This window comes from Aethalodelphis obliquidens, unplaced genomic scaffold (genome assembly GCF_003676395.1).
Source record: "Aethalodelphis obliquidens isolate GAN/ISIS:26980383/991018 unplaced genomic scaffold, ASM367639v1 scaffold65, whole genome shotgun sequence".
Lineage (NCBI taxonomy): Eukaryota > Metazoa > Chordata > Mammalia > Artiodactyla > Delphinidae > Aethalodelphis > Aethalodelphis obliquidens.
In genome coordinates this window covers 10424249-10495420 of record NW_020838009.1, presented here as the reverse complement: position 1 = coordinate 10495420, position 71172 = coordinate 10424249, and the positions used below count along the sequence as shown (strand labels likewise).

Sequence of the window (71172 nt, the reverse complement as noted above, 5' to 3'; positions counted from 1 at the left end):
ACAGTGGATGGGCTCATAGGGAGGGCTGCTGCCCCCAAATTTCTGGCTTAGGGTTCTCTCAGATCTGCACTGGTGGGAGAGGGCACCCCATAGCCTGGCTTTCCCAAAAGCCACACCAAAAAGTCTCTGACATTTTGCCTGAGACGGTCTTCCTAGTGACTCCCAGTCCTTCCAAAGTCCCAGCTAGCCCTGCACTTGCTCATCCACGGACCCCCAAATTGGGCAGTAAGGAGTGGACAGCAAACAACCCTGGCAGTGGGCAAACCCTCTTGAGGTCACCTCGGTCCACCCCTTTCACAGAGCTAGGGGCATGAGTCCTTAGGGCAAGTGGCCCAGGAGCCACATGGGACTCCAATCCTGGGTCTGGAGACCCGATGCATGCCCCTCCCCTGGGCCCATCAGTCACCCCTCTGGGCCTGAGTTCCACTACCTTCAAAGTAGGCACAGTAACTCCAGCTGGAATCTCTCCCTCCTTCCAAACACAGCCCTAAGCAGGCTTCATTGCAAGCCCCTTTCAAGGCTAACAGGATGAGCCTTGTGAAAGGTCTTCAGAGCAGTTGATGAATAGGTAGGGGGTGGATGGGGGCCGGAGGCAGTGAGCCAGGCAGGCTGGGAATCCTGTAGCTTCAGAGTCAGGAGGGAGCGGACCCGACTCACAAAGCGTGGGGGGCACACTTCCCTTTCCAACTCTGAGGTTCCCAAGCGGGGGGTAGCGGGAAGCCTCTGCTTCCTGAACAAAGGTTAGTCCCCCTTGCCGCTGATGCTCTTTTGGGAGGCTTGGCTTTGGCCAGCAGGGAAGAAAGGCTCCTTCTCTCTGGGTCGTGGCAGGCCTGGCACAGGGCTGCCTGGGAAACAGAGTCCAGTGTCTGGCTCCAATGGGCATTCAGAAGCTCAGGGCCTGGCAGGCTCTGCCAGCTACCAGAAAAAAGGGGCATTGTCCCTTCCTCACCGGAGCCAACGGGTCTTTCCTCCCCTGCTCTTGGGGGCCCAATGGACTCCCTGCTCCCAGGGTATGCTGGAACCCAGGGGTGCCCACCGTCAGGCACCAAGACCCAGTTCTGAGGGAAGAGGGCTTGGGGTATGGGCTGGGACTCCTTCTGGTTCTCATTCAAGTGCTCAAGTGTGGGGAGAAAGCGTTCTGGATTCAGAACCACCCTCTGAGCTACAAGATGGCCTGACTTGGGGCTGAGGGTGTGTGGGCACCAAGCAGCTGGGACACAGGGCCTCTCAGATGCTTCTGGGGTCCCAGTTCCCATCTGTGTGGTCTGGCACAGCTCTGAAATTCTCCCTACAGACTCCCAAGCTAGCAAGAAGCTACCGAAATCCTTCACGAATCCAGAGCTTTGAGAAGGGCAGCTCTACCTGCACTCCTGAGTTTAGGAAACCTGCGCGCAGATCAGGGAGATGCGGAAGCATCAACCGGACAGCTTGTGTGGATCCCGTGCCCACGGTGGAGACAGCTTTACTGGAAGCTCTGCCTTCGGGGAGTAAGAAAAGCTGATGAAGAATGACACTTCCGTCCTTTCATCCACTAAAAAACAGGTGGCGGGACTTCCCTGGCGGTCCACTGGTTAAGACTCCACGCTTCCAATGCAGGGGGTGCAGGTTTGATCCCTGGTCAGGGAACTAAGATCCCACAAGCCGCGCAGCGCAGCAACCAACCAACCAACCAACCAACCAACAAAAGTAGGTGTGTGGACTGGACCCTGGAACAAAGGACATTAGTGGAAAAACTGGTGAAATCCAAATAAGTCTGGAGTTTATATCATCGTATTGTAGAAATGTTAACTTCCTAGTTTTGAAAAATGTACCATGGTTGTATAACACGTTAATGTTTGGGGAATTTGGATGAAGGGTATATGGAACTCTGTACTACCTGCAATTTTTCTGTAAGTCTAAAGTTATTCCAAAATAAAAAAGGTTACTTTAAAAAAGGCCAGATGGATACTATAGAAGGAGCCCTTATTGTGCATCACTTTCGCCCCAACATACAACGGTTGTTACTAAGAATGCTGGAAGCCTTAGTCTGAACGCTACTTTTGGATACAACTTATTTAGAATTAATGATCATTCCACATTCAAACAGGGCCTAAGAAATATAGTTGCCATTTATAGAGCATATCCTATGTGTCGGGGCCTGATACCCATCACCTCACATAATGCACACGCCACCCTACAAGCGTAATTTCTGTACAATCACTGTTTAGAGATGGAGAAACTGTGGTTCAGTGGGTTATAAAGCCCGTTGAGATCCCAGAGCCAGAGCTGCAGAGCCCAGGCATGCTGACTCCCGTATCCCATGGTCCCAGGTCCCCAGGGTGAGATTCCTATCCGATAACGCAGTTGGCTAAGGACATGGCTCTTGTGATGTGATTGGCCAGCGGGGGGGACGGCTCAGAAGAGGAGCTGTTTCTAAGCCTCCTGGAGCTTCCCCTGGTTTGCAAACCAGCAACCTCTCAGGGGTCCATCTCTCATCAGAGGCTGAAGGCCTTTCTGAAGCCAACTTTCATCCATCATGAGTTCCTGTTGCTGTCCTGGAAGGCAGCATTTTAGCTCCCCCCCTCGCTCCTGGTGAGGACTCTTCTTGTACTTTCCGGGCCCCTTGGCCAGTGTGTGTGTGTGTAGGGGGGCGGGTTCCCTCTGCTTTCATTAAGTCTCAGCACAGCTGCCCAGGCTGTGGGTGACTGGGACCCAGCAGGCCCCCGTGATGGGGCGGCAAGTGAGAGCTGGCTTCCTGGGGCCTCCCCGGGTGTTGAGCAGCATGGCCACTTCCGAAGGCCCCTTTGTTCGCCCCTTTATCCAGAAGAGTGGCTGCGATTGTATGGGTACAAAGAGCCTGCGGGCCCTGACTTCCCACCCCTGCCTGTGGCTCAGCAGGGAGAGGGTTTCCCAGGCTCCCCTGCGTAAGCGGGGAGACTCAGACCTTCTACTTCTGGGTCCCAGACCTGTTCATTCATCTAGGCTGCACTGGCTCCCCTGCCCCCGGGGCCCGGCTATTCACACTGGCCACCATCTCCCTGTCCCTCCTGTGCTCACATCGGGACACACACAGCAAGCAGTTCCTGCGCTAAACGCTGGGGGAGACTCCAGGAAGATGCAGCTTGCTCCGTTCACCTGCCGCAAAGTGTTTTTGGAAGGTTTGCTGACTTACAGGCAGCTGAGGATGCACTGGGTGTGGGCCTCCCCAAGAAGCAGCTGGAAGGTGGGGTAGGGTGGGGAAGCGGGCCGGAGGCCTGTCTGTGGGGACTTGCACCCACCATGAGCACATGCATGGCTGCCCTGTGCCAGAGGAAGAACAGAGTAAAGAAAGGAAGAGGGGGCTTCCCTGGTGGTGCAGTGGTTGAGAGTCCGCCTGCTGATGCAGGGGACGCGGGTTCGTGCCCCGGTCCGGGAAGATCCCACATGCCACGGAGCGGCTGTGCCTGTGAGCCATGGCCGCTGAGCCTGCGCGTCTGGAGCCTGTACTCCGCAGCGGGAGAGGCCACAACAGAGAGAGGCCCACGTACCGCAAAAAAAAAAAAAAGAAAGGAAGAGGAAGGCAGGACATCTTAACCTCCTCCTTTAAGCACTGGTATGCCGAGCCCTGGCCTCACATAATGGTGCTCAGTGCCTCCAGTAGTACCCCTTCCTATAGACAACTAAGCCTGAGAGAAGGAAGTGACTTCCTCAAGGACTAGCAGCTCAAAAGTGAAATTTAAGGCCATGGGTCTCTGATCCTTAAGGCCATGCTTTTTACTACAATTCAGGAGAGAGAGCAGGAATGCCAACCAGGGGTCAAACTACACGGCCATGGCCAAAGAGCCTGCTCTGGGGCTGGCTGCTTTGGCCCCATCTGTCCAGAGTACCCAGCCTCAGCGATCCCCTGGGAGTGGCCACCTTTACCTAGTGGGAAGGTTCTGGTCCTTCCAGGAAAGAGCCAGAAAAGCCTTTTACCCTGGTTTGATCTCTTGCCTCTCTGTCTGCCTCTCGCCTCCAAAGAAGAGAAGGGGTACTGCCCCCGGGCGCATGAGCACACCCTGGGCGTGCTCGCGGGGGAAATAATGGCTCGTCTATAGGCCAATGGCTCTCACCTGACCTGTTTTCCTCCAGGTCAGGGGAGGCAGTGACTCAAGGTCTAGTGGTCTGTCCCTGGAATCCAGAAGGGCAGCCGCAGGGGCCAGACTGGACATCAGCCCTCTAGGAAGAGCCTACCATGCCCCACCTCCCACAAGCCAGAAGTCCTTCAGGCATCCCGGTAGCTAACTCATTCCTGGTCTCCTCTGCACAGATGGGAGCAGCCCAGCTGAAACTTCCTTCTCATTCCTCCTCTTCTTCTTCTCCTCCCTCCCTCCCTCCCTCCTCCCCCTCCCCCCTCCTTCCTCTGCCCTCCCTTCTCCTCTCCCATCTTTCTTTCCTTCTTCCTGCTTCTCATCTCTTTCTTCCTCTCCCTTTCCTTTTCCTCTTCCTCATCCCCTCTCTCCTACACTTTTCTTCTCCTCCTTCTCTCCCTCCTCCACTCTCTCCTACCTCCAAACGTTTCCAGGGGCCCAGGATTTGAAGCTCATAAATGATATAGTCAGCACAGCCTTCCTCTCATCAACCCAGAGTGCCCACAAACCATATAGCTCACACCAGAAGGAGGCCTTGGGTTTCTTCTCCTCCAAGCCCCTCATTTCACAGATGGCCCAGAGACGGGATGCAATTTGCCCAAGGTCACAAAGCCCAGGGCACTAAAGTACTATGTGGCCACTTGTCCATGGGAATAAAAAGAATCATAGCACCTTTTATTGAGCACCTACTAAATTTTAGGTCTTGTGCTAGGCATTTGTACCTATTGCATGATAGCAACCCTTTAGAATAGGTATCACTATTTCCTTTTATTTTGCACCAGGGAGCTGAAACACTGAAAAGTCCAATTACTTGTCTAAGGTCACACAGCGAGGAAGTGGAAGAGCAGAGATTCAAGCCACGTCTGCTCAGACTCTGACCATGAGGTCTGCTAGGATCACCTGCTCCAGCTGTCTCCTGCTTAGGACCCATTGGTCACTGACTGTCTCAGAGATTGCTTGAGACCAAGCAGAGGCCTCTGTGTTATGCTAGACTGTCCTCTGCCAGCCCAGTCCTGCAGCTCCATCACACACCTTGCTCCTGCCGGAGGTGCTGCCATCAGTTCCACCCAGGGACTCTGTCCTGCTTGCTCAGAACTTGCAAATGAGGGCAGAGGAGCATCCTGGGAGAATGGGGGTAGGGGGCTCAGAGCATCTCCCCTTTCATCTGTCTGCCCACCCAGGAGCCCTCCCTCTGAGATGTCACATGAATTCGGCATTGGCAGAAGCCCAGGGCAGAAGAGGGAGTGCAGCCACAGCTGTGGGAAAGAGGCGAGAAGGAGGGAGGCAGGCAGCCAGAGACATCCCCAACCTCTGGCTGCCCCTTGGAGCAGAAGGGGGCCTGTCAGATGTGGGAGGACAAGGACCTAACCCCTGCAGAGGGAAGGCACTAAGCTCAGGCCTCTTGCCAGCCCTAGAGGGCCTGACCCCAGCTGAGCCAGTCTGGGGCAAAGCAGCAGGTTTGCAGGGGAAGCGGGGGTTGCTTGGTCCAGTAACCAGGTTCTTGCCCTTCACATGGTGTCCCCTGCATTCATAGGTCACAGGACGCCTGGGGGTGGGGAATTAAGGGATCCAGGCAGCAGGGAGCCCCTGTTGCTGGCCTGCTGAGCATCCCAGACTAAATGGGTACAAACCTCAGGGCCTGAGAGGAGGAAGAAAACTGGTTCATTTGACAGATGAGGAAACTGAGGTCCAGATAAGGGAAGGGACTTTTGTGGGTTCAAACATTAGACTATAGGCAGTCAGGGCTCTTGACTGTTGGTGGAAAGGATTCAGGGAGGGCCACCAGTGGATCCCTTCCTTGTCCCATACAGGGTCTCCAGCCCAAGAGAACTCAGAGTCTAGAGGATGCTATCGGGAGACTGGGGGCAACTTCTTCCTGGGACAAGGGCTTGGGTCCAGAATGATCATGGGGGTTCCCTGCAGCACCAGAGCTAACCTACATGGTATCTCCATTTGAATTAGAAAAGAAGACCCATTTCCCTAACACACCCAGACTTTCTGCACCCCAGAGCTGGGTGACCCTGGTAAACTGGCCCCTCTCCACCCCCTGTCTTCTCTTCTAACCGTCACCTCTCTCCACTGCATTTCCTCTCTCTCCTTCTACCCTCCCATTCTCTGAGCTCAGCTGTGCCCCTATCCCCATCGCCCCCAGAAGTCCAAACTCCCCAGCAGGGCTCACACAGGCCTTTTAGGAGCCGGCCTTTCCATCCTTCCACGCGTCCCCTGCTGTAGCTGCACTGAGCTGCTGCAGGGCCCTGAGCAGACCTGCCTCGGCATCTGCTGTTTCTTCTGGCCAGAACTTGGTTCTTCCTTCTTTGCCTGGACTGCTCCTGGGCATGCACCAAGGCTTAGAGGCCCCAGTGGCTGAGTTAGCTGCCCCTCCATCGGGCTTCCCCTTACACGGGCCTTGCCTCACCGCACCCTCACATGATGTGCTGTCTCTCCCCCAGGAGACACAAGGCTTCGGGAGTGGGGGCGGGGCCCATGTGTCCCCTCCCAGCTGCATCCCCGGGTCTAGGCCCATAATACAAATTGCTACTATCTAATGAGTGTAATGAGTGTATCCTGTGTGCAAGATATAGTGGAAAATGCATTACACACACTTCAGCGACTCTTCACCATAACCCTTTGGGTTCTATTACTGATAATTAATAATAAATGCTATTATTAAGCCCATTCCACAGGTGAAGAAACCGAGACCCAGGGAGGTTAGGCACTTTCCTGCCAAGTCTTCTATCACACGCTCCACCTCTTAGAAAATGTGAGGTAAATGAACTGGGTCTGCGTGGAGAGGCAGGGGGGATCTGGGATGCTTCTCCCACCAGAGTGTGGCACCAGGTCCCCGATTCCATCAGGGACTAAGTCCCAGTCCAACGGGCTCCAGGACCTTCTCAAACTAGTGCTGGGTCCTAGCCTCAGCCTTGTCAAGAGATGTGTGAGTCTCATTCCCTGAGCTTCTGGGCTGCTCCTGTGAAATGGACATTGTGGTCCTGCCCTGGCTCCCCGGCATGCTGGTTTGAGGGGCTCAGACAAGATCCTGGATGTGAACGTGCTTTGAAAATGGGAAAGCTTCACACAAACAGAAAGCAGTGTTTGGTATTAAGAAAAGCTACTGGCCTCTCTTTGGCTCCTGCCGCACCCTTGTCCAGGGTCTGGAGCTCCCCAGACTGCTGGGGACAGGGGTGCTTGGGCCGTCTGGGGGTCATCAGTTCCTGCTCCTTGCTGGATCCGGATGCTCCTCTACGACTTTGTGGGAGTGGGTTGGCAGCCTACCAGGAGATGTAGGACAACGGATTCTAGGCCCTGGGAGGCCCCTTGCAGCTGTGTGCCCTAGAGCAGGGAGCATCAGTGTCCCCAGGTGTAAGATAAACTGTTTTAGGGTTTGTCATGAAGACCAAGTGGGGAAGTGGGTTTAAAATCCAGCCTGCACTCAATCCCCAAGCTGTATGCCCTGCAGGCGCTGCCCAGAGGGGGCGCCTTTTCCTAATTTTCACACAAGGCTTGTCTGGGCTGGCAGCTGAGCTGGGGTGCAGGCCCTATCAGGAGAGAGGCAGCCTGGCGTCTGAAACCCTCCAGGACTCCCTGGGGTTAGAGCACTTTTCCAGGCATGGATATTCAGCAGGTCTCTGAGGCAGGCATGAATCTGCGTCCCCAGTTGCCCATGAGGAACCTGGGTAGGTGATGTGTGTGGAGGTGCTGCTGGTAGGCCCCGGGCCCTGGTGGGGAACCTGACAGTTAAAGGGACAGACACTCTCCCTCTCCTGGGTGGTGGTGGGGTCTGAGGATGGAGGAGGCAGGGGCCAGGGTAGAGTCACCATGAAACCAGTTTGGGTATTTTGAATTCAAACCCATATTGTGAGTCTGTGCCCCAACCTTCCCCCAGAAATCCCTGGGATTATCATTCAATCCGATTTAGCGGCCTGCCCTCTGGGGGCCTAAATGTTAGAACAGTGAGGCTGATGGACACACACACACACACTCAGACACACACACCCAGAGGCACTTAATCAGTCTGGCAGGAGGGACAGTTTATAGAAGTGATTTCATTTATTTTACTCTCAATATCAAGGAAGCCTTGCAGGGAATAAACCTTTCCTCTAGGTAGGCTGGTAAACTCTGTGACTTATTCGCAAGCTTATTTTAAACCTATGGTATCATAGGAATAAGGCTAGTTTGGGGCCTGGTTCCAGCTCACACTTATTCTTAACTCATCTGAGTTATTAATTTTGATGGCACTGGTACCATCATGCACACGATCATCTTGATTTGGGTTTCTTGCATTCCTGTGACTGGTTCTGCGCTGGTGGAGCCCCTTTGTTTCTGGGGCTGTTTTCTGGGATTCAGGAGCTGCCAGTCACAGCTCAGGAGGAGGCTTGGATCTGCAGATCCAGAACTCAGGGTCAGGCAGCACTGCCCTCCTTAGAGGTGGGATGGTGCCCTGGCTTCAAGGTGACCAGGGCAGGGAAGATGTCCACATCCCTTGCCACGAGAGCCTCCGGGGCCACAGGGCAGGGGTGGGGAGTAGGGGTGGAGGCTTGGTCTCTTGATCTTTTAGCCCCCTGAGGCTCAGTAAATTAATCCGCTAAAGAGGTTGGGTTGTTTTTTATCTCACTCTCAACACCCACCCCCACCCCCGAGTCTCCTTTATACACCCTGGGGGCTGAGAGAACAGAAGGGACTAAAACCCACAGAAGGGTCAGAGGGGAAGGCCTGGCAATTAACCTCACATCCTGAGCAGGGTGGGGTCAGGGGTCATTGAGGTGGGGGGAGGGGCTGACCACCAGCTGCCTTGCCCAAGAGGAGGCCTCCAGGGGCCCCCATAGGCGGGATTCCAGCCAGGCCCGAGCTGGAGAGAGGAGAGGAGTTTCCAGCTCTCAACCACCCCCTGCACCCTCCACCAGGCCTCCAGGAAGCGTCTTTCTCACTTCGCTCCCACACCACACAGGGCCCATCCTGCTGCCCGCCAGGCCTCTTCCTGGGCTGGGACCCTGCACCCAACCCCATCTTGGAGAGGCAGCTGATTCTCCCCCACCGCCCCTCCCCCCTCTCTACTTTCGGAGGAGAATAACCTGTGATAATTTTTTCTTCTTCTTTCTGGCAACTAATGGACTCCTTAAATAGCAAAAATTGCGGCCTGTAATTAAGATCTTGCTTTTTAAATGATTAATCATTGTAACCCCTTTGAGCAGCATCCTACTTTCCACTCTTCTCACATTGAAATGCAGATCATTGGCAAGGGAGGGAGGTGCTCCCAAGCCACTGAGGAGCAATTAAACCTTCCCAGCTGTCACTCGTCCCGTCTGCCTCCCGGCCTGTCCAGACGCCTTGGAGAGCGCGCGGGGCCCTGCTCTGAGTGCCGCACTTGCCAGTGGCCTGGCTGGGGCCTCCGGGAGGGTCTGCCTCCAAGCCTGACCCTGGGTGGCAACACAAGTGCTCTTGGAAACTCCCGGGGAAGCAGATAACGTTTGCTGAGCACTTTTTAAAAAAAATATATATTTATTTATTTATTTGGCTGTGCCGGGTCTTAGTTGTGGCATGCGGGATCTTCATTGCCACGTGCGAGATTTTTTTTTTTTTTTAGTTGTGGCATGCATAATGTTTAGTTGCGGCATATGGGGTCTTTAGTTGCGGCATGAGAACTCTTAGTTGCGGCACATGGGGTCTATTTCCCTGACCAGGGATCGAACCTAGGCCCCCTGCATTGGGAGCACGGAGTCTTAGCCACAGGACCACAAAGGAAGTCCCTGCTGAGCACTTCTAATGTGTCCAGCTCTTCAGTAACAAGATCTCATTCAATGTTCACAATAGCCACCTAAGAGAGATGTGAAGGTGGCCCAGAAGATGCTTTGCATTTCTACAAAGCACCACCATTTATCAGCCCAAGAAGTGTTTTCCAAGCCTTTCCTCCCTTTGATACATACATGGACTGACCACATGATTTGGCGATGGTACCTCATTAGCGCTAGGAGACTTGGAAGCCCCACGTCCATACCTGTCATCTTACTCAAGAGATTGCTGGGGCCCAGAGGTTAAGGGAAGTGGCCAAGATCACATATCACACATACAGCACTTAGGAGGATGCCAGGCCCACGGTAGATGCTCATGGATTTGTTCAATGAGTAAACATGGGCAGATGTACTTCTTCCTGTAGGGCTCTGCTGCTGTGTTTTCCAGAACCGACTTGTGTATGTGTGTGTGGTGTTGGTGGTTGGCGGGGGCGTCCCCTCCTTTGTAATGGTTTCAGAGGAAGAGGCAGGGGAGAAAAACAGCAGATACAAGCGTGAGCAGGGCTGCCATGTGTGGTCACGCACTATCCCTGCATGAGAGCACCGGCTGGGAAGGCTGACAGGCCAGTGCCCTGCTGGCCAAGCCACGATGGGTGCGTCTAACTACACAGTGATCCATCCTCACTAAGATCCTATCAGCCACATACTGTGGGTAGGGGGTGACACCCACCCCATGAAGGACAAGATATAGCAAAATGACAAAGGCATATAAGCTTTGGCCCAGCGGTCTCCCTTCTGGGAATTTGTCCTATAGATACGCTCACACTTGTGAGAAATGACTTATGAGCAAGGTTATTTGCTGCAGTGACATCTGTAAAAGCAAAAGGTTGAAACAAGGCAAATGAGCCTCAAGAGAGGACTGATTAATGTCATCCTATGAAGCTGTGTAAAATGAGGGAAAAATCAGAATACAAGTTTGTATGGGCTTGCTTATGTATAAAGAAACTCTGGAAGGATACAAAAAAATGAATAACAGTTATTATCTTTTTAGGGAGTCATGAGAACAGGGCAGATGGGAGACGGGACATGAAGGAGACTTCTCACAGCAAATCTTTTTAGTTTTATACTAGGTGAAAATATCAGCTTTTGCAAAAAATTAAATACGAATGATCTGAAATGCTCTTGGTGGTGTGGTACAGGCTCATACAAATGTCACCACCCCTGTGGGTTCTCTTAGGTGCCCGCTCTTGTGGGAGGCGTAGGTCAGGTGAAACCACCTGTGGCCTGTCTGCAGGGGCAGCCGGGGGTGGAGGTGGTACAGACCTGCAGCTCCCTTTCCTTCCTCAGGGATACCCCCAGCTTCCGTGGCCTCTTACTCAGCTGGGCTCATGTTGGGACTCACCCCATAATCCAGGTATGGGCCCACCTTTGTCTTGCACTTAGGAACATCAGAGTGGTTCAAGGCTTCTGCTCCAGCCGTACGTGACCATGGCACAGACACACATACAACCACATACACACAGCCAACAACATGTGCTTGCAGGCGCACAGGCACACCTGGGCACATAGGCCTTGCTGGGCCAATATGCAGGTCAGGGATGCCCCCTCAGCCACAGTCAGGACCAAGGCACTGAGGGGTGGGGAGTGGGAACTCAGAGGGAGGACTGGAAGAACCGAGAGAACTGGGCTCATCCATCCCAGGCTATCACCTCCCACGGCCTAGACCCAAGTGGGGAATGAGGCTCCATATCCCTTGGGACTGTGAGAAGTAGTGAGCCTTTGAGCTCAGGGGTCAGACCACACGGATACAAAGCCCAGCCCTGCTGCTTGCTCCTGGTGTGCCAAGTGCTTTTCTAGGATGTGTCATCAACATTGGCAGGTCCGCAAACTGAGGCACAGAGAAGCTGACTGGCTTGCTAAGGTCCCACAGCTGGTAAGTGGCAGAGCCAGGATCACACCCGTCAGGGTGGCCCAGCAGCTATGCTCGTCCCCACGGTGCCAAGGGGGCCACCTCTCAGCTTTGAGGGGCTTTTTGAGGTGTTTGTACATGCAAAACACAAGAGGTGCACAAGAGGTGCTCAGTAAGCAGGAGAGTCATTATTATGGCCGTTTCTGCTCTGTACTCCTATAAGAGGCAGCTCACAGGCTTTCACTCAGGACATGACACGTGGTGGCCAAAGGGTCAGTTGTCTAGTCCTGCTGGGCGAGTGTCAGGACAGGTGTCCCAGGAAGCATGGGGGTCCTCAGGAAATGCCTTTGCTGCCCCAGACCCCCAGAGATGAGGTCTCCTTGGGCGAGGGCACTTCACGGGCCACCACCATCTGGGAAGGGACAGCCTGGCTCACTATGCTCAGAATCATTGCTGTGTCCCAGGTCTTCACACCCCACCATGGCTATGTCACCTCCTCTCAAGGAAGTTCTGAGTGGCACAACCCCTTCAGTCACTCTGAAAGTGCAAGACCAGGAATATGAGGCCTGGGCTGTCCTACTGTGTCAGGTAGGATTGTTTCTGCTGCAAGTAACTGACAGCCTGATGGACAGGACAGGGGCTTAAACAAATGAAGGCCTATTCATCTCACACAGTAAGAGGGTGGTGATCCCCGGGTTGGCCCGGTGGCTCAGTGACATCAGGGTTCAGCATCTCTGGTCACCCTGGCACTTGAACCTTAGGCTCTCCTAATCCTGTCCCCTCAACAGTGCCTCACACTAGCCCATCAGGAGAAAGGATCAGTGAACACTAATCCCACCCAGTAGCTGTTAGAGGCACTGGGCCACCTTGGCATCGACAGGGGCCTGGGAAGGGGGCCTGGCTGATACAGGGGGACTGTGTAGTTCCCAGACTGCCCCCCTCCCTGGCCTGGCCTGGGGAGAAAGGAAGGGAGGTGAGTTGTTCCTTTCTCTTCCCACCCCTACCCCACCCCGCATTCCAGGACACTTCCCAGAGCTGGGTCAGGCCAGCCCAGCCTGTTCCCATCCTCCCCGGGCATGATGAATGCCAGGGCCGCTTATAGAGTCACAATCGCCAAATTAGGTTGCCAAAGCATCCCAGGCCTGGCCTGGAAACACCTCCCCGGCTGAAAGGAGGCATGTCTGGACCGAGCAGACGTCTTTATTCAGCTGTAATTGACGTTTCACAGACGTCTGTAACTCGTCTGGAGAGACACAAAGCGCCCCCATGCTCAGCCCAGGCAGCCTTTTTATGTCGCCCCCTTTCATCTGGCAGTCAAAAGTGTATGAGCCGCCTGGGCTGTCCTAACCTGGTCCTGGGGCCAGGACAAAGGCAGGCACTGCACACAGAGGCCGCCTGGTGGGCCTTTACCTCCTGGAGTGCGTTATGCTAATCCAGCGCCAGTCCGGACCCCTCCTGCATATCGATGGGCAGCTGTCAGCCTGGCTGGGACAGCCACTGGGGATCCAGAGAGGCCTCACTCACCCAGAGGAGGGGTGGCCCTGGCCAGTCAGGTCTGAGAGAGTGGGTCTGCTTGGACCCAGACTCAGGCAGCTGAGGCAAAGGGGGAAGGGACGTTGGTGCTCAGCAGGGGTTCTTAGCCTGGCATCCCTGCCCCCCAGGGGGAGGGGCATGTGAACCTCTCAAATGGTAGGCAAATCTATGCACAGGTCCTTTTCTCTAGGGAGAGGGTCCATAGCTTTCATCAGATGCTCCAAAAGGTGAGTCTTACTGCTGGGCTCATCCAATCTCCCGTTTTACAGATGGAAAAGCTGAGGCCCAGAGCTGGCATGCTTTGCCCAATGTCACACGATAAGTTGGTGGTAGCACTTGGGCCCCTACTCTTGCCCAGAGAACTCCCTGCTGTCACAGGCAACACATTCCTGAGCTTACAGAGGCAGGCAGGTAACTGAGGAGTTATCCAGGTTCAAGGAGAAGGGGCCAGCAGGATAGAGGAGTGTGCAATGGTCTGCCAGGGACACTGCTGCTCAGCCATAGCCCAGCGTTGCCAGGTCCTCAAGAGGAAACTTAGATTTGGGGACTTCCCTGGCGGCACAGTGGTTAAGAATCCACCTGCCAATGCAGGGGACAAGGGTTCGAGCCCTGGTCCAGGAAGATCCCACATGCTGCGGAGCAACTAAGCCCGTGCGCCACAACTACTGAGCCTGCACTCTAGAGCCTGCGAGTCACAACTACTGAAGCCCGCATGTACTAGGGTCCACTCGCCGCAATTACCGAGGCTGCATGCTACAACTACTGAAGCCCGCGCGCCTACAGCCCGTGCTCCGCAACAAGAGAAGCCACGGTAGGGCTTCCCTGGTGGCACAGTGGTTGGGAGTCCGCCTGCAGATGCAGGGGATGTGGGTTTGCGCCCCGGTCCGGGAGGATCCCACATGCCGCGGAGCGGCTGGGCCCGTGAGCCATGGCCGCTGGGCCTGCGCATCCGGAGCCCGTGCTCCGCAACGGGAGGGGCCACAACAGTGAGAGGCCCGCGTACCGCAAAAAAAAAAAAGAGAAGCCACCGCGATGAGAAGCCCACGCACCACAACGAAAACTAGGTCCCACTCACCGCAACTAGAGAAAGCCTGCACACAGCAGCAAAGGCCCAAAGCAGACAAAAAAAAAAAAAGAAAAGAAACTTAGATTTAAAAAAAAATGTGCTACCATTTTATGTAGCTACCAAAAAAGATAGCTAGTGGGAAGCAGCCGCATAGCACAGGGAGATCAGCTTGGTGCTTTGTGACCACCTAGAGAGGTGGGATAGGGAGGGTGGAAGGGAGACGCAAGAGGGAGGAGAGATGGGGATGTATGTATATGTATAGCTGATTCACTTTGTTATACAGCAGAAACTAACATACCATTGTAAAGCAATTATACTCCAATAAAGATGTTAAAAAATGTGAAATTTGCCAATTAAAAAATGTACATTCATATTTTAGAGCCACTGGGGGGCAGGGTGGTGATGGGATACATGGCCCTCAGGCTGCTGAGTTTGAGACCTTTGCTTCTGACCTCACTGAGATCCCCCATCCTCAGTTCCCAAGACTGCAGGCAAGGGAGGCTTGAATGTGGCCACCAGTGCAGATTCTCCCTGTGCACAGGTCCCCCCGGCCCAGAAGTCAAAAGCAGTCTGTAATGCGGGCTGGTGTCCAGAAACCCACTCTATTTGTCCTTGGTGCCCTGGTGCACGTCTGCAGCCCTCTGACTGGGTGGCTTCTGCTTTCAGTTGTCAGCCCCAGCTGAGACGTCCCATCTCCAATGACTGCAATTCCTCGCCTTTCCTGAGCCCCGCTGTTTTCCCCACTGGAGGCAGAAGTGACAGGTTAATGGCAGTCTGTGCTGGTCTCTGCGGGGTGCCCTGACCTTCCCTTTGGGCTTGGCATGATCCCACAACACAGATCATCCTCCAGAGGGGGCAATGGGGAGGGGGAGGACCGAGAGGGAGAGAGACAGAGAGAGAGAGACAGCCACAGAGAGAGAAGAGCAGGGAGGCGAGGGAGCAGAGAAGGAAAGAGAAAAAGGAGAAGAAGAGAGAGAAAGAGAGGGAGAATCAGGCGGATACACAGAGAGAAACAGCAAGGAAATCAGAGAGAGATACAAGAGAGATAGGGGATGTTGGTGGAGACAGAGGAGAGAGATGGGGAGAGACACAGGGGACAAGACTGACACAGGTGGAGAGAGTCAGGGAGAGACCTACAGACAGACATGGAAAGAGACCGCGGAAGAGAGGAGGAGAGAAGGGCAGGAGAGAAGGTAGGGGACACCCCTCCAGGTGCCCCCAGGTCCCCTTCCCCAGGCTTTCCTTGTCAGAACTGTCTCCGCAGTTCCCAGAGGCTCTGAGGGGCAAGAATCAGAGCCCTCCGAGATGATTCCCTCTTTGCTCTGAACCCTGGGGCCGTGCGCACCTGCATTTGAAGCTCAGGGGAAGCCGGCACTACCTCTACGCTGGTAAGTGACAGACTCCAGTCCAGGGCCGACATGTTCTGAGGGCTCTGAAAGGCAGAAGGGCAGCTCTCACTGGACTCCAGGGAGGTGCTGCAGATGGGGAGCCCCACCCACCTGTCAAAGGAGTTGACATTTATTTGGGAAGGATGAGACAAAAAATTTCAAATTCTTAAAAAAATTCCTTTTGAAAATGTTATTAAGCTTTTAAGATGATAAAGAGAAAACACTTGCCGTGACGACATAGGAGGAGATCAAGCGAAGAGTAAAAATTCTCCTCCCCTGCAACATCTCCAAGCACATTCTAGGGGACAGGATTCAAATCTGGAGCCCTCTAAGCCAGATTCACAAGTGGTCCCCTTAGCCTTCCCTCCCCTTGGGCCATGGGACTGGGGCTACTGGGGTTGGCATTCGTGCCAGCTCTGCCTGCAGGACCCCTTGATGGCATCTCTTAGGAACATACAGAAGGGTCAGGTCTTTAGTGAGGCAGCTTTTCACAAGTACCCATGTATGTAAGTGCACAAGCATGTGCAAGCACACACGTGCACGCACAAGCACACACGTGCATGTGCACACAACCCATCTTCCGGGTGTGGCTCCGGGTGTGGCTCCTGGTGTGTCCGAGGGGTCAGCTAGGTGACCTTTCATTACAATCCTTGGTAATAGTCAACCAGAAAGGTTAGAACACATATCGGGTACTGGTGTGCTGCTCATAACCGTGGTCTTTGGGACACTTGACCTGTGTGCCTTGGTGCTCAGTGACTCAAGTGGGGAAATTCCAGGCACAAGAGAAGGACAAACAGTGTTGGGCCGACAGGGGAGAGGTTTGAAGGGAAAAATGAGCAGATGGGCCAGACCCATCCCTTTGTGTCTTTAATGACAGATATCTTCTATCAAGCATTTACAGTGATGTTTATCTCATGTGCATTTAATTATGTGTATAGATACTCAAAATATTTTTAATTAAAAATACTGAATACATTTGAAAATGTACTCTTTCTTGTATCCTACATATTAGTACATCCATTTATACATGTTTATTACTGTTCAGAGCTGTATATACAAAACCATGTATACTGACTTGCTGGGCAAATTTTAAAGGCTCACTAGGAGTAATATTTTTTTTCAAATATTTAATTAATTAATTTATTTATGGCTGCTTCGGGTCTTAGTTGCAGCATGTGGGCTTCTCTCTAGCTGTGGTGTGTGAACTCAGTGGCTGCGGTGCACGGGCTCTCTAGTTGTGGCACACGGGCTTAGTTGCAGAGCGTGGGCTTAGTTGTCCCGGCTTAGTTGCCCCGAAGCATGTAGGATCTTAGTTCCTTGACCAGGGATAGGACCCATGTCCCCTGCATTGGAAGGTGAACTCTTTTTTTTTTAATTTTTTTTTTTGGCTGCATTGGGTCTTCGTTGCTACATGTGGGCTTTCTCTAGTTGCGGCGAGGCGGGGATACTCTTCGTTACTATGCACGGGCTTCTCATTGCAGTGGCCTCTCTTGTAGAGCACGGGCTCTAGGCGCACAGACTTCAGTAGTTGAGGCACACGGCCTTAGTTGCTCCGCAGCATGTGGGATGGAATCTTCCCAGACCAGGGCTCAAACCCGTGTCTCCTGTATTGGCAGGCAGATTCTAAACCACTGCGCCACCAGGGAAGTCCCGGAAGGTGGATTCTTAACCATGGGACCACCAGTGAAGTCCCCAACTAGGGGTAATTTTGACTATACTGGATGTTGACTTTAAGTAATGATTCTAACCCCACAAAAGATAAGACTCCACTGTGCCTATTCCCTCCTCTCTGCCAAGCCCCCCATTATGCCCTGGGGGAGACAGAAACAAAGGTCCCACCTTGTGGGGTATTGTATCCTATTGGGGGTAGACGTATAGGCACATGATGAGAATATACTGTGATGTGTGTTATAGGGGAGGTGTGTCCATGGGGAAATGGCATCCAGGAAGGCTTTGTAGAGCAGAGGACACTGGAGGAAATTCTCAGAGGGGGAGTAGGAGAGGTTATGGGCACTAATAGTTTCAGCCTTGCTCCTGATGTCTGGGATACAGCCTGGGTTCAAAGCCTGGCCCTGACACATACTAGCTGTGGGACCTCGGGCTAGTTACCTCATCTCACTGGACCTAACATCCACGGCAGATGCTGTTGGTCACCCACCAGCAGGCATTTCTTTGTCCTTGCACAACTCTAACTTTGACCCTGGCTCAGGGAAGGGGAACCGAGCTCCAGCCCCAGTCCCAGCCTCTGGGGGAGGGTTCCAGAAGATTTAAGTCCTTGTCCCCTTGTCAGTGATTGGTTTAGGCGTTGAAACATATTGCACCATTGGCACAACTGCCTAACAAACCACCTTGACACTTCAAACAACAACAATCATTTCCTTTTTTATTTATTTTTGGCTGTGTTGTGTCTTTGTTGCTGCGTGGGCTTTCTCTAGTTGCGGCGAGCGGGGGCTACTCTTTGTTGCAGTGCATGGGCTTCTCATTGCAGTGGCTTCTCTTGCTGCAGAGCACGGGATCTAGGCGAGTGGGCTCAGTAGTTGTGGTTTGCAGGCCCTAGAGCGCAGGCTCAGTAGTTGAGGCGCACGGGCTTAGTTGCTCCGCAGCATGTGGGATCTTCCCGGACTAGGGCTCGAACCCATGTCTCCTGCATTGGCAAGCGGATTCTTAACTTCCGTGCCACCAGGGAAGTCCCAGCAATCATTTCTTTTGCTCAATACATCTGTGATTGGGGCAGGAATCAGTGGGATGGCTCATCTAGGTTTCACATGGTATCAGCTGGGCAGTCTGAGTGGAGCTAGAGGATCAATCACACGGCTGGAAGTTGGGGCTGGCTGTGGGCCGGTCACTCAGCCTAGCCTGCGGGCCAAGGGCCTCCATTCCTCCTTGCTTGGACTTCTTCAGACATGGACGTTGGGTTCCCAGAACAAGGGTCCCAAGACGCAGGAAAGAGAAGCTGTCATTTCTTAAGGTCTGGGCCTGGAAGCTGGCACAGTGTCATTTTGTCCTGTTCTATTGGGCAAGCAGTCACCAAGCTCAGATTCAAGGGGAGGGCACAGACCTCACCTCTTGATGAGAAGAATATGGAAGAATTGGGCGTGGGGGCATGTTTTAAAATTGCTGTAGCCAGTGAAACATAGGGAGAAGTCAGTTGGGGGGTGATTACTAAGAAAGGTTTCTTTGCTCCCCAAAAGAGACATAGGCTTAACTGAATCACAACTGAGAGGCCAACATAAGAAATGAGACTCTCCCAAGAAGAATAGGATGATCATACACTTGACCCTTTACGATTATATTCTTAGTTTCATAAAATTCAGGGAAAGGAGACCATTATAATAATATCTCCTGCAGTTGTTATATTTGGGATCATAACAAAGCATGCCTAAATTACATATAATTATGTGAATTATACTTAAAATCCTGTAGAATTTCAATATTTGATGGGAAAACTCAATACTGTCAAGATGTCAATCCTTCCTAAATTAAAGTATAAATACAATGCAATACCACTGAGATTGGAATTTAGAAACATTCTAAAGTTCATCTGGAGAAGCGAATGTGAAAAATTAACCAAGAAAATTTTGAGAGAGAAGAAGTGTTCTCACAGGACACAAAAACACATATAATGGGATGTATCATAGCATAAGTTTTAATAACAAGAAATTGGAGACAACTTGAATGTCCACCCCCAGGGGAATAGTTAAATAAATTAGAGAGTATGACTCAAGCTTGAGCATGCATCAGGATCACCTGAAGACTGTCAGGTCCTGCTCGCAGAGTTTCTGTAGGCTGGGGGAGGGAAGGCTCAAGAATTCTGCGTTTCAAACAGGCTCCCAGGTGATGGCGATGCTGCTGGTCCAGACCACACTTTGAGAACCCCTGAATTAGAGACTCTCTCTACTAGAGAATACACTGAAATTGATCTAAGGACAAGGCGTGTGTGAGCCGCAAAAGATAAAGAATAACATCAATTTTCCCTCCCAAAACACAAAAACTAAACTTAATCAAATTATGTGGGTGTATAATTTCACTTAAAAAGATGACTGAAGGGAAAAAAGACAGGTAAGGAAAAGGTAGATTGTTGCTCTTCTTGCCCTGGACATTCCTGCGTCTGTATGCGATGCTGCAGCCACCTTTATACTGGCCTGACGTTGGAGCCAATAGCAAGGAGGGAGGAGCCATGAGAATCACAGGAAAGCATGCCCGCAGCCTGATGTATCCCTGGAACTCTTGTTATGTGAATTAATAAGTCCTCATATGGCTTAAGCCATTTTTTGTTAGGGTCTTCTTTTACTGCCCAAACTGCGTAACTGATACAGTAATGACTGAATAAGATCATATAAGTGACTGCTTACTTGGGCACTTGACACATAGCCCTCTTCCATCCAGCCACCTTTTACTGCACTTATTCTGGAAAAGCTTTCTGGGCTGGGCCATAATAGGAAATATTGTGAGGAAGCTGGCAGATTCCCTGACCTCCAGGAGCTCAGAGTGGATAAGGGGAGCCAAGAGAAGCAAAAGAAGGAATTTAATGGTTCATGCAACTGGGAAATCCAGGAATGGGCTGGCTTCAGGTGTGGCAGAGTCCTGTTACTCAAATGATGTCAATTGGTCTCTTTCTCAATGTGGCTCAGGTCTCCCCTTTGTGAGCTACTTGCATTCTGTCCTGCTGTGGAGCACTTCCTCTATGCAGTGGGAGGAGAGCATGGATTTTATCAACCATAAGGCTTACATCCTACCATCTGAGCAAGCCTAGAGGAAAGAGAAGCCTCCTCTTTTCCCTGCCTCCATATATAAAATCCCAGGGAAGGAGTCTGACTGGCTTAGCCTGTGCCATGTGCCCCTATCTGGCCAAAAATTGTGGTCGGGGGATGGCATACCATGCTTGGCCTAACATGTGTATTGTGTGGGTGTTTACATATATCATTTATGTCATATATGTGTATATATTGTATATATATATATTTTTTAATCTATTGTGTCTTTTTTAAGATTTTATTTTTGGCTGCTTTGGGTCTTTTTTTTTAATTAATTAATTAATTAATTTATTTATTTATTTTTGACTGTGTTGGGTCTTTGTTGTTGTGCGTGGGCTTTCTCTAGCTGCTGAGAGCAGGGGCTACTCTTTGTTGTGTTGCACCGGCTTCTCATTGCGGTGGCTTCTCTTGTTGTGGAGCATGGGCTCTAGGCGCACGGGCTTCAGTAGTTGTGGCTTGTGGGCTCTAGAGCACAGGCTCAGCAGTTGTGGCGCACGGGCTTCATTGCTCTGCGGCATGTGGGATCTTCCCGGACCAGGGCTCGAACCCGTGTCCCCTGCACTGGCAGGCGGATTCTTATCCACTGCGCCACCATGGAAGTCCCTAATCTATTGTTGTATAACAATATTACCACAAATGCAGCAGTGTGAGACACCATATATTATCTCACAGCTTTTGTGGGTCAGGAATCCTGGCATGGCTTAGCTGGGTCCTCTGCAAGCCTGCAATCAAGGTGCAGGCCAGGACTGAGGCCTCATCTGGAGGCTCAGCTGGGGAAGGGTCCACTTCCAAATTCATGCAGCACTTGGCCAAATTCAGTTCCTTGCACATACAGGACTGAGGGCTCATTTTCTTGCTGGCTGTCACCTGTCCTCAGTTTCTAGAGGCCATTTTCAGGTGGGCTGCAACATGGCCACCTGCTTTAGCAAAACCAACAAGGGAGTGAGAGAATTAGTAAGATGGGTGCTACAATCTTTTTTTTTTTTTTGGCCACGCCATGTGACACGTGGAATCTTAGTTCCCTGACCAAGGATCGGACCGGTGCCCCCTGCAGTGGAAGTTCAGAGTCTTAACCACTGGACCGCCAGGGAAGTTCCCGGGTACTACAGTCTTACGTGATGTAATCACATCATCATATACATGTAATCACATACATCCCATCACCTTTGCTGTATCCTGTTGTTTAGACATAAGTCACAGGTCCTGCCCAATCTCAAGGAGATGGGATTCTGCATGGGCATGAATACCACGAAGTGGGTGTCATGGGGGCCACCTCAAGAGTTTGTCTCCATAGAGTATATATACATACAAGTATATGTTTACTGAATAGTTTATTACATATATAGTTGTTCTCTGCTTGCTATTCTCCACCTCATTCTCCCAGTGTAGCCAAAATTCATTCATTCACTTATTCATTCACTTAACAAGTACTGATCAATCCCCTGCAATGTGCCAGGCTCAGCCCTAGGAAGATGGATTCCTGTTCTCATAGGACTTATATGTACTGGGGGAACTGAGAGTTAACTAATCACACAACGAAATATATCATCACAGACTCTGTAAATGCTATGAAGAAAAGTTCAGGGTACAGTAAAGGCATATAACTAGGGGTCCTGTCCTGGTCTAGGGCTCAGGAAAAGTTCCTCTGAGAAATATTTCCTGAAATTTAAGGATGAGTAGAAAATGCAGTGCACAGGGAGTCAATGCAATGGGGCAGGGTGTGTAGAACACTCTAGGCAAAGGGCATGGCCTATGCAAAGGCCCTGAGGCAGAACTGTATGACTAATTCCTAGAACTCAGTGAATTCCCTGAGGCTGGCATCCCGAACAGCAAGGGGGAGTGGAGAATACTGTTCCTGATCCTGTCACTCCTGGTGCTTAAAACTCTTCAATGACTTGTTCTCAGAACCCTTAGTATAATATCTAAACTTGCCCTTGGGTAGACTCCTGTCTTCCCCTCTGGCTGCATGCCTGGCCACTCCTGAGCCAGATGTTCTGTCACCTCCCAGAAGCTGGTTTCTCCACCCCCAACCCTTTGCTTGAATATTTCCTATTTGTCCTTCAGGACACAGATTAGACATCATGGCCTCTGGAAAGCTGGGTTAAATATTCTCCTGTTTGTCTCTGCAAACCCATGGGTTCCATGAAGGTTTTGTCAGGAGGGAGGGGAGTGAGGATGGGTCATTGTTCCATGGTCTCCTCTCCTCCCTCCCTCACAGGGTCACTTGGAGCTGGCTATGGCCATTGACAGATATCACTGATCTGCTTGAGACAGCCCTCTCCACATAACCCTCCCCCATCCAGGATCCTCAAACCCTCCCTTCCTTTGTCTCTTCCAGTGACCTAAGAGTGGTAACAGCCTAGCTGTGACTAAAAGTGTGTGATTAAAAGCTGGACCTCTGGGGCCATAGTTTGAATGCCAGCTTTGCTACATACTTAGCTGTGTGACTTTGGGCAAGTTACTCAACCTCTCTGTGCTTCAGTTTCTTCATGAGTTAAAATGAGGATAATAACTGTACTCCCTTCATAGAATTGTTATGAAGATTAAATGAATTGGGACTTCTCTGGTGGTCCAGTGGTAAAGAATCCGCCTTCCAATGCAGGGGACGCAGGTTTGATCCCTGGTCAGGGAACTAAGATCCCAAATGTCGCAGGGCAATTAGGCCCATGAGCCACAACTACTGAGCTCGAGCACCTCAACGAGAGAGCCTGCATGCTGCAAACTATAGAGCCCACATGCTCTGGAGCCTGCGCGCCACAACAAAAGATCCCGCATGCTGCAACTAAGACCTAACACAGCCAAAAATAAAAATAAAATAAATAAATCTTTTAAAAAAAAAGATTAAATGAATTAATATATGTAAATCCACCCACTTTGTGAAATAGCTGGAATCCTCCTCCCACTCATTAGCCTATGAAATTACCCACCCCTATAAAAACTGACAACCCCAAACCCTGGTGCCTTTCTCACCTTCTGAGATGGCCCACACTCTGTCTGTGGAGTGTGTTTCTCTCTAAATAAATCCACTTCTTACTTATCACTTTGTCTCTCACTGAATTTCTTCTGCGATGAGACATCAAGAATCTAAGCTTCATTAAGTCCTGAAACCAGGTGTGTGATCACAGTTCAAAGACTGTGGGTTTTGGCCGGGTTCGAGTCCCAGCCGTGGGGGTTCAAGTCCCAATCTGAGGTGCACGGTTTCACTTCCTGGGTCATCTTAGTTCTCTGCATCCTCCATGCCTCAAACAGAACCCGGCTGACTGTCAGTTCTTGTTTGCTGCTTGAAGGAAGGAATGAACGCCTGTGGTGGGGCCGGGCAGAAGGGAAAAAGGGATCAGATAGACCTGGGTTCAAATTTCTGCTCTTGGGGCTTCCCTGGTGGTGCAGTGGTTAAGAATCTGCCTGCCAATGCAGGGAACACGGGTTCAAGCCCTGATCTGGGCAGATCCCACATGCCACAGAGCAACTAAGCCTATGCGCCACAACTACTGAGCCTGCACTCTAGAGCCCGCGCACCACAACTACTGAGCCCAGGTGCCACAACTACTGAAGCCCGCGCGCCTAGAGCCCGTGCTCCACAACAAGAGAAGCCACTGCAATGAGAAACCCATGCACCATGACGAAGAGTAGCCCCCGCTTGCCGCCACTAGAGAAAGCCCGCGCGCACAAACGAAGACCCAACGCAGCCAGAAATAAATTAAAAAATTATTTAAATTAAATTAAATTAAATTAAAATTAAAAATTAATTAAAAAAAATTTCTGCTCTTCACCTACTGGCTGTGTGACCTTGGGCAAATCATTTAGCTTATCTGAGCCTCAGTTTCTTTGTGAAATGGGAAGCCCAGGGCCTACGTCCCTGGATTGCTCTCAGGCTCAATGAGCTGCTGTGTACAAAGTAGTGACACAGTGGCTGGCGCCTGCATAAAGGCTCAGTAAACTGATAAGAACTTTTTTCTGAGTCTCTACACATCCCAACGTGTCCGCTTGCTGTGACTCGACTTACCCTTTCAGGATTCCATCTCTCCGGCACCTCCCAGATTCTATCCAGCTCCCAAACCACTCAAGTCTCAGCCTGGCCCTCAAAGGATCAGGCATAAAGACAGAAAGCTGCCCATCTTCACCCTGAAGGAAACTGGAGGCCAATTCTTCTGTCCTCTATGGGGTCCTTGCCTCCTTCCCCATCCTTCATCTTGACTGGCCAAAAAGGACATCCCAGAGCACAACCCAAGCTGGAAGTTTCTGGAATTCATGGGAAAAAGCCCCACACTAGTTAGGGGAGAGTTCCCAAGGCCTGGGTGCCCCACACTCCCAGCCTGTCTGCTCCCTCGAAAAGGGTCCCGGTACCTCCTATTTTCCCAGCCAGGAGGCCTGCCAGTTCCCACATTACCACATGAATGGGCCACAAGGCGCCCTGTCCACTCGAGCAAACAATTTGGCTAGCAAATTGACATAATTAGGAGAGACAGAGAGGGAAGAAAGCCGCGCCCGGCTCCCACAGCAGCCCGCGGGCAGCTCCTGCCGAGCTCCTCCTGGGCTTTGTGGGCCTGGTGCTCAGGGCTGATTAGAAACCTTGTGGCCTTTTCAAGAGCCCTAAGTGATTGGCCCCCTTAATCTGATTACAACTTGCAGCGCCCCTCCAGCCGCCTCTGAAGGGCCGTTCTCAAGCATCCTGCTTGATGGTGCACACACGAGTACACACACACACACACACACACACACTTAGCACCCACTCAGGCCTGCTGGTGGAGGCGCTGCCTCTTTCCTCACCATGGCTCACCTCTTTAGTCAGGGACCTCTGAGGACCTCTGAGCTGTCCTAGTCGCCGCCTTCAGGCCCCATTCCCCTCAAGACAGGCCCTAAACCTGACACACAAGGGGACTGACACTGCCCCTAACACACTGGGTCACCTATCTTTTAATTTTTTTAATTTCTTAATACAATTTTAAAAGTTACTTTCCATTTACAGTTATTACAAAACATTGGCTATACTCCCCACGTCGTACAATACATCCTTGAGTCTATCTTACACCCAACAGTTTGTACTTCCCTCTCGCCCACCCCCAATTGCCCTCCCCCCACCCCAACTGGTAACCACTAGCTTGTTCTTTATATCTTGGGTCACGTATCTTTAGAGTGTCCCACTCGGATACACTGCCCAGGACAGGGGCACACGCGTACACTCACACCCCATGGGCATGCCTCCCCACCACCCATCCCTCCTCAGAGCGGCCACTCTGACCATCCAGGACAAGGTACCCGACCCCACCAAGGGCAGCCCTCTCTCCACAGCAGCTGTATTTCCGGGGCTTCTCGGGCTGCAGCTCCCAGGGGATTAGGCCCAGCAGGCAGCCTGGACACAGCTCAGGCACAGGCTGCTTGGGCCGCCCCCCCTGGGAACTCAGCTCGCAGGGCTACCGTCAATGGCCTCAGCTCTCCACATCCACTTTCTAGCTCTTAATCCCCGGAGCTGAGCCACAATGGCCCCTTTTCCCATACTTGCTCCTGGTCCTCACAGGCCCCAGCCTGGCCTCCCACCCCAATCGGAGCCCTCCTGGACCACAGCGCAGGATGAGGGTGGGGCGGGGGACAAACCTGGCGCAAGGCGGAAGGGGACAGAAGAGGAGGCTCTGGCCTTGTTAACTAACCACCCCTACCCCAAGAGATGCAAGACAGGCATGTACGTATGGGTGGGTGACATGCGTAGGGCCCTCAGGGATGAGCCCCAGGCTGCTGCACCCCATCTTTCAGGCCATTCAACCTGGAGGCTCTGAGAAAGGGTTCTCCACTTAAGAACCCCACTCTTTTCTCACACCGTCCTGAAGACCCTCATCTCCTGGCTGGGCCAGGAACCAGAGAGTGGGAAACATGGGGTCCAGGTTGGAACACTGAAATCAGAGGGACCTGGGCTCCAGTGTCACTTTAGCACCACCCTTAATAACACTGTGACCATGGACGGGTTACTTATCCTCTCTGGACCTCAGTATCCCCACCTGTGAGATGCTGGGAGCTGCTGGGAGGTTAAATAACAGGGCCTGTAAGGTCAGCACAGTGCCCAGCACATAGTCAGCACTCAACACATAGCTGCTGTCATCATTTGTGAGTCAAAACAGGAGGGGACTTGGGGTACAGCCACCAAACAACAGATGTGGGGACAGTCTCTGGGTGTGCCCCTGCAGCCCTGCAGGAATCTGGGCTCTGCAGGGTCCTGCGAAAACCGTCGTCACAGCTGTGCCCTCCAGGATAAGCCTCCCAGTATAAGCCTCCCAGTTGCCAACATTTTAAAGACCTCATCCCCAATCACGTGACCCAGAGCTAGTTTGGGCAACAGGGGTCGGTCCAGACTCAGGTCTCTCCCTGCTGAGGCCTGGGCTTGGGCTCCCAGGGCAACCTCTATATTACCCTGAGGCAACTGCCGGACCCTTGTGTTCGGTGCCCTCCCTGCACAGCCACCAGAACCCAGGTCGTGTCATCAGGGGAAGGGGCCCCCCCCAGAGCCCCCAAAGCCTGGTCCTTGTCTGGGCCTACTACTGGGCGAGACTGCCAGCGGGACCTCAGGGCCGTCAGGCTTCGGGGATCTCCTCCACCCGTACCTCTCCGGCGCCGCCGCCCCTCCCAGGCCCTCCGTGGGCGTGCCGGGCTGGGCTGGCTGGGCTGGGCCAGCTCTGCAGGGGGAGGGAGGCTGGGGTGAGGATCAGCTGAAATCAAAGCCGCCGCTCCCCTCCCCGCCACGCCGCACCCCTGCCGAGCCGCCGCGCACCTCCTTCTTTGTCACAATGTTTTTCAATCCGGTGAAGCAAACTGTCCAATTAGAGCCGGGGCCTCCGGCTTCCATCTTTGCCGACGTTTAATTAACACGCTCCTCTTGGCAGCTGCTGACAAGTTCCAGAAACAGGTTGTAAAGGGTTTTTGTCTTTACCCAGCATGGAAAATGAGGGGTGTTACATCTCGGGAACATGAATAGGTTGCATTTCAGCTCCTCCTCCCCGCCGCCTCCTCCCGCTCCTCTGGCAAGCGGAATGAAGGCCTGAGTGCGTATGTACGTGTGAATTGCGAGGCGGACGGGGAGGGCGATTTGGAGGCAGGAGAGACCTTCTCCTCCCTCTCCCCTCACCCCTTCTTCCTGGAGTCTTTGCTCCACAAAGGATCTGGATTCTGCTTCTTATTCTCCAGCTGGCACACTTTTGCCTCACCTCCTTTTTAGCCATACCAAACCTTGCCATGCTGATTCCCATCCCTGGGTCTCTGCCCATGCTGTCCCTTTGCCATCCTTCTGGTAAACTCCTATTCAGCCTCCAAAACCCTGCACAGGTGGCCCACTCTGGTAAGCCACCTGGGCATTGAATGCCTGCCAGAGTTCAGGGTGGATTCTGGATGTCAGTTTAATCCCCCCGCTACACTGTGAGCCCCCTGAAGGCAGGAACCCTGTGTGGTGGCAGGCCTTAATAAGTGATGGAAGATCTGAATTACTGCAACATTCTCCCAATGTGGAGGGAAAGCAGGACTGGCATGGCAGGGAGGAAGGCGGGAAGGGTTGGGGGAGGGGAATTGGCCACAAAAGCCCTATCTCTCTACTCTCTCACCTGCCTGAGTGCCCTTGAAAGGGAGCCGGGTCACATGGAGGGCACAGTGGGCATGGTAGTTTCACAAAATGGGTGTTTCTGGGGTGGCTGATGTGAAGTAAGGAGGGGCCTTGGGGAAAGATCCCAGTACAAAAGCTGAGCCCTGCTGGGGGAGGGTGGGGGCGGGCTCCAGGCTGGGCAGACTCCAGCACCCTGAATTCTTCCTCTTCAGCCTGGGATGACTTTCCTTGCAGTGTGAGCGGCAGCTTGGGGTGGGAGGTCAGGACTGAGGCAGGAGGTTTCTTGGGTCTTTTTCTCCCTCAAACTGGCCCTGTTGGAGCATTAATACCCATTCTACAAAGAACACCAAGAACGTTTTATTCACGGAGGCTACCATCTGCATGGCACAGAGAGGCCTGGAGGTTTCAGGGGGCATGGGAGATACTGGCTGAGGGGCAGGAAGGGAGTGGAAGAGCCCAGCAGTCGGTGGTTGGCAGCTACGTTGTCTCATAGGAGGGCTCAGGTCCATCTCCAGCCCCCAGCCCCACTCCTGCCTGCTTTTCTCAGGCTGTGGCCACCAAGACCCCTGGTGGCAGGCTTCCTGCAGCCAGAACCTGGCTTGGATGCCCACTTTGTCTATAGCTCCTCCTCCATTCTCAGGCAGGTCCCCTGGGATGAAGGCGGAGGGAGAGATGGAGGCACCCTGGACCGGGCCAGCAGGTGGAGTGCCGCTCGCCTTGCTCTTTTGTTCCCAGCTTGATCAGCACTGGCTCCTTGGGGGAATGCTGGAACAGTCTGTGGAGCCTGCAGGGAGAGAGCCAACAGCAGCGGGCCACTGTCATGCTCTGCAGTAGCCCCTCGGGCACCTTTTCCTTTTCTGAACGAGATGGGCAGCATTAGAAGCAACCGGTGACAGCCTCTCTTTTCTCTTTCCTTAAACCCCAGCATCCTCTCCTGCCACATCACTCAGCCTGTGTCCCAGACACAGCTCTTTCCAAACTCTGGTCTTTGAAGAGGTCAGATAACTACGATAAGAGCAATGATAGCGACCTGGAGAGACCCCAGTTCCTCCACTTGCACTGTGTGGCTTTGAAGATCCTGAACATCTCTGAGCCTTAATTTCCTCATCTATTAAAAAGAGGGAAGTAACTGCACCTGTCTGTAGAGATCTCTGAAGGGTCAGATGCAAAAGACATGAGAAAGGGCTTGGTGCATTCCACAGAGGGAGCAAGGAAATGTTAGTTGATGGAAAAAAAGGAAGGAGAGAGAGATAAGGAAGGAAGGAAGGGTCTCGCCTGAGTTGATCTACTGAACAGAGCCAGACCTGTCATCTCCACTTTTATAAATGAGGAAAGTGAGGCTCAGTCTCTGGGGTGAAGAGTTCCTCAAAGTCACTCTTCCAGTCCAGGGTGCTTTCCACAAATTACCGTGTCTGTCCAGTAGGCACATAGTCTGACTGAGTGCCTCTCCCACCAACCCCAGCATGCAGCTGTGGGTGGGTGGGTAGGAGGGTGTGGGAACTCACATCCTCATTTCTTGATGCTTTCTTTTTGCCCCTTTGCTGGTGGCATCTGATTCCCAGAGTTGGGCCCCCACTGACAAGCCAAGCCCATGCTCACCTGCTTCTCACTTGCCTTGGGAGTTTAAGGTTCTGAGGGCTTGAGGGTGGGGTCCTCAGAACGGAAGACAATATTCTTCTGGTCCTTGGGCATCTGCAGAGAGAGGAGGCAGCTCCGAGGGCCCTGCCCCAGGCCGGGCAGGTGTACCTGGTGGAACTAGAACAGCCTGGGCAAGTCAGGAGCAGCAAATGGTGTGTGGCGGGCGCCACCTTGTGATCACCGTGCAGTTTGCATGCCGCAAGGCAGGGCAGTCTTTCACACAGGTATCTGGCTTCTAGTTCACTTAGCCACTGTCCAGGGTGCTAGGGCACTGCAAGGCCAAGGCACAGTCCTTGACCCACTAGAGCAATGGGAAGGCATTCAAGTGAAGTGCACAGTGACAGTAAGAGTTGTAAATGCACGCAAGAGACTGATAACCCAGCCTGGGGGGATTCCATTGTGCTGAACACACTTTTTGAAAGAGGCGTAGCAGTGTGCCAGGTGAGAGGCAGCACGGCAAGCTCCCTGAAGCACTAGCAGGTCCAAAAGTGAGGTAGGGGGAGATGCAGGGGCAGCCAGAAGTGGATTGGTAGGTGCAGTAGGGGTGGGGCAGATCAGCCCAACCTTGGCCTCAAGGCTCAGATTTGATCCTAAAGACTCCCTCATCTGTTGTCCTGGGGAATATCTGTCTCACTTCTGTCCTCTGGGAAGCCACCTTATCTCCCAGGTAGACTACCCAGAGGCCAGGGGCCATGGGAATGGCTTGATGGTGGCTTACTTCCATCGACACGGAATTGTATTACTTGAAACTGAGCACTGCTGAAGAGTATACAGCACGGAGAAGGTGTGAACTTAGAATAAATTATAAAGATCAAAACGGAACCAAGAGGGAATTCCCTGGTGGTCCAGTGGTTAGGACTTGGAGCTTCCACTGCTGCGGCCGCCCCAGTTCAATCCCTGGTTGGGAAACTAGGATCCCACAAGCTGTGCAATGGCCAAAAAAAAAGAAAAGAAAAAAAATAAAACAAGAGAGAACTTCTACATATGGGAATTGATAATGTTTTTTAGTTTATTTCATCAGCATTAAATCTGTGTGGTTTCTAATTGTGGTGTCTGAAATAGTTTAAGTTCTGACTTCAAATATAGAGTGAAAATAATTACACTGCTAAAAAAATAAAGTTTATTCAGAATGTAATAACACAAAACACTTCTTATGATAGAGAGATAAAGAAAAAGAGCAGGATACCAAATCGAGTATAATATCATCTCAGCTATGTATGAAAAATCAATGCCGATTTTAAAAAAAGGGCTGGAAGGAAATATATCGAGACTATTAATAGTGCTTGAATGACGGTGATGGGATTTCTTTCTATTTTTCTCTATTTCCAGATTTTCTTTAATGAGCTTCTATTCATGTTATAATTTAAAAAATAATTTAAAGAGAGTGAATTGAAAAGGCTTATTAGTTATGTACATAAAATTGGATTACCCTGAAAACTTCTGGTATGATTTTAAAAATACAGAGCCAACTAATCATAAGAGATGCAAATCAAAACCACAATGAGCTATCACCTCACACCTGTCAGAATGGCTATCATCAGAAAGTCTACAAATAACAAACGCTGGTGAGGATGTGAGAAAAGGGAACCCTGGACACCGTTGGTGGGAATGAAAATTGGTGCAGCCACTATGGAGAACAGTATGGAAGTTCCTCAAAAAACTAAAAATAGAACTGCTATATGATCCAGCAATTCCACTGCTGGATATATATCTGAAGAAAATGGAAACACTAATTTGAAAAGATATATGCACCCCAATGTGCATAGCAGCATTATTTACAATAGCCAAGATATGGAAGCAACCTAAGTGTTCAACAACAGATAAGCAGATAAAGAAGAAGACGTGGTATATAGAGAGAATGGAATATTACTCAGCCATAAAAAAGAATGAAATTCTGCCATTTGTAACAACATAGATGGACCTGGAGGGTGTTATGCTTAGTGAAATAAATCAGAGAAAGACAAATACTGTACGTTATCACTTATATGTGGAATCTAAAACATAAAATGAACGAATGAATATAACAGAACAGAAACAGACTCACAGATACAGAGAACAAACTAGTGGTTACCAGTGGGGAGAGGGAAGGGAGGAGGGGCCAGATGGGGTAGGGGATTAAGAGGTACAAACCACCATGTATAAAATAAGCTACAAGGATATAGTATACAGCACAGGGAAATATAGCTATTATTTTATAATAACTTTAAATAGAGTATATTAGAATATTGAATCACTATGCTGTACATCTGAAACTAATATAATACTGTAATTCAACCATACTTCAGTAATAAAATAATACAAAGCCAAATGAAGGACCATGATGGGCAGACCCTTGTCTCAGGGGCCACAGACACAGGCTAGGTCCTTGCCCTTGTCAGGAGGGGGAAGTGCAGGAGGCAAGAAGGGCCCTCTGTGTCATCCTCCATCACCTAATGCAGGTAAATACCTCTAATAATGATTCGTGGGGAGGAAGGCCATCCTGAAGTCACAGAAAGCCCAGACTGTGGCATGTTTTTTGTTTTTTGTTTTTTGCTGTACGCGGGCCTCTCACTGTCGTGGCCTCTCCCGTTGCGGAGCACAGGCTCCGGACGCGCAGGCTCAGTGGCCATGGCTCACGGGCCTAGCCGCTTCGCGGCACGTGGGATCTTCCCGGACCGGGGCACGAACCCGCGTCCCCTGCATCGGCAGGCGGACTCTCAACCACTGCGCCACCAGGGAAGCCCTGTGGCATGTTTTTAAAGAAACTGAGTTCTGTGACATTCTACTACTTTTAGCTTCTAGAACAATGTTTCTCAAGTTGGATTTTTGTACGGACACTTCTCTGGATGCTGGGAGAAGTGTTAGTATAAGACCACCTGGGAGCTTGTTCCCATGCAGAGTCCCAGGCCCTACTGAAATGGAATTTCTGGGCTAGCCTCTGGGAAACTGAGTTTTTCCAGGTGGTTCTTATGGATACAGAGGCTAAGCACTGCCCTGTGATTCTGAACCCAGGCTGTATATTAGATTCACCTGGGAGGTTTTAAGTACTGAAAAATTCTAATGCCCAGGCCCTTCACAAGACCAATTAACTCCAAGTCTCTGGAGGCTGAGACCTGAGCTTGGAAAGCTTTTAAAGCTCTCCAGGTGATTCCAATGTGCATGTAAGGACCCAAACCCACTGGTCTTGGGCAGTGGTTCACAGATGAGTTTTTCATCAGAGTCAGGTGGAGGGCTTGTAAACAGTGCTGGGCCCCACCTCTTGAGCTGTGAAATCAGGAGCTTTGGGTGGGACTTGAGAATTTATATTTCTCACGAGTTCCCAGGTGGTGCTTCTGCTCTGGGGAGCACAGGGGACTAGGCTTTGGGAATTACTCTAGAATGCTTTAGAATGAAGCCTTCAACCCCCAGGAGACACAGCCTCCTGGATAAAGGAGCAGGATGACACAGGCTCTGTCCCCCAACCCTCAGCTTCCTGCTTCCCAGGCCCCAGCCCAGCTGATGTGGTCCAGGGAGAGGGGAATGCAGCCACCCTTGTGTGGGGGGACAAGTCAGTAAAACTCACCTCCCAGTAGATTGCATCCTCAAAGCAGTTCTCATCAGCGGCTTGTCCCCAGAATGGCAATTTCAAAATGACCCCTAAAGGAAGTTGGAGGTCAGGGATAACTTCTTCTCTACCTACCCAGCCCTTTCCCTTGACGGAAAAATCCCCTCAGTCTCACCGCTGTAAGTGCAGAGACAAAGGGTTTCTGGGAGCCTCAGCTGACCTCTGGCACACACTCTTAGGTCCCCCAACCACAGGACCCACCTTCTCTGGCCCAGCCAGTCCCACTCACCTACGATGATGCCGCCCACCAGGGCCATGGCCAGCGACACAAAGAGACCAGCAGCCTGGAACTTGCCCTGTGTGCTTGCGTTCCAGCTCAGTGTGGAACTTCCAAAGCCAAAGGCAAAGGCAAGCCTGGGGTGGAAACAGGGGGCAGGTCAGGGCCCCACGGAGAGGCCAAGTCACCGCCTGCTGCCACCCCACACACGAGTGGACACCAAGGCTCAATAACCCCTGGGCCTCAGCCTTCCTGTCTACAAAATGGGGGCACTGGAAAGATCAGATGATCTCTAAGATCCTTATGGAAGGACAGAGGTTGAGGAGAGAAGGCCCATGAAATAGTGGTCCAGACTGGGCAAGAAAGGGGATAGAGACACAGTCTTGGACCCGAAAGGAACAGTAGGAAGGAGGAATGGAGAAGGAAGGAGGGAGCTCAACCTCCCTCTGCCTCCTCCATTCTTACCCTTCCTGCCCATACAGCTCAGTGTTGGCAGAGGCTGCCGTCACAGCACCCACAATGCCACCTATGATGCCGGGCATGCCATGCAGGTTGTGAATGCCACACGTGTCCTGGATCCGCAGCCGGGACTCCAGGAATGGCTGGAAAGGGGAGATAGGTGCTGCTCAGGCAGGGGGCTGTGGCACGATGTGGGGAGGCCAGGATTCTGGAGGCTCCAAATACAGAGAGACCCCGGATTCCCCAGTCCCCCACCCACTCCCTAGGGACCGCCCCCCACTGTCAGGAACACAGAGACCCCAGCATTCTCCAGCCCCCAGCCCCTGGCCTGGGGCCCTCACCGTCAGGTACACAAAACCCAGCGTGGAGATGATGCCGCAGATGAAGCCGATGATGAGGGAGCCGTAAGGCATGAGCATCATCTCGGCGGCGGTGCCCACGGCCACCCCTCCCGCGAGCGTGGCGTTCTGGATGTGCACCTGAGCAGGGCAGGCAGAGCGGGCAGGAACTCAGTCCTCATCCAGAGTAGCGTCCTGGAGGAGCTGACCGATAGCCCAAGTTGACCTCCTATGCGTGGGTGCCACCTGGGAGCCAGGGATGGCTCAGAGTGCATCTCAGCAAGCCAGGAAACTGCGGAGGGCTCCAGCCTGGGCCCAGGCTTCAGACAGCCACCCCTGTGTTCTCTGCACATGTGCCACCCACACCAGCGCTCTGGGCTTTTTCCGTGTGCACAAATCAGTGTTCTTGTGTCCATGCCAATGAGTTCCATCAGCACATCTGCATGTTCCCTTTTTATCTGGCTGCCACACATCCCTGTGTGCCCAGGTTTGCATGTCTGATGTTCTCTACGTGTCCGTGTGCCAACGTCAGGCACCTCTGGGGCCTATTCATTCACACGCACCCATGTCAGACTCTGTGAGCCTACACCAGCACCAGCTGACTCTCTGAGCGCCTACCTGCGCCATGGACTGTGTCGCTGGCTTGTGGGGATGTTGTTTCCTCTCCACAACAAGCCCAGGAGGTAAGTACAGTTATCTTTTGACGTTTACAGATGAGGAAATTGAGGCACAGGGAGGTTAATGGACTTGCTGAAGACCACACAGCTAGCAAGGGGCAGAAAGGTGTCTTGATCCAGGTCTTCGTGGAGCCACAGCCCCTGACCTTGACCCTATTCCATGTCCCTCCCTGCATGTGCCCACGTCAGCGTGTCTGATTCTCTTCCCCCTGCTTCCTGAGTCCCCACCTCTCTGTGCAGTGATCGGCCAGTGCATCCAGGGGCTCGAGGCTGTGTCCCGGAATAACGGGTACTCCTGGCAGTGTCTCGACACACATGTGCCCATGTCTAGAAGCTAGTGTCAGAATGGCAAATAGAGAGGCGGTTGTCTTTTTACAGAAAAATCTACCAACACCCATGGGGTTTGGCCCCTCCCGCTAATGACAGAAACACATGTCCCAGTGGCGTGATATGAAGGACACTGGGCAACATCACATTCCCACAAACCTCCCAAATGCATCGAAGGGATACCCCCCTTTGGTGTGTGGGATAGGGCAGGTGAAAGCAGTGCTAGGAAGGCTGAGGGCCAGTGTCTGGGGGATCAGAAGTTGGCAGAGGAGAGGTGCTCAGTCCAGAAGAGCTGTCAGCACCCAGGCTGTGGGGAGGAGAATGAGAGGAGCCAGTTCATCCAGAGCAGCCGGCATAATAGAACCTCTAAGAACGTGGTTCTGGACTCTGCCTAAAGCCAGCTATGTCATCTGGACAAATCATTTCTCCCGGAGCCTCCGTTTCTTCATCTGCAAGATGGGTGCGATAACCCTTATGCTGCCTGCTTCACAGCGCTGTCGGCGGGGCATGGTGATCAGTGCCCACTGGGCACAGGCAGTCGTGGCCACAGCTCCCCCCAAGGCTCCCCACTGCTCCCCCGCCCCACGCTCACCATATCCAGCTTGCCCTTCTTATGCAGGACGCTGGACAGCGCCACCGCAGTGAGCACACAGGCTGCCAAGGAGCAGTAGGTGTTGATGACAGCTCGGTGCTGGGCGTCTCCGTGATTGGACACAGCTGAGTTGAAGCTGGGCCAGTACATCCACAGGAAGAGGGTGCCTGGCCAGACCAGACAGGGCCGGTGGGCCCGGGAGAAGAGGTGTTAGATGGGCCCAACGGAGCTCAGGCAGACATCCTGTCCTTTAGCTACAGAGATGTCAGATGACTCACACACCCCAGCTATTTCCCACCCCTGCAGCTTTATTCATGCTGGGATCTTCTTGGAAGGCCGTCCCTGCCTTACTTACTACCTAACTCCCACTAAGCCTTCCACTCTGCTCCAGGAAGTCTACCTTGACCCCATAACTGGGCAAAATGCCTCCCACAGCACCTTGAGGGAGAATCCTTTTCTCCACTGTAGGGAGATTATCTGGTGGCATGGCCATCTCTCTACTACACTGTGAGGCGCTCCTTGGAGGCAGGGCTGGGTTTTAAGAGACCAGAGAGGGTGGCTGATACGTATTCTCTGGAATGAATGGACACTGGAAATAGGAATGTACACCTTGCCTAGCCTAGGGATGGAGTGAACAGTTCCTGGTTACCACTGTGTCTGCCCTGGGACATCCTAGGGAACACACAGGATGACTGACCAACTTCTTCCAGCCCCATGGGGGAAAAGGACAAGTATCTGGGATCCTGGAAGTATCTATAGGCGACCTCTGTCTGCACTTCCTCCAAAGGGAGCTGGCAGCCACCTCACAGAGCGCATGGGGATCAGCTGTGAACATGGCAGCCTGAACTGCTTATGGTGACCTTCACCCGTCACAGTGGTCCTCACCCGACGTGGCAGCCCTCAGTCATCAAGGCGGCCCTCAATCATTATGGAAGCTCTCACCGATCATGGCAAAGAGGTCCGAGTGGTACACAGAGCTTGGCCTGTCCTTGCTCTGATATAGGTTGGGTCGGTAGAGGATCCAGGTCACTGTGAGCCCAAAGTAGGCGCCGAATGTGTGGATGGTCATGGAGCCCCCTGCATCCTTCACCTGGGGTACAAGGGGCCTGTAAGACTCTGACACCTCCTCTCTCTCCCTCCTCAGAGCACTCTCCCACCTCCCCCTACCCACAGACAGAAGTTCAGCTGTCTTTTGACTCCACAGGCTACAGGAGGGAGCCTAGGGCCCCTTATAGACCAATCAACTGGGAAGGGGAGAAAGTGGGGATCCCCTGTACAGCTATACTTCAATAAAAAAATAAAGAGGGGGATCCATGAACCCAGGCTGTAAGCCTGTCAGCAAAATGCCAGGGCATCCTCACCCAACAGATGAGGTTTATGGCCAGATGGGGAACCCAGGCCTGGAAAGGACTTGCTCGGTCACACAGCTGGAAGAGGTAAAGCCAAGCTAGGACCCAGGGCAGCGCCCTATCTGGTCTGTCACCCACTAGTTTCCAGCTTATCTTAATTCCTGGGACCTCGCCGCTGCCCTCTGGGGTCTCCCCTCTCCACATTTCTTCCTACACACCACTCCTGGTCCAACACCACCCCATCCGGACTGCCATTACCCGTCTCCCCTGCATCCTATCATGCTCCTTGTCCTCCAACCTCCCAGCCCACCGTCCACCCCATCCCCTCTCCTCTCCCCTGTCCCCCAGAGTCAGAGCAGGCAGATTTGGTGCCCTCCCCATCTGTCCATTCCTGGGCCTCCTGCCCTACCCGACTCAGCCCACTGCACCTCTGGACCTTAAGTCTCAAGTTCCTCCTTTACAAAGTGGGGCAGGTCCTAGTGACTTAGCAGAGCTGTCTTGAGGATGAAACTAGACAACTGGTGTAAAGCACTTGGCAAGCATGTGGCACTCCACAGGGGTGGATGATTGACTGATTTAGTCTTCCTCCCTGCCCCCAACCTCCCCTCTCTTCATCTTCCTCTTCTTCCCCACTCAGGAAATCTCCATCAGGATCACAGACTCGCTTCTTCGCTTTAGATGGGAAACCCAACCTTGTGTCCAAGGTCACAGAGCTAGCTGTTGAATAGTTGACAGAGCTGAGTTTCCTGACTCCCAGCCTGGTGGGTACCTCTACTAGCTATGTGACCTTTGGGGAGCCCCTTACCCTCTCTGAGTCTCAGTCTTCTCATCTGTAACATGGGGGTAATAATTGTGTCTATCTCAGAGATGAGAATTAAATGAGATAACCCACGTGAAGCATTCAGAGCAGGGCCCAGGCAAGGGCAAGTGCTCCTTAACTGTCAGCAGTCATTATTGTGTTTAAACTTGGCTCAAAGAGAGGCCAGAAGACTGTCATGGATTGAAAGAATTTCTGCAGCAGATCAGGGAGGGGTTTTGAGGGCGAAAGGAGCCTTCTCTGCCTCTAAATTCACACCCAGGATACTACTTCTCAGCCAATTTCAGATCTCATCTGTTGACCCCACTGTGTACCCCCTCACCTAGCCTCACTTCTTTCTCTCTACCCACCCCAACCGGTCTCCAAGGTCTATTTGTTCACCTTCCTTATAACTCTTATATCATCCACTTTCTTCTCCTTGTACTAACCCAGTCCCATTATCTCTCACCAGGGTGACTAAAACAGCCTCCTAACTGGACCCTTTGCCTCCAACTGTTCTCTTCACCACAGCCAAAGTGACATTTCCATTACATGTGTCTGACCATGTCACTCCCCTGCCTGAAACCTTCCATAACTCCCGACTGCCCTCATGATAAAGTGGAGACTCTTTGGGACTTCCCTGGTGGTCCAGTGGTTAAGACTCTGCACTTCCAATGCAGGGGACTCGGGTTCGATCCCTGGTTGGGGAACTAAGATCTCACATGCCGCATGGTGCAGGCAAAAACAAACAAACAAAAAAATAAAGTTGAGACTCTTTAACACAGCCTCTGAAAGTCTGAAGATCCATGTTCGTCTCCCTACCCCGTTTCCTCTGCCTCAAATGCCTTTGCTCATTCCTTTGCCTGGTTATCTCCTACTTGACTTCTAGCTTTGATATCTCTTCCTCCAGGAAGCCTCTCTGACCTGCCAGGTGCTGGTTCAGGCCTTCCTCCCCTCCCTCCAGGCCACCTAGCCCTGGAGCTCAATCCTGTCTCACTGCATGGTCACTGTCTATTTGCTTCCTGGCCCCCTCACTAGACTGTGAGCTCCTTCGGATCGTAACATGAGTCCTGCTCACCTCTGTATCCTAGTGCCTGGAGCATTGCCTGACATGCAGTTAGACTCCAAAATTCATTCCCTCGACAAATATTTCTTGAGAACTTATTAGGCATTGGGCCAGGTGCCAGGAATAGAGACTGTCCAGATAAGATAAGGTTTCCCATCCTTATCATATAAGGATACATGCTATGAAGAAGATAAATTAAGGCAATGAGAGAGAGAGTGACTGGGAAGAGGTAAGGTAGAAGGCAACACTGGGTAGGAGAATCTGGGAGGGCCTCTCTGAATAGGTGAGATTCCAGTTTAGACCACAAAAAAGGACTGGGGTGGGGGGATGAGCATTCCAGGTAAAGGGAACAGCAAGTACAAAGGCCCTGAGGTAGAACCAAGCTTGGTGTGTTTGAAGAGCAGACAGCAGGGTATGGCCAGAGCACAGAAAGATGGGGAGACAGTAGATGATAAGCTTGGAGAAAAGGCTGGGACCAGAACATGTAGGGCCTTATAACAAGTTTGGATTTTATTTGAAGTGAAATTTTAAAAACCAGTGTTTTAATCCGGGGAATGGTCTTATATGCATTATTAACAGGTCACCATGGCTGCTGGTGGAGATTAGCCTGAGGTGGTGGGTGCGGCAAGGATGAAGCCAGCAAGGGACTTACTTCCCTGGCCATCCAGTAGTTAAAACTCTGCGCCTCCACTGCAGGGGGCGTGGGTTCAATCCCTGGTAGGGGAACTAAGGTCCCACATGCCTGGCGCAGCCAAAAAAATAAATAAATAAAAGGATGAAGACAGGGAGATGAGTCAGGAGGAAGGGATATGGTGGCTTGGACTAGTCTGGTGGCTGAAAAAAAATGACAAAATGAATGATTGAATGTAGGGTGGCCTGAAAACAAAAACCCTGGCAGTGGGACTTCCCTGGTGGTCCAGTGGTTAAGACTCTGTGCTTCCACTGCAGGGGGCATGGGTTCGATCCCTGGTTGGGGAACTAAAATCCTGTGTGCACAGCATGGCCGAAAAAAAACGAAAAGAAAAAGAATGGAAAGCATGTGCTCACAATAGTGGAACAAAAAAGATTAGGGTCCTGGATCCCAGATGATACTGAGGAACCACTATACAAGCCCTGATCTCCCTGCTTCTGAGAAATAAACTTTTGTATTAAAAAACAAAAAACCCCCCAAAATCCTGGGGGTTTTCAGGCAGAGTCCAAATATAGAGGAGCTGGGGGCTAAGAAATGGATGGGGTCCCTGAATAATCCCTACACCTGCAAATATACCAAAGAGGTGTCTGAGCAAGAGTCAGCAGCCTAAGGTGCCCCTTACCTGGGCCAGTGAATTGGCCAACTCCAGGGGGCATCATTCCTGCCATAGAGGTCCATGTGAATGGCACCTCTGGAGTTGTGCAACCTGTGAAGCTATACATATCCACCTTGGCCACTCCCCTGGAAACTTTTCTTACTGATGTGCCCCTTCAATATACTGTGCCTTTTTCTTGGCAGAGCAATCTGGGAATATGTGTGTGGAAGAGGATGTGCAGGAACATCCCATTCTTTCCATCTGATATACAGGAAAGAGAAAGAAGAGAGAAAATCAACATGTGAGGAACCACTTCTCTGCCTAGCTGGTGGACTGATGTACCAGGTGGACTATCATTCCTGCCCAATAAATGTCATTACTCCCGCTTTACAGATGAGGAAACTGAGATTCAGAAGGTTAAGTGACTTGCCAAGCTTGAATTGAATTCAGCTGGCATGTCTCCCCAGCTCTCTCTTTCTCTGTCCCCCTCCTGCCGCCACCCAAGTGTCCCTTCCACCCCCATCCCTGTTCTGACCCCTGCTCACCTCTAGCAGGCTGAGGAGAATGAACTCATTCACTGAGAAGAGGGTCACTTGGAAGAGAGTCATGATGAGTAGCTGGACAGGGCTGACTTTGCCCAGAACTGCCCCAAAGGCGACACAGACAGAGCCCACACAGAAGTCCGCATTGATGAGGCTGTGGGGAGACAGGTCAGGGGAGGGGCTGAGGCCACAGCAAGAAGTGGCACTCCAAGCCCTGGGGTTGAACCTAGACTTTGGTCACTTGTGGGTTTGGGCTTGCGGTCTAAACTTTCTGAGCCTCAGTTTCATCATCTGTGGTAATGGGCACATAGCATCTTAGAGCTACTCTAAGAATTGAAAGAGGGCTTCCCTGGTGGCGCAGTGGTTGAGAGTCCACCTGCCGATGCAGGGGCCCCGGTCCGGGAAGATCCCACATGCCATGGAGTGGCTGGGCCCGTGAGCCATGGCCGCTGAGCCTGCGCATCTGGAGCCTGTGCTCCGCAACGGGAGAGGCCACAACAGTGAGAGGCCCACGTACAGCAAAAAAAAAAAAAGAATTGAAAGAAATAGCATGTGAAGTATCCAGCACAGCAGTGGTACATACTAGATGCCACACGCTTCCTTTGCGGCCCCATCTCAGGCCCCCACGCCTCCTTGCAGGCAGCTTGCGTTTAAGGCATCCAAGTGGTCTGGCTGCTGTTGTTGAATGTGGCCCATATTTGGGGCCTTGCCCTGCCCTCCGTCTTCTACCTGCCCTTCCAGAACCTCTTCTCACCTGCCTCCTCTTCAGGAAGCCTTCCCCAATTCCTCTAACCAGATGTGGTCTCTGCCTCCGAATCCTTATCTCTCACTGTGCACACACCTCTCCTGCTGGCTACCAGGGCCTTGCTTGGGTTTGAGTTATCGTGACCTCCTCCTCACCTTACTTGGGAGAGAGGATATGTGTCCAGGGAAGAGAGAGGGGCCTTCCTGCAGGCAGTAGGGAGCCGGAGGCTGGGTGGAGGGAGGGGGCAGAAAGGCCAACAGAGAGAATGGAGGCAGAGGGGCACATAGGCGCTCCTTAAGTGTGAACCCTGAAAGCCCAGCCAGCCAGCAGAGGTGGACATCATGTGGTCAGAGGAGACCCTGTTTCCATCCGTGTGTCCGCTTTGCCTAACCCAGGCCTCTGTGGGCCCTGCCAGCAGCAACGCTGTCCTGGATTCCAAGGCAGACTCTCAGCGTGGCTCTCCGAGTCATGAGCGTTGTTAATTGGGGTTCGTGTAAGAGCGTTGTTAATTGGGGTTCGTGTAAGTACAGCAGGGGCTACTACTTCCTTAAGGCAGTCACATCCAGGGGAGTGCCCCTCTCCCACGTTCAGGTGTGTGTGTGTGTGTGTGTGTGTGTGTGTGTGTGTGTGTGTGTGTGTGTGTGAATCAGGAGGTGAGAAGTAAGAAGCCAGCTGATTGTAGGGTCAGTGCGTGGAGTGGGGGCAGGGCACTGTTCCCTCAGGGTCCCTCCCCAGACAAAGGATGTTCACTGGAATGTACGCTTCACTATGAGCCTTGTTCACTGCTGAGTCCCCAGGGCCTGGCTGCATGAACAATGACAGCTGCTAAGTGCCAGGCACCTAAATGCCTGCTCACTACTGCTCAGGCCCTCCTGTACCACATCTGAACCAATGATGGGAAATGGAGGCTTAGAGAGGCCGAGTTATTTGCCCCAATTCCCATAACTGCAGCCAGAAGACCATCTGACAGAGGTGACCACTAGGAAGGAGTGAGAGGGAGAGTACCAAAGCCCACACCTGGGCCATCAGCTCCCAGGAGATGGAGATCTGGATTTCACCTCTCAGGCAGAGCCTGCAGAGGGGAACTACCCTGGAGTGACAGGTACGATCTGGAGGACTCGGCAGCAGGGACAGGACAGAAGCCAGGAGAAGGGTCCACAGGTCAGGTCTGGGGGCGACATGCTCATCTCAGCCCTGGGCACCAGAGATCAGCTCTGGCTCAGTTGGTGAAAATCATTTCCCTGAAAACCAATTTGCCAAAACTCAAGTTGTCAAATGACTAACTTGTTAAATAACTGGTTCAAAAAACTTAACTCACAAAAGTTTACAATAATTCCCTTTGAACATTTTAAAAAGCATTTAGCCATAGCTATTTTGCTGTGGTGGCCAATTAAATATATTACAGATATTTTTTATGCTTTGGGTCTATGGCTTTGGGAATGAGAATTTCTTGTGTATCTTAAACAGTAGAGTGATATGCATGTCACGGATTTTATATACAAAAAGACTGACTTCTTGGTTCCGAAACATTTTCTATCTAGTCGACTATTTTTCCTGTTTCTCTTAATTCATGGAGTCACTAACTGGCTTAAGTGAATTAATATTTTGCAAATATTTGGCATATGTTTAAAATTTCAGGCACCTGGCTTATGATACCTGGTTGGTGCCCTATATGTGACAGCAGGGATTTGCACTTTAAACGTGGTTTATAACAATTTGCCTCTAAACCCTTTCTGTGAACTTGGTTTTCTGATTTTCTCCCATGCAACACAAATTGCTATAGGTTTCACAAGTTGCCATGGCCTAGAGAGTTTGATAAATGAGACATTCAGTGAAGTGACTGCTTGGCAACTTGGTTTTTGGCAAGTTGGCAAATTTATTGTATAACCTGGTGGTGGTGTTGGGGGGAGGGATACACTGAGGCTCCTAGGAGGTCTCCTCAGACAGAGGGAGGAGCTGAGTTATCTGATGTGAGGGGGTGGTGGTATTCACCAGACCAAGAGATTATCACAGAGAAAAGTGATGTGGATAGAGGTGAGAAGAGATGGGGATAAGGTGCCCCCTGGAGGCTGAGGCAGGGAGGGGCTTCAGTCTTCGGTCTCCACACCTGCTTCAGCTCTTTCCTATGCCTGTTCCGTGGGTGGGGATACGGGCAAGTCAGGGAGAGGGCAAGGCAGGGAGAAGCACCCCATTCCGTCCACAATGAACCTTAGGAGGCTTGTTCAGGCAGCCCTACACTCCTTCCCCTCCTCTGCCACCCGCAACACCGCCCCCTCCATGGGTTCCATGGGCTGAGGTTTCTCAGGGCAATTTTGATGTTTGATGTGTCAAAGGGGAGGGTCTGGCTCTGGCCCCTGGAGAGAAGAAGCCTGGCCTTGTGTCCCTGCAGCCTGCGTCTTAGGAGGAGGGAAAGCCTCCAACAGCACTTGGACACCATTAGAACTCCCACCTTGGGGACTCGTTGATCAGGAAGTGAGTGAGCGAGCGTGTGTGGTGTATGTCGCAGGGCCCCGGGTACCCTGGATGGACGATGAGGACCCAGCTCACAGCCCCAAGCGCCGGGCTCCGCCCCTGGACCCTCCCCTCACCCGGGGCCCCGCCCACTGTGCCCGCCCCGCCGCCGGCGCCGCCCTTACTTCTCCACGCCCAAGAGAATGTAGCGTCCGTCAAAGGAGTGGAACCATCCCTGCATGAGCAGCGCCCACTGGATGCCGAAGGCCGCCAGCAGGAAGTTGAAGCCCACGGCGCTGTAGCCGTAGCGCTGCAGGAAGGTCATGAGGAAGCCGAAGCCCACGAAGATCATCACGTGCACGTCCTGGAAGCCTGCGGGGAAAGCGCAGCCGAGGGTCTTGGCGGCCCGGCGAAGGCCCACCGTAGCCTTGGGTCTGGGCCAGCTCCGCCCGACATAGAGCCTGTGTCTTCCCTGCCGCTGGCCGGGGCGGGCCGCCCCCGAAGCCGGTCCCGCCATGCCCGCATCTGGATCCTGAGGCTAGGCGCAGTAATGAATGGCTCTACTGCAAGTAGAGGAGCCATTACTACCCCCATCAAGTCATAATATACAAACTACTATGTATAAAACATATAAACAAGGTCCTACTGTATAGCAAAGGGAACTATTCAATAGTTCTATTCAATATATTGAACAGAAACTATTGAAACTATATTGAAACTATTCAATATATTCAATAGCCTGTAATAAACCGTAAAGGAAAGAATATGAAAAAGAATGGACTTCCCTGGTGGTGCAGTGGTTAAGAATCCACCTGCCAATGCAGGGGACATGGGTTCAGTCCCTGATCCAGGAAGATCCCACATGCTTGTGGCAACTAAGCCTGTGAGCCACAAGTATTGAGCCTGCACGCCACAACTATTGAGCCCACGTGGTGCAACTATTGAAGCCCGCGTGCCTAGAGCCCGTGCTCTGCACCACCACAATGAGAAGCCCAAGCACCGCAATGAAGAGTAGCCCCTACTCTACACAACTAGAGAAAGCCTGAGTGCAGCAACAAAGACCCAACGCAGCCATAAATAAATAAATAAACTTATTTTTAAAAAATATATTAAAAAAAAGAAAAAATATATTTATATATATGTATAACTGAATCACTTTGCTGTACACCAGAAACTAACCTAACATTGTAAATCGACTATACTTCAATTTAAAAAAAAAAGGCCTTCTGGAATGGACTGGTCTAGGGGAACAGAGGTGGGCCCCCCGACTTTAGACCACTTAGACCACTGGGTTTTAAGGCCAAGAAATGCCTGAGGTCCCCCTCGGGAGATGACAGCTCCCCCTCACCACTCTCACCAAGGGTGGGTGTGGGCAGCTAGGCATTTCAAACTGGGGCCAGGCTGTGGATTACACCCAGGGTCTAGGGCCTTGCCCCCTCAACTCCATTCTTCTACTATGGAGAAGTTAGTCTTATCTAGCCTAGGAGTCCCTTGACTGGCCATGCTTATCAGTTGATCACCCCCAGAAACATCGCCACATCCCACCCCCACTCCCAGCAAGCACACCTTCCAGCATCACTGAGACCTGAATTAGATGTCTCTGGAAAGTCACTTAACATACTTGATTCTCAGCACCTTCTGCAATGCTTACTCACAGACGGTGCAGAGATTAAATGCAGATGTGTATGTAAAGCACCTAGCACAGTGTCTATCCCATAATAGATGCTCCAAATGGGCATGTCATTATTTATTGCTACTTGATTATCATTTATTGTTACTTAGGTATAGTCTAATTCTCAGTTCTGACCCAACCCTTCTACCAATTCACAGTGTGGCCTCAACAAGCTACTTCCAGGACTTCCTGGGCGATCCAGTGGTTAAGACTTTGCGCTTCCACTGCAGGGGGCATGGGTTCGATCCCTGGTCAGGGAACTAAGATCCCGCATGGTGCAGCAAAAAAGAAAGGAAGGAAGGAAGGAATAAGGGAAGGGAGAAAGAAAGAAAGGAAGGGAGAAAGAAAGAAAAGACAAGCCACTTCCCCTCTCAGAGCCTCAGTTTTCTCAATGATAAAACTAAAGGGATGGATTAGAATGATCTCAAGTGTCCTCCTAGGGCTAACATTGCATGGTTCTAGATTCCCAGAAAATAACAGAAGGCAAAGAGCTTTGAGAAGCAAAGACAGCTACAAAAGTATAAGCCACTAAAAGGAACTACCACAGGTGTCACAGGACACAGGGGCCAGATGGAAGCGCTCTCATTGGCCAATTCTGGGACAATTTGAGCACCAAAATAATTAGGTTACCATAACAAATTAAAACCATAAAAAAATAGGAACTCAGAATAGGTAAATATATAAATGAGATAGCAGGGAGGGCTCTTGCTTACAGCAGAATGCTGCCAGCCTGACAGTTAAATGTGGAATGAGCGCTGAAGTTGGAAAATCATAATTTTCACAGCAAAGATTCCATCAGTGGATGCTGAAATCCAGGGACAAATTTTTATGAAGAGCAGGACATTTGCCTTGTCTTAAAATGGTCTCCCTATAGACTGCTTATGAGTTGCAAGGGAGGGGAAAAAGCACCCAGTAATTATACGGCAGAGAAATTGGGCAACATCTTGACTGGGTGATCAAAATGAACATCACCAGTGAGGGACAGATGGACAATGTGCTCCTTTAGGGAGATACTCTGAAAAGGACATATCCCCTCTGTGGTGCTCTGGCTGAGAATGCATAATCCCACTCTAACCGTGAGGAAACATCAGACAAAAAATGAGCAACATGTTATTAGAAAGGGGTGAGACTGTATTCTTGAAAAAAATCAATATCGTAAAAGATAAAGAAAGGCTGCCCATTTTGAGCATCTATTATGGGACAGACCCTGTGCTAGGTGCTTTACATGCACAGGAATGGTCCAGATTAAAGTGGCTAAAGAGGGAGAGGGAAGGGTAAGCTGGGACGAAGTGAGAGAGTAGCATTGCCATATATACACTACCAAATGCAAAATAGATAGCTAGTGGGAAGCAGCTGCATAGCACAGGGAGACCAGCTCGGTGTTTTGAGACCACCTAGAGGGGTGGGATAGGGAGGGTGGGAGGGAGGCACAAGAGGGAGGGGATACGGGGATATATGTATACGTATAGCTGATTCACTTTGTTATTCAGCAAAAACTAACACAACATTGTAAAGCAATTATACTCCAATAAAGATGTTAAAAAAAAGAAAAAGAGGCTAAAGAGACAGGTCAAATAAATTCAACACCTAACACTAGACTGGATCCTGGACTTGGCTGGGGTGGGGGGTGGGTGCAGGTGCAGGGGAGTGCTACAAAGGTTGTTACTGCGCCAACTGACAAAATTATATAGGGACAGTATATTAAAGTACTGTGCAATGTAAATTTATGAAATTGATCACTGTGGTTATAGAAGAGAATACCTCTATTCTTAGGAAACATTGTGGAGTACTTAAGGCTACAAGACCATGATGTGTACAACTGACTCTCAAGTAGTTCAGGGAAAAAGTAAGTGTGTGTATGTGCTTGTGTTTATGTGGGAAAAGAGAGAGAGAGAGAGAGAGAGAAGAGCAGATAGCTTAATCGGAGTTAAAGAGTATACAGTGTACTATTTTTGTCTTAGCAACTTTTTGTAAATTTGGAATGATTTCCAAATTAAAACATTTTTTGAATAAAAGTGAACTGCAGAGCCCACCAGACCTGGCCTACCCGCCTGCCTCCTCATTCTTCCTTTCCTCAGTCCTCCCCTCCCTCCTGTGCCCCGGCGTCACTGGCCTCCCTTGTGCTCGGTCCCACTCCGGGTCTTTGCCCGTGGTGGTCCCTCCACCTGGGATGCTGTTCCCACAGAATGGCCAAGCAACTTCTCTTCCTGCAGATCTTGGCAAAATGTCACCTCATCACAGAGGCCTTCCTGACCCCTGAGTTTAAACTTGGTTCTTTCCCTCACAGCACCCTCTTGTTTCTATTCTAGTTCTTATTACAATTTGTAGTTAGGTTTGTTTGTCTAGCCCTCCAGACTATAAAGCTCAAAGAAGGCAAGGCCAAGCCTGTTTTGTTCACTCTGGTATTCTCCATTGTCTATGAGAGTGCCCAGGTAGATGTCCCATAAAAATCCAGGAATGAATGAATGAATGAATGAATGGTTACTGTCATGATCTCAGCAGCACCCAGATATGCCAGCCTAGGGCCCAGGTGGGATTTCACCATCAGGGGAGGCTGCAGGCCTTCTACCGTCCAAAGTCTCCTACCCACTGGGCGGATAGGCCCTGGTGCCCACAGCAGCCTGGCGATGCTTACGCTTGCCAGCCCCCATCTGCCCTCATCTGTCTCCCCTGCAGGCTTCCCTGAGGCCCAGGCCACAGCCATAGACCCCTTGGCTAGCAGCTACCTGGACGAGGCTGAGAGAGGAGGCCCTGGCACATTGCTGGGTAAGGGTTGAGGGCATAGCAGATGATGCAAGAGAGCTGTGGGTGTCGCCCCAGTATGGTGCTCTGAGCTTTGCGCTTCTTGCGCAGACCTACACAAACAAACAGCAGCTCAGCTTAGGTTCACAATGTGTGCAGCTGATTTCATGTATTATCATGTTTCATGGTTTATCACGTTTCTAACTGTTGTGGAGGAAGCTGAGCTAATGTATGTGAAGCACCATACACGGTGTTATGGTTATTCTTGGGAAGAACTGATGGGTGACAGACTGGAAAGAGAGGGAGAAGACACATTCAGACCACAATTACAAAAGCAGGGAGGGGACGTGGCAGGAGGGCAGAGCTGTGGGTAAACACAAGGAAGGAGGAGGAGGTTGCCGGGGTGGGAGGGAGGTGCTGGGACTAACGCTGGTTGTGGGAGTCTGAGATGACCCCAGGGGTGGTGGTGAGTGTCTGGGCAGGGTAATGTGGGAGGAATGGATCCTGGCCTTGGGGCTTGGAGCTGGGGTCTGAGATCAGGCAGACCTGCAGACAGAGCTGGCAGCTGGAATGTGGGAATGGTGAGTGGGAGCCAGAAGCCGAGGATCTGCTAGCTTGCCTTGAAGCTAACAGACCAGACAGGGAAGCTGCTGGCAAGGAGGTGGGGGGAACCCCTGGAAAAAGGTAGCATCACAGAAGGTGGGGGCCATTCAAGGAGCGGGGTGTCAGCTGTTTGGTGGCAGAGGAAGCATGCGGGCAGGGGCAGGGCTGAAGAGTACTGGAGGCGGCCTTCCTGGGGGGTGATGTGCAGTTTCAGGGCTGCCTTCGTTCTCCCTGTGGAGCAGAAGAGAGGCCTCAGCTTCCCAGGGCTTCTCCCTAACTGTCCCCACCTGGCCAGTTCTCTGTCCTTCTCTGTGACTCCCTGGCTGTCCTGACCTCTGTCTCTGACCCTCTCTGCAGGTGTCTCTTTCTCCTCCCCCCACCTCAGGCACACAGATGCCAGCTTCTCTCTCCTTGGGCACCTTCCCTATCCATTCTCTTGCTCATCTCTCTTTATCTCCCAAAGTCCTCATTAGAAGTACTACTTTATTAACTTATATTTCATAAAGTTTGATGCTACTGAAAATGCTTTTAATAATAATGGTCTGGGGACTTCCCGGGAGGTCCAGTGGTTAAGACTTTGCCTTCCAATGCAGGGGGTGTGGGTTCGATCCCTGGTTGGGGAGCTAAGATTCCATATGCCTTGTGGCCAAAAAAATCAAAACATAAAACAGAAGCAATATTGTAACAAATTCAATAAAGACTTTAAAAATGGTCCACATCAAAAAAAAAAAAATAGTGTGAAGGTCTGGAGTGCATGAACTTCAGAAGGGACATACCTCTCTGATCTGCAGTTTCTTTTTCTGTAAAGTGGGGGATAGTAACAGAGCTCAGAGGTGTGTGGTGCACATTTAATTGGTCATCCAACCAAAGCCCTGGGCATAGGCCTGGCCCTTTAGCCGTTGTGCAATCATATTAGCTACTGTAATACTTCTCTTTTTCTCTTTCAAGACTGACTAGGTGCTTTGCATTGCGTTGGCGACTTGCTGGAGGACAGTGTAAGTTGTTAAGACACCTCCCCTCTTCCCCCTCCTTCCCCAGCCTGGAGTGACTCAAGCAGCCCAGCCCAGAACCTGCTCTCCACTGGGAGGTCCCTGATAGGGCGAGTCTGGCACCTGGCGTCCAGCTCTGAGAGCTGCCACAAGGGGGCATCAGTACACAGCTGTTCTGCACCCGCTTCCTTGCTCACTCTTCCCTATGGGTCCCTAATGAAGCTGGCCTGAAGCTGGCCAAGTCTCAAAAATCTCTGAAGCCTGAGGACAAATCTTCCCATGCTGACGGGCTATGGCAGCGCTCCCTCCTCTGCTGCCTCAGCACAGCAGGAGTGGTGCCCTGCAGCAGCCTGGGTACCAGCCCTTCCCATGCTCTATAGGCCAGCCCAGCCTAACCTGTTGCCTTTGAAACCTACCGGCCAGCCCCTCAATTCCCCAAGGCTCTGTGCCCACCTCCCCCATGCCTCAGAGCCGACCACAGAACCACCCCATCACTGCAAAACCTCCTGGGGAGGTGGCTGGGGAGTAGCAATGCGGCAGAGACTGGGGGAAGCTGGTTGGCTGTGCAGTGGGAGCGCTTGGCCTCGCCCCTGCCTGTGCCACTGACCAGCTGGGCCAGTCTCTAACCTCCATCACCGGCACCATAAAATGGAAACAAATACACTCCCTGCCTGACAGAGCATGCAAAAAGCACTTGTAAGTGGGGAGAGCACAAAGGAATTTAAATGCTATAATAGTTCAAACTAATATTGGAAGAGACATTCCTCAGCCACATCTCTAAAGGGATGCTGAGCCTGCACTTAAACACCTTCAGCAACAGAGCACTCACTCCCTTCTGAGTAAGCTCGATACCAGCATTTACTGTCCTCTGTTTTCATGCCATGAGACGTGCCCTCCCAGCCACCTGTCATCTTCAATCTTCCAGGAGAGCCTGTGCATTAAAGAACATTCCCACTTCACAGATGAGCACATTGAGGCTCAGCATGGTTAAGGAGGTGGCTTACTCCATTTAGTGATGGACCCAGATCTGTTTAATTCCAAAGTCAACCACCAGGTTACACTGCCCTCTGCTTGTGGGAACATTGGTCTTTTATTAAATGGAGTTGAATCTGAGGTTCAGGTTCCCAGGAGCACAGGTCAAGCCTTGTTGCCTCGGTTTCATGAAACAGTCCTTCAGGTTTGAAACTGTGGCACCCTCTACCTTGGGTGATCTCCCTTCTCCCTTAGTTTTCCCAGGAGGCTTCAAGAGCCGAGGCTCTGATGGCTCCTCCTCAGGCCAACCTCCCCCAGACACTGCCTGGAGACCCCCAGGCCCCAGAGCACCAGCCCAGGAGGAAGTTCATGTTCAGCAGCCAGTGCCTGCAGCACGGCCTTTGAGGCCACTGCCAGGGCAGGTCCCCAGCTGGTTCTGTGCCTGCCGCCAAGGGGCCCACGCTTGGGGAGTTGTCTTCAGGCACTCCCGGGCCCCAGCCTGAGCCAGCTGGAGCGGTACTCCTCTGGAAACTGAGATGCCCAGTGTACTCCACTAATCCCTTGGGCGGGAATGAGGCCCACGCAGGTGTTGACAGCCTGGAACCAAGAATCCTGAAAGTACCACAAGGGCTGCTCTCACTCCCCGCCCCTGGGAATTGCCTTCAGGCCCAGGAATCCAGGCACAGGGCCCCACCTGGGCTCCAACTCCTAACCATGGCCACTGGGAGCAAGAGGGGCAGGAAGAGAGGGGAAAGGTGAGACTAGGGGGAGGAGGGCAGTGTAGCAGGGTGGGCTCAGGTCCCCGGAGCTCCTACTCTGGCTCACTAGTTTCCTAGCTGAGTGACTTTTGCAAGATACTTCCCCTCTCTGGTCTTAGTCTCCTCACCTGTAAAATGAGAGTCATAACATTGCCTTCCTCATGCAGTGGCGGTGATGACTTATGGAGAGATTGCATGTTGGTTTGAGTTGCTGCCACTACTTCCTGCCCTTGCCAAGGAATCCTGAGGCCGAAATTCTTTCCCTACACTCCTCTCCTCTCTGTCACTTCCTGCTCAGATGACAAAGAGCGTCCCGGCCGTGGCAGGAGAAACTCAAGGCCCTCATTGATGGCTGGGACTACCTCATCCCGCTTAGCGACCTCCCTCCCAGTCTTTTCACAAACTTAAGCCGCTCAGCCCACATCCCCGCATGCTCTTTCCATGGACCCCTTAACAGCCCTGCTTTCCCCTCCTCACCATCCCACTGCTCTCCAGGAAGCTGTCACAGATCTCTTCTGCACAGAGCACTTGACCTTGCTGAAGCCTGCGGTGTCGGGGTGTACCTCTCTGACCAGAGTGGCCATAAGCCCTGGTTTGCTGAGACAGTCATGGTTTATGCCTGTGTCCTGGCAAATTACTACTAGCACAAATTTCCTACCTCTTCACTCTCCAAAGTGTCATTTGGTTGATAAATTATACGGCCACCCTATAGATAAGTGATCACTGAGTGAATAAAAGTAGAGCATGCATGCAAGGAAGTGGGTGGGTGTGGAGAGAGTGGGGATAGGAGCTGGGGAGATGTGAGGATTGTACCCCCTACTGGCGTGGTTCTGTAGCTCCTATTAGAGGATCTTGAGACCTTCCACTGCACAGACACATGGGGGACCTATAAACGCCCATGGGAGGCCTCGGCCCTGACGCTTTACCAAGGGGCTGGCTCTGTGGCCAACAGAGAAGCAAGAGCTGGAGGGAAGGAGTGAAACAGGCAAAGGAGGGTCTCAAGCTTGCCTGCCTCACCATTTGCTGGGTCAGTCCCCCGCCAAGAAGCATAAAAGTGGGCAATGTGAAAGGTGGATTTGGAGTCTAAACTCCAAGGCTACAGCTGTCAAGATCTCTTAAAACATGGCCCTGAGTGGAGCCCAGTAGAGGCTGTGGTGTCACCAATGCTGGGCACCCTCTTCTCTCACCTCCCTTCTTTTAGGCACCATATTTCTGTTAACGAAGCCTGTGATTTTGCTGGCTTTTTGGGAGGCACTTAATGTGGCTGGCTCCCACGGGGCCTACAGTCTCCTCCACCTCTACTTCTTTTCATGCAGGCTGCCATCCTGAATGTGTGTACTTATTTAACTGGATCTGAGTACAATGGGTAGAATCCCATTACTGAGGGTGTATAAGCCATGGAGGGAAGACCAGTTTGTATAGGTGACTGTTCCAAAACCAACAGTCCATGACTATGTGAGCACCAACAGTTAGAAAGATTGTCTTTGGCTGCTGGTAGATGGTGTGGAAAACTAGAAAGCACAAGGGCATGAAAAGAGTCCTGGGCTGGGAGTCTGGAGGTTGGGCCGACCCGAGTGACCTTGGGCCAGTTCTTCTAACTCCTGAATCCTAGGGCCTCTGTGTTTAGTGCTCTTCTAGCAATTACTCCATTATGAAGTGAGGATTCCATGCCCAGCACCAGGCCAGAACTTTATGTGCAAGGTCTCAACCCACTCCTGGGAGGTAGGATCTATTATTATCGTTACTGGACAGATGAGGAAATTGAGTTTCTGCATTGTTGACATTTGCCTAAGGCCACCCACCTGGTTAATGGCAGAGCCATGATAGAGGTGAGGTCTGGTGATTCCAGGGCCATGCTCTTAACCACAGCACCACAGATGCGAGAGAATTCAGGGGTGCTCTTTCTCCCTCTCCAAGCCAAAAGGTGGTAGGTGCCGTGGTCCCCCACACCTCTCCCAGCAGCAGGGCTGGTAGGCCAATGAGCCACCCCTGCAGCCCTCGACATTGGAACTACCCCCTTAACATGGAGAGCATGGACACAGCTGGACAAGGGAACCAGAGTCACCCACTGGTTGGTGACCAAGATGAGACTCAGGTCTTTGGAAGATATCAGGAAGGGCTCTCTGACAGGGAGGCTGGAGGTCTCTGGCGGCACCTGGAAGGAGTGAGCTCTCCCTGGTGAGTTTTCAGGGGGTGAAAGGAATTTGTGTACATCGGGCCACTTCCCAAGCTTGATCTCCAGACACTGGGAAGTCCCCCTGGTGGGGAGCCTAAGAGGGGCGGGGCAGGGGGGCCTGTGGGCAGCATTTCCTCCTCCGCTCCCGCCTGCCTGCCCGATGTTCCTGAGCAGCAGGCTGCGGAGGTGAGGCCGGGCGGGGCCCTCAGCCCGGTGGGGACAGCTCGGATATGCCGCAGCTGGGCCTGCAAGGTGGTGGGACTTACTCGGGTACCGATAGTAGAATTCGTTGTCCAAGTCGCTGGAAATGTTCCTGGACATCCTCTCCTCGATCCAGTGGGCGTCGGCATCCAGGTCATAGCGCACGAACACGCCGAAGAGGACCACCAGGGCCACCTGCAGGAGCAGGCAGACGACCGGCAGCCGCCAGCGGAGATTGGTGTTCCAGGCCATGCTGCAGGGGGCGCCTGGCCGGGACGGGCAGCAGGCAGTTCGGACGCTCGGAGGCGAGAGAGGCTTTTAAGACTTGGGCAGGGGCGGGGCGGCCGAGTCCGGTTGCGGAACAGCTGATCCGGGAGCCGCCCGCGCGCTCGCCCAACCGGGGAGGGGACCCGCGGCCCGCGGCTCGCCCTCCGCCCAAGGGCCTCCGCGCTGGGGTGGTGTTGACGGTGGCGGGAGTAGGGACCGAGAGGGCAGAGGGCAGGGATTAAGGCGTCCAGCCTCTGTGGATCCCATAGATACCGGGCAGCACTGCCTTTCCTCTTCTGTTCCGGTGAACAGAGGAAGAAAAAGCCGATCATTTGCCTCCCACTGAGATAAAAACGAAGGCATTCCCGGGCATAAATCATCATCATCATCATCTTCTTCATCTTCATCTTCTTCATCGTCGTGCCTTTCTTTTCCTGATTACAAAATTCACACAGGGTACATGAAAAACCAGGAAAGTTCAAGAAACTGTCACACACCAGGGAAGCCTGAAGAGACATGACACATCAACGTGATGTGATACCCAGGATTGTATCCTGGAACAGAAAGAGGATGTTAATGGGAAAACTGGAGAAACCCAAATAAAGTCTCAAGTTTAGTTACTAGTGTTGTACCCTCCTTGGTTTCTTAGTTGTGACAAGTGTACCCTGGTTATGCAAGTTAGGAGGGACTGGGTGAGGGGTACAGGGGAACTCTCTGTACTATCTTTGCACATTTCAGGTAAATTAACATTATTCCCAAAGAAAAGGGTATTAAGAAAAAAATATATATAAAAGATTGCAGGAACAGTTTAAGAGCTTTTCACAAGTTCATTTAACTATGATCAGGAATTATCTATTGGTTACTATAAGTGATCTTGATATGAGTCAAGATAGAATTTAACCTTGGAATTTAAGTTAAATCTTTGCTTAGTCCGTATTTTGTCAAAATAAATTTGATTTTCTTATTTTTTTAAATATTGCTTTCCCTTTATTTTTCACACACACACAGACTGTATTTTATTTTTACAAGAGATAAATCAACTGACACCAAGCATTGTAGATGGATGACCGCAACAAAAGTAACAATGATTGCAATTACCAAACACGAAACACACTCATACTATGTCATAATATTGACATTCAGTCCAGGAATCCTCCACCGTAACAGCTCCTTTACTTTGCAGTGAAAATTGATTTGTATATTTTTTGCCTCTGAGTCCTTGTGGGATTTTTTAAAATTTTATTCAAACAGAAAGTCACAAAAATTATAATCATCCTCATCATTTCACTCAGTCCGATGTAATTAATTTTTAAAATTTTGATCTTTTGTTAGCACTTTTATGAATTCATCAGTTAAAAAGAAAGAAAGAAAGAAAGGGAGGGAGGGAGGGAGGGAGGGAGGGAGGAAGGAAGGAGATTCTTCTGCTGCCTTTAGTCCCAGCTTGCCCCTGAACTTGGGGAACATGACCTCCTCAGTAGCATTTTGATGCTATTGCACTTTACTGAATGTCCCAGGGCAGCTGTCCTCTTCACTGGCTGCCCTTGGTCTTACTGGTGAACTGAGCTCTGTTTTTCCCTCGAGTGGCTAGCAGTTTCATTTCTGGTGCCCCTGGGGGGAAATGGCCACTGCTCCAAAAGCCTAGGGAAAATACCTCCTCCCAGAATACCTTCTCTCCAGCTAACATAAGGCCAGGCCAGCAGGCTGCCCCACCTCAGACAAGGGCCAGACTCTCTGCAGAGCGCCTGTCCTCCCAGGGTGATGGCAGGAGGATGGGAGCTCCCTCCCCGGGCCATTCATCCACTTTCTCCTCTCCTCGATCTACAATTCATACATTCATTCAGTCGTTCAGTCACTCACACACTCTTTCTTTGTAGCGCTGGCCTCACATCATCTGCTTATTTATCTGTCTGTGGTCTGACCCCTACATTCAGTCCCCAAGGGCAAGGGCCCCTAGAAGAGATTCTAGCTCAAGGTAGTTGCTCGTTAATGATTTTTCGAGTGAATGAATGCATGAATAGATGAACTCTCATTTTATTTAGCTAATCAAAACATGTACTGAGCACCTACTGCATACACAATGCAGGATTAGGCCCAAATAGCTGCACAAAGATGCACCCCCCCCCCGCCTCCCCAGGTTTAGTACTATACAAGAGGAGGCACAAGTAATTTGCCCCAGTGGTTAAAGCAGAATTAAGCACTTTCCTATGCAGTTGAGAAGAGTTTGGTGGGCACCAAGGCAATCAAGGTGGGCCTCATGGAAGAGGTGAACTGATCTGGGATTTGTAGAGCAGTTAAGAGGTAGACCTTTCCCCTCTGCCCTCTGGCTACCCTTGACTCACCCACATCCCACCAGTTGATTCCAGGCCACCTCCCTGTCCTGGCCCAGTATTTTCTCTTGCCACCAGCAGGCTGGGATTCTAGGCTTCTCCTCTGAGACCAGGGTTCAAGACACTGGCTGCTCAGGTCTGTTGGGCCAGGCAGGGGTTTACCACAGGAACCAGCCGCTTCCTCCTAAAACGTGAGTGCCTTGACAAGTAGGGAGGATGAGTGGGGATTGCCGGGACAGGATGGTTTCCTCCCAGCCAAAGAGAGGCAGGGCATGGCAGCCACGTGGGCAGGCAGGAGGGGAGTTGTGGTTTGGGGGCAAAGGTGATTCTGAACTGCCCTGGGAAACAGTTCTGGCCACACCCCATTCCCTTCATCTCCGCAGAGCCACAGAGAGTGCCACATCTCCACGCTCATGGGGCGGTCTCCCATGTGGCTGGCCTGCGGGGCAAGGCGAGAGGATGCAGGCTTCTGCAAAATTCTCTCCCCTGTGACAACTTGTGGGATCAAAAATGAGGTCACAGATAGTGGGACACGGGACATCTTGTGCTCCCTGGTGGGCTGCTCTGAGAGGGTCACAACATTCTATCTGTGCTATTCCTACCAAAAACATACACGTTGAATTTAATCATGTGGAAGCAGCAGACAATCCCAAATTGAGGGACATTCTGCAAAACAACTGGCCTGCATTCCTTAAAAAAAATGTAGGTGTCCCGGATGACCAACAAAAAAAAAAGAGAACTAGATTAAAAAGACATGACAGCTGCATGTGGTGCTTTGATTGATCCTTGATTGGCTCCTGGATCAAAACAAACAAACAAAAAGAACCCTGTAAGAAACCACTATTGGGAAAGCTGGGGAAATCTAAACAAGAACCACGGTTAGATAAGGGATTTATCAGCGTCAAGTGTTTTGAGTATGATCATTGTAGTGTGGTTGTATGGGACAGTGTCCTTGTTCTGAGAGTATGCCTCGTGAAGCATTTTGAGGGGAAATGTCATGATGTCAACTTTCAAATGGTTCTGAAAACAATGTGTGTGTGTGTGTGTGTGTGTGTGTGTGTGATGAAGCAAAAGTGGTGAATCCAGGTGAGGGGTACATGCATGTTCATTGCACCATTCTTGCAACTCTTCTGTAGGTTTGAAAATTCGTAAACAAAAAGTTTGGAGAAAATCCCTTGTGGAGCTGTCACTGGGAGCCTCCGATTTCTGCTAGGAAAAATCAGCTTCCCCAAGGCCTGGGGCAGAAACCACAGAGTTATAGGCTCAAGGAGAGTCCCACCCACACACTCTGCCCAATTACAGTTCAAACTTTGCATGACCCACTGGGGTCCCTGTGTTCCGTACAGAACAGGGGCCAGCATGTACCAGGGACTCAGCACTTACTCAGGACCTACCCCATGCCAGGCCCTGTACTAGGCACCAAGACATCAAGCCCCTGCTCTTTCAGTGTGCACAGTTCATGGAGGGGTCAGCTCATGCCATTGCAGAGTATGTTCTGGGTACAGGAGTCCAAAAACACACAAACCAAAATGCAGGGGTCTCAGGGAAGAGAGAAGCAGAGATTAGCAACAGTAGCAGCCTCTGTGAACTGGGCGTTTCTAGAAGCCAAGCACAGAGCTGGGCCTTCTCTGGACAACACTGTGTCTCCTCTTCACAATGGCTGACCATGCAGGGGGGATTTTTTTTTTTTAACAAGGTGGAAACTCTGGCTCAGAGAGGTCACATCACTTGTCTAAAGTCACACAGCTAGAGGATGGCAGATCTGGAAAAGGAGGTGACGTGATCTCAGTCACGAAGAGGTTTGACAAACTGACTTAGTTTTGGTTTTGGTTTTGGTTTTGGCTGCACCGTGCAGCATGTGGGATCTTAGTTCCCCGACAAGGGATCGAACCCGCGCCCCCTGCAGTAGAAGTATGGAATCTTAACCACTGGACCTCCAGGGAAGTCCCCTCAAACTGACTTAGTTTGTTGCTTGCCAGGCATGAAGGGACTGCTTGAGTGAAGATGTGGAGGGAGGAAAGTGTGGGCAGGGTTTCTCAGCTTTAACACTAGTGACATTTGGGGCCAGATAAATCTCTGTTGTGCATCTGTCCTGTGTGTTGCAGGATGTGTAGCGGCATCCCTGGCCTCTACCCACTGTATGCCAGTAGCCAGTAGCACCCTCTACCCCTTGCTGAAACAACTAAAAATGTCTCCAGACATTGGCAGACGTTTGTCTGGGGGCAAGATCCCTGCCGCTGAGAGCCACTGGGGTAAAGCAACTGCATCCTGCCCCAAGCTGAAGGGCAGCCCTCGGCCTAGCTCTGCTCCTGGCTGGAGGGCTGTGCCTGCTCCCTCCTGAGGTGGGCAGGTGGACAAACCCTGGCATGAACTCTGCACTATCTCTGCGGCTGCACCCGGCTTCTCCTCCCACACTGTCCTCGCCTCCATTTCTGCCTTGACTGCTCTTCTTGGAGAGTCCAGTGAGCAGCAGCCCCCTGGGCCAGCTGAGAGTGGCCAGAGACAGGCCAGGCCCTGATCATCACTTGCAGGGCCTAGGAAGGTCACCCCTTCCAGTGTCTCAGTGTCCCCACTTGTAACGCGCAGACAAACACAACTGCTTTGAGGAATCCCAATGGATCACTGCTGTGGCCTCAGGGTTCCTGGCCAGGCCTGAATTCCAGACAGTGAGTGACAAAGGGAGGGCTCTTGCGCAGGGATCGTCCCCTCCACACCCACACAGGGCAGAGTTCTGTCTGAAGCCCAGATGGAAATGCTGTCCTTCAGACTTAAAAAGTCCCTGAGACCTTGGACAGTCAGGTCTCCAGGAATTCACCGTTAACAAATAAAGTACAGTCAGTAAGCAGTGGTATGGCCAAACTAGAGTGCCCGTCCACCGCAGCTGACCTGGATGCCCTGGCTTCCGCCAAGCCAGCCACTGTGTACTGTGTGTTATCTTGCCAGCTGCTGCATTAACCTTTAAAAGTATTTGGAGACTTAAGATGAACTACATTTCTTGCAAAGTATATTCTTTTCCCTATCACAGAAATTATTTTATGGAAATGTTAGCACTTCTGTACCAGTGTTGAATAAAATTAAAAATTAAAAAAAAAAAAGGGTTAACACTCTCCTAATGAAGAACCTCCAGGAACCTCCTCCCCACCTCCCATCCGCCACCCCCCACTGCTATACCGGCCGTTACATATTTTGGCTATTTCCTCTTCACTCCCTCCATCATTCAACATTTATTGCAAACCTACCATGAGCCAGGTCCTATGCTAGATGCTGCCCTCAAAGTGTTCCTGGGCCCGTAGGGACTAAAGAGACAACCAAACATCAACGATTCACGTAGCACAGCAGTTGTAAAGGTAGAGGCCTGTACAGAGTCCCCTGGGGGCACCATGGAGGTAGGAAAGGTCTACCTGTGGAGGAGTCTCAGAGGACTGGGTCTTGAAGGATAAGTGGAGGATCGTAGTGAAGGACAAAGGGGGAAGGGAATTCCCGGAAGAAGGACCAGCATGTGCAAAAGCAGAGGTCATCCATAGGATGTGGAGAGAAAATGTTAGAACTTGTATTTATATTAAGTTCTAGTCTCATGCTTTTTTATTTTCTATTTTATAGACATATTAACATAGTGATACATATATGGTTTTTGTTGTTGTTGTTGTTGTTTTTGGCTGTGCCGCAAGGCTTGTGGGATCTCAGTTCCCCAAACCAGGGATTGAACCTGGGCCACAGCAGTGAAAGCCAGGAATCTTAACCACTAAGCCACCAGGGAACACCCCTGGTTTATTTTTTAATATATGTATTTTGAGGCGTACCCCTCCCACATTTTCTACTGATGCATGATCAAAACTGTTGCCAAGGCTGGCTTGAGACATGTTGTGTTTGAAGGGCCTGTGAATGTCCAAGAGGTAATGTCTAGGCTTGGAGCTAGATAAGGGTGTGGGTTAGGGAGACAGCCTTGGGTGCTGGGGGTGAGGAAGGGAGAGGGGTTTAGATTGTGTGTTTACAGAGACAAGGCAGGGTGGAGGAAGGAGCAAGTGGTTCTTAGCCTGGCTGAATCTGGGGAGCTTTTAAAAAGCATTCACTCCCAGCTCCTTTGATTTAATGGGCCTGGAGTGAAGCCCAGTCATCTTCTTTTAAACTCCCCAAGTGATTCCAATTGCAACCAGAGTTGAGAACCACTGACCTAGATCAGTGTTCTTTACATTTTCATGCTGTGTATCCCCTAAAAGAATTTTGGAAAACTACATACTTTCATATTTTTAAGTTGACATCTAAATTTTTTATCATAATTTTAATAGCTGTAAAAATGTAATTTCCTGCATGTTGTATATATTTTCTCCAGAACCTCAGGGTTGCAGATTTGGTTTATTTAATTTATGGGAAATGTCTGCCATATAAGCTAATTGGCAAAGCCAGAATTCATCGTCAAGTCAGTCAGCCCAATCAGATTTACTATCTGCCAAAAGAAAATCTGGATTCATTTTTCAATTCAAATAAATGTGTTAATACATAGCCCCGTGACAACCATCTCACTTTCATATTCTAGTTCTAAGCTAAATAGTGCACAGAGCCTTGTCACCTAGCAGTTGTCCCTTAGATGGAATAAGATGCTGCCCCTTCAATATTTATAGCCAGTGCTCTCTGTGCTTTGTTGGGGGGGATCTCTCCCTCAGAAGTGTGCACTCTCTCATTGCTCCTTTGTTTGGGTCCATAGTGGTCTGCACTTGTCTAAATGATGGACCATGGTCCAACTGAGATTGAGTGAAAGGTAAGCCTTACTTGGAAAGGTAAGTGAAGTGGGAAAGGACAACTGGCTTGATGTTTGACTGCAGAGGCAAATAGATTCATTTTAGAAAAAGAGGGCAGAGAGAAGTTGAGGATCTGGAAGTTAATACCTCTGAAGTTGTTCATGATAGATCCATACATATGGTAACTTGACTTACAATAAAGACACCTATGCAATTCTGGGGAGGAACCAATGCTTTTTTCTCTTCATACTCATAAGGGAAAAAAATTAGCTCTGACCCCTTCCTCACACCATACACATTAAATCAACGTAGATCCACTGCGCCACCAGAGAAATCCCTAAAATGTGCCATTTTAACCATGTTTAAATGTACAATCCAGTGACATTAATTACATACACTATTTTGTGAAACCATCACCACCACCCATCTGCAGAACTTTTTCATCTTCCCAAACTGAAACTCTATTAAACATTAATTCTCCATTACAACCTTCCCCTATCTCTTAGTAACCTCTAATATTTCTATCTCTATGGATTTGCCTATTCTAGGTACCTTATGTAAGTGGAATCATATAGTATTTGTCCTTTTATGTCTGGCTTATTTCACTTAGCATAATGTTTTCAGGGTTCATCCATATTGTCACATTTATGAGAACTTCATTCCTTTTTATGGCTGTATAATGTTCCATTGTACCTGTATTTATTTTGAGAGTAATATCCTAAAGATTCAGAATCATTCAAGCTTTTTCAAGTCACAGTTCCTCTCTCCATTCCCCATGGTATTACATATTCCTGCACCTAACCATATATTTGAAATAAATAACGGTAGCACAATGATTTTAAAGACAAAGAAGCAGAACCTAAGTTAATTTAATTTTATATGATTATTGGCTTTTTTTTTTCTTTTGGCCGGACCAAGCAGCTTGTGGGATCTTAGTTCCCTGACCAGGGATCGAACCCAGGCCCTGTGAATGAAAGTGCCAAGTCTTAACCACTGGACTGCCAGGGAATTCTCTATTGGCGTTTCTGTGTTTAAAATTTAATACAGTAAAATAGTATAAACTGGTATATGTTTTTTTGTCTCCTTTAAAAAAAAGTTAACATACTTAAAAAATATTAATCCTTTTTGGGGGGTTATGGTAATATTTATTTTATTCTTAATTTTTTTACTGGTGTGATGACATATACATGAAGTGCAATAAAATTAAAGTGTCATTTTCTGTGTTGTTTTTCTTGTCATCATTATTATGATTATCAATTTCATTATTATTGCTAAAAATGATTTTGTTGTATAGAGAACTGGAAGCATTAAAAATATCCATTCCAAGTGTCCTGTATTCTAGGTATGCCACTGGATATATTAAAGAAAAATGAATATGTCCACCAAAAGATATGTATTATACAGAATGTTCAGAGCAGCTTTGCTCATAAAAACCTCGAATTGTAAATAACTCAAATGTCCATCACTTAGAGAATGGATAAATAAATTGTGGATTATTCGCACAATGGAATACTACATAGAAATTAAAAAAGAACTAACTACGTATACATGCAACCATACAGACGTCTCTCACAAACATAAACGAAAGAAGCTAGGCACAAAAGACTCCATTTCTATAAAGTTCAAGGACAGGCAAAATTAACGGTTGGTGAAAGAAGTTAGGAATAGTGGTTACCTTGGGGAGGGGGTGGCAGTGATTGACTGGGAATGGCAGATACCCAGACGTATATGCTTATAAAAATTTATCAAGCTTTACACCTGTGATTAATGCATTTCACTACATGTAAATTATTCTTCAATACAAAAGAAAAAAAATGTTAGCTCCAAAAGTTCAGAGATTTTTGTCTGTTTTGCTCAACTCTATCCTCAGAGATTAGAACAGAGCCTGACACATGGCAGCACACAGTAAGCACTGAACGAATGAATGAACTTAAGATTGGTCTTATTACACCATCATGTAAGTCTTGCAAGGTTACATTTACTTGTCTATCTCCCCCAGTGGATTTCTGGCCTTGGGGATCAGGGACCTGGTGGAGTGAGGCTGTGCCTGGGATTAGGGTGGTTTGACGATCTGGGTACATTTTTTCCTCCAATTCCCTTTACGGGAAGGTAGGTTGGGCTCTGAAACTGGAGAGCATTCAGGATGTGCTCTAAGGACTTTGAGATGGACCATCAGTGATAATAGAATAAAGGAAGGAGAGAAATAGAGACATCTGTAGCTACACTGACCCCAACATCCTTCGTATCCCCCCTACCTTAGACCACACTCCGTGGGCCCTGCTCCTTCAGCCCAGGGTCCCTCCTTCCCTGCTGGCCCTGTGGAAGGTCTCCGCAGGCAGCAGCTGTAGATTCTGCTCCATCCTGCCCCGTCTGATGAAAGCCCCTTCCAACCTTATTCCATCTTTTCTGAATTAGCCTCCATGGTGGACGCTCCTTTCTCGTTGACTCCAGCAGTTTCCCTCCAATCCGTCTCTCTCTCTCTCTCTTTTTTTGAATATAATTTATTGGCAAAAAAATTTTAAATCATACAGCCATGCGTGTTTACCTGTTCTCCTTTCTTTAAACAGTTTCAGTGGGTCTCTCTCTTTGCCCTTGTTCCAAACCTCTCATCCTGGTCTCCAGCTCCCATGTCTGAGCTTCCACGGTGACTCATACTGACACTGATCTCTTCAAGGTCTATGTTCGCTTGGAACACCTTTTAAAACTAGGAAAATTTGGAGAGGGTAGTGGCTTTATCCACATGGACTAATCACCCCTGAATGGGTCTTTTATCAAATTATGGTCCAAACATGGCAAGTGGATCAGGACACCCAGGAGGGGTCCTTGGCAGAGGTGAAAGTAGTGAGAAAGATCCCCAAACACATTCCTGCTCTCCCACACTTTTGCTTAAAGTGGTTCCAAGTGCCTAACAATGATGGAGAGACAAACCTAATCACATCTTTCAAGAAGGTCTGGATCTAGAGCTGAGAGACCAGTTTTTAAATCTTTGCTTATAATAATAAGAACACTGGATTAAATGCAGCAGAAAGGATCTGGGCTTAAAATAAGAAAAGAACTGCCAAACTGATGGTGAGAACTTCAGAACCTGGGCATGACCCAGCAGGAGCAGTTGGGCCAGCTCCTTAGAGGGAAATTGTGCTCCTTCAGGGAAGTCCGGGAAGACCACAAAGACAAGTGCTGATGCAGTTGCATTTATGGAGTGAAACTAAGCCAAGCTCTGTAGTCAGGGCTGCTGCCATTGTAGGGCCAGGTGGGCTGGGTTGCCAGGGAGGCAGTGGCATGAGATGGCCAGGGAGCCTGCCCCGGCCAAAGAGGTTTCTGGGCAGGGCTGGTTCTGTGGAGCAGGAGGGCCAGTCAGGAACCTGAAGCTACAACAGACTTGCCCATGAGGGTTGAGGTCTTGCCCATTTTCTTTCCTGATCAACTCTTCCTCATTTATCAGGATCCACCACAGGTACCACCTCCTCCAGGAAGCCCTCCCCTAGGACTCTGAGTTCACAGCAGTGAACTCTGGGACTTGGCTACTTCCTTCTACAGACTGTTAGTCTCTTGAGGGGGGACGGAGGGTGATTCATCACTGTGTCCCTTGTGCTTGGTAGGTGCTTGGAGATGTAGAGAAATGAGAGAAGGAAGGAGGAAGGAATGGAGGGAAAGAGAAAAGGAAGGAGGATGAGAGGAAGGGAAGGATAAAGGAACTGAAGAGGGAGAGAGGAAGGAAGAGAGAGGGAGGGAAGAAGGAAGGGAGGAGGGCAGGAGGGAGGGACTCCTGTACCCAGAGCTTACACAGATGCCCAAGCCTCACCCCTGCTTGACGGTCAGTGGTTTATCAACAGCAACACTACCCCAGGCATTGCAGCAGCTGGGACTTGAGCTGCTACATATTTCCTGCCCCATGCAGGCCCAGCCCAGGAAGAGGGGTCAGGCAGGCTGGTGGTTGCTGAGCATCAGAGCTTCGGACTATGCGGGGTTGGGATGGGCACAGGCTGACAAGTGGGCGTGGACAGCTCTGGGGGCCAAGGGAGAGCTTGGGAACAGACAGGACTGGCAAATTCTTATTAGGTCTAGTTCTTGCTCATTTCTATTTGATTCACATAATTTCAGAGCTGTGTTCTTAGAGGGAAATGTGCTTTCATTTAATTTTAATGTTTTCCACAAAATGACAATAGTATTATTGTTCTCCCTGAATATAAAGGAAAGAAAGCTCATGATTACCAATACAAAGGAAAGAATACAAAAATGACCTAAAATCCCAGAGGTAACTATTGTCAACATTTTGCTGCATATCATCCTAGAATTTATATATATATTTATATATTTGTATGTTAAAATATACAAAAGATCTTTTTAAAACAAACAAAACTGGAATCACACTGTACATAGTGTTTTGAAACTTCCTTTTTTCCATCCAATAATGTCTATGAACACTTTTCTGTATTAATAAATAAAATTTCACATCATAGTGGCTGCAAATATTTTAGTAAATGAAGATACATAATTTATTTATTTAACCTCTTTGAACATCTAGAGTTTTCCCATTTTTTTTTCACTGTTAAAAGCAAGTTTTGGGAAAACAGCCCTTGTCATTTGAAAAATAAAACAAACACACAAGTATACTATAAAAGACAGCTGATTTTGAACTACAAGTTTTAGAAATAACTTCTTTGATGATTAGCAGCAGTATCATTCAAATCTGACCTTGTGGGGAAAACAAAGAATTGGGCAATAGCTGAGATTGAGATAATTGATAGTGAGCTGTGGAAAGGGAGACGTTTCATCCTGAAACAGGACTTTTTTTTTTTTTTTTTTTGCATCAGTAGACCTCTCCAAATATAGTTGTTTTGAACAAGCTGTTGCCTGTAATCATTCCATCTACCAATCTCTTTTTGTAATTGTACCCTTTCAGGGCACCCCTGGTAAGTGTTAGTTTGTCAACAAACACTAGGGATCCCTCCCTGTTCCAAGCACTGTGCTAGGTTCTGGGGACGGAGCAGTGAGCAAGACCCACCCACATCTCACTCCCTGTCAGGCTTAGTGGCAAGGCCTTCAGTAAAGACAGGCTGGGTCTCTAAGAGTCAGCCTTCTCCCCTCCTTCTGTTGCCCGGAGCAGCAGCTGGGATCAAGGAGTTCCTGGGTGCTGACTCCCTGCTACCCCCTCCCTGGGAATGAGAAAATGCTTCTCCTAAACAGACCAGGATGTTGGAGTCCCCTGCCTCCTCCTTGCAGCTGCTCCAGATAACCTGCCCCTCCTCGGATGCCACTGCACAGTACAAACACCTTCAGGCACAGGGTGTTGGTATTGTTATTGAGATCAGGCAAGTTTCAGATTTGTTTCCAGTAGGCTAGAAGAGAGCTTAAAGTTCACCTTTTTCAACTGACCTGGCCCACTGAAGACTGAATCTTCTCTCTGATCTCTACCTTAGGCGGCAAGAAGGACACCTTAGGTGGCAAGAAGCACTTTACCTCTCAAGGTGGCCCAGTTACTCATTAGATACTGCTGTTTAGTAATCTATTCAATCAAATGGTGCATATTGAGAACTAGGTACTGAGTGCTTACTATGCGCTAAGAAATAAATCAGTGAATAAACAGACAAAAATCTCTGATCCCGTGACTCTTACCTTCTAATGGCATGGAGTGGGGAGGACAGACATTAAACAAAATAGGTAAATTACAGAAAGCTAGAAGGTAATAAATACTCTAGCAAAAAAAGTGGGGGGAAGAGTGTGCTAAAATGGGTCAGGATGGCAAGGATTGGATGGCAATTTTAAATAATATTAAAACATTAATGTATTATTAGCTAATAATAACTAATAAATGTTAACTAATGAGTGAGTTTATTAGCAAGGTCACAGGATACAAGGTCAATATACAAAAATTAAAATTATTTCTATACATTATCAATAAACAATTGAAAATTGAAAAAAAACATTTTAAAGCATTATTTACAGTAGCACCAGAAAACATGAAACACTTAGGTAGAAATCTAACAAAATATGTGCAAGATCTGTATGCTAAAAATTACAAAACACTGATGGAAGAAATCAAAGAAAACCTGAAATATGGAGATGTACATCATGTTCATGGGTTGGAAGACTCAATAAAATTATCCCCACACTGATCTGTAGATTCAATGTAATTCTAATAAAAATTCCATCAGAATTTCTTGTAGAAATTGACACGCAGATTTTAAAGTTTATTTGGAAAGGCAATGGAACTAGAATATCAGAACAAATTCAAACAATAACAACAAAGTTGGAGAATTCACATTAATTTCATGACTTACTCTGAAGCTATAATAATCAAAACAGTGTAGTACTGGTGAAAAGATAATATAGATCAATTGAACAAAATAGAGTCCAGAAATAGACCAAGACATATATGGTCAATTGAATTTTGACAAAGCCGCAAATGCATTTCAATGAGGAAAGGATAAACTTTTCAACATTGGTACTAGAACAATTGGATATCCATACAAAAATAAAAACCCTCAATCCATACTTCATGTTACTTACAATATTTAACTCAAAATGGATTATAGCCTTAAATGTAAAACCTAAGACTATAAATTTTCTCAAAGAAAATAGGAGGAAATCTTTGTGACTTTGCGTTAGGCAAAGATTTCTTAAATATAATGCTAAAAGCATTACCTGTAAAAAATTTTTTCTTTTTTGCTAAATTGTGCTTCATCAAAATGAAGAACTGATTTTTGAAAGATGCTTTTAAGGGAATGGATAGATAAATGACAGACTTGAAGAAAATATTTGCAAGTTACCTATCTGAAAAGGGACTTGTATCTGAATATAGAAAGGACTCTCAAAACCCAAAATACAATTCCTCAAAAATATTAAAAGTAGAATTACCATATTAACCAGTAATTCCACTTCTGGGTATATACCCCCATAGAAATGACAGCAGGGTCTTGAAAAGGTATTTGTACACCTGTGTACGTAGCAGCATTATTCACAATAGCCAAAAGCTGGAAGCAACCCAAATGTCTGTTGATGGATGAATGGATAAACGAAATGCGTATGCATACGATGGAATACTATTCAGCTTTATAAAGAAAGGAAATTCTGACACATGCCACAACACGGATGAACCTTGAGGATATTTTGCTCACTGAAATAAACCAGTCACAAAAAGACAAATACTGTACGGTTCCACTTACGCGAGGTACATAGAGTAGTCAAATTCATAGAGACAGCAAGTAGAATGGTGGTTACCAGAGGCTAGAGCAGAGGGAAATGAGGAGTTCTTGTTTAATGGGTATAGAGTTTCAGTTTTGCAAGATGAAAAAGTTCTGGAGATGGCACAACAATGTGAATGTACTTAACACTACTGAACTAACACTTAAAATGGTTAAGATGGTAAAACAAATTATTTCTTAAAGCAAAATATAGCAACAGATAAATCTATAAAATGTGCATATTCAGCCCTTAGACACTGAGCAGCCTTAGTAAAGCCCTGGTTTATACAAAAGCCACAAACCAGCTGCCCTTGGAGCAAATCCAGACAATTGATATACTCTGTCTTCCACAGTGCCAACATTTAAAATCAGGAGATTTCTCATACATTTCTTTTTTTTTTTTTTAGATTTCTAGCTTCTCTTGAAATATTGGAAGAAGTGGCCCTGCTGACCTCTTATTCTGTATGGCAATAAATTTACATAAGTGCCCACTCAGAGCTCTTCACCTAGTACATTACCTGCCTGGTCACTCACTGTAGGCATCTGAATTTGCCATCCCTGTTTTGATCTTTATCCCCGATGGGCTTGTGATCTGTAGCAGGTATTTGTCATACTTTTTGGCTGACCAGCATTTAAATCTCCTTCCAATGTTTGAGGAAAGTCCTTTCTGATGAGGCATTATAGAAGTGGAAAATTCCAGGTACATTCCAGTTTTCCTGGAAGTTTGAGAGCTGACCTAGTACCACTCATCAGGAGCATCAGCCTCAGACTTGGAATTGGAAGCAAACTAGCAGGGATAGTGCACAGCTCATTTTGGTGATGGGTGGTAGCTGCAGCAGTGACCATATACAGTCTCTAGGGTTGTCATGGCCACAGTTCTTGTGGTATGTCCAGTGGTGGTGGCCCAGGGGGTGTCTAGGGCCTGTGATGGTCTTCCCTGGATTAGTCCCATAATGTGATTTTGGTCATTGATCCCGTGAAGTCTCTAAGCCTGATTCTCTAATCCCACATGAATTTAAGGAAGGATTTCTTCCTTCTTTCCTTCCTTCCATCCAATTCTGAGATCTACCCACAAACATGTAAATAAATTCCTTTCTTGCCTAACTCAACTGGAGTCAAGGGCACTGGTTGATGTAGTAGCTGGGACTTATTAAAAGAGAAGTCCCTGGGAATTCTCTGGCAGTCCAGTGGTTAGGGTTCAGTGCTTTCACTGCCATGGCCTGGGTTCGATCCCTGGTCAGGGAACGACGAAGTTCCCACAAGCTGCACAGCGTGGCAAAAAAAAAAAAGAGAGAGACAAAGAGAGAGAAGTCCCTGAGAGAAGACCCCATGGACTAGCTCTATTAAACAACATTCCTCCCCACAGCCTGGTTGTTTACCTTTTCTTGGATCCCCTCGCATACAAAATCTGTAGAATAACTATTATTTTCCCCCAGTTCCTTGACATAATTTGAATGGATCTCATTTTCCTAAAAGGAAAAGCATCCTATGAGAACAGAATCCTTCTAAGGGAACAATTCAAGTGAAGAAAAAGCCAAACAAGGCCGTCTACTGCAGTGTTACTTCTAATAGTGGAAAACTGGGAGGCAACTAAGTGTCCAACAATGAGTGACTGATTAAATAAATCCAGATGTGTTCTCCAGGTGAAATATTACAAAGTCCATGAAAATGGTCTCTGGCAGCAAGGAAATGTTTATGAAACAATGTGAAATGACGTTGTTTTACAAAATATAGAACTATATATTCCTATGCTGAAGACTGGAAACCATAGAAAAATAAAAACAGCCTTGTCAGAGTGGTGGAATTTTTTCTTTTAAAATTTCCTTTTCAAGTTGTTTCTGACAATAAATTCTTAAAAGGAAAAAAAAGTTTCTTACCACTAGATCTTCCCTGCAGGAAATGCTAAAGGAAAAGTGCTTCAGATGGAAATGAAAGGTCATTAGACACTAACTTGAAATCATATGAAGAAATAAGATCTCTCCTAAAGATAAATACATGGACAATTATAAAAGCTAGAATTATTATAATTTTGGTCTGTAACTCCAGTTTTTGTTTTCTATATGATTTAAGAAACTAGTACATTAAAAATAAATTGTTAAGTCTATGGTTTTAGACACATAATGTATAAAGATGTAGTTTTCTAACATCAATAACTGAAATACAAGAGAAGAGAGTAATGCAGGAAATGAGGGCCAAAAGAGTCAAAAGGCATATAGAAAACAAATAGCAAAATAACAAAAGTATGTCCCTCCTTAGCAGTAATTTCTTTAAATGTAAATGGATTAAACTCTTGAATCAAAGGACAGAGATTGGTAGGATGGCTTAAAAAAAAAAACATGATCCAATTATATGTTGTCTACTAGAGACTCACTTTAGATCCAAAAACACAAATAAGTTGAAAGTGAAAGGATGGAAAAAGACATTCCATGCAAATAG

The 71172-nt window shown here is 49.7% G+C and overlaps 1 protein-coding gene across 1 annotated transcript; it reads right to left on the bottom strand.

The window, feature by feature from the left end:
* Nucleotides 1-28378: 28378 nt before the first annotated feature.
* On the bottom strand, nucleotides 28379-54576 carry RHCG (Rh family C glycoprotein). Its single transcript, XM_027089229.1, has 11 exons — nucleotides 54288-54576; nucleotides 44295-44481; nucleotides 40917-41067; nucleotides 36817-36964; nucleotides 35875-36041; nucleotides 34282-34419; nucleotides 33947-34083; nucleotides 33494-33618; nucleotides 33223-33296; nucleotides 29643-29735; nucleotides 28379-28827 (listed from the first exon to the last, which is right to left on the bottom strand). The coding sequence occupies exons 1-10, from the start codon at nucleotides 54472-54474 to the stop codon at nucleotides 29667-29669; spliced, it is 1383 nt and encodes a 460-aa protein (XP_026945030.1). The 5' UTR covers nucleotides 54475-54576; the 3' UTR covers nucleotides 28379-28827; nucleotides 29643-29666.
* Nucleotides 54577-71172: the final 16596 nt, after the last annotated feature.

Excerpts from the sequence above, each read along its gene's own strand:
- RHCG (XM_027089229.1), bottom strand. The coding sequence starts at position 54,474 with ATGGCCTGGAACACCAATCTCCGCTGGCGGCTGCCGGTCGTCTGCCTG. Across the intron at positions 34,420-35,874 it reads AGAAGGGCAAGCTGGATATG|GTGCACATCCAGAACGCCAC; the intron begins GTGAGCGTGGGG and ends TGCCCTGCTCAG. Across the intron at positions 34,084-34,281 it reads TGGGTTTTGTGTACCTGACG|CCATTCCTGGAGTCCCGGCT; the intron begins GTGAGGGCCCCA and ends TCCCCTTTCCAG.